The following is a 72,089-nucleotide window of genomic DNA, read 5'->3' on the forward strand; positions in this document are numbered from 1 at the left end:
CACAAAAACCTAATATAGATTATGAAGAAACATATTCAATAGTTGCTAAATTCACTTCAATAGGAATTCTATTGTCTATTATTGTTGCATTTGATTTAAAATTATTTTAGATGGATTTCAAGATAACTTTCTTAAATGGTGAATTAAAAACAAAAATTCATGCAATAACATTAATGTTATAAAATAAAAGGTAAATAAAATAAGGCATTAAAGCTTAAAAAATCTCTATATGATCTCAAGCAATCTTCAAAGCAATGGTACTATACTTTTTATAGTGCTATTATTAAATATGATTTTATATAGTGACCATGATCATTGTATTTATTATTGGAATAGTGTGAGTATTTTTATATTTTTTTTATCTTTATATGTTTATGATATTTTGATTACTGATAATGATGTTTTATTTACTAATAAATTGAAATATTTTTTAAAACCCCATTTTAAGATGAAAGTTTTAGATGAAGCATCATATACATTGGACATTCAAATTATTAGAGATAGAAAATGTAGAACTCTTTATCCATATCAAGAGCAATATTTAGATGAAATATGAAAAAGATTCAACATGGATAATTCTAATCCAATGGATACTCTCAATCATAAACAAATGAAACTATCTAAGTAAATATGTCAAGAAAAGAGGAAAATGCTAAATAAACCATATGCTTAGGCAATAGGTAGTATAATGTATGACATGCTTTGCATAAAACCAATCTTAGTTTTGCTATAAGTCTTGTAAGTAGGTTTTAAACTAATCCTAGAGAAGTTCATTGTTCAGTTGTTAAAAGAATACCTAAATATATTAAACGCACAAAAGATTATAATTTGACATATCATAATAAAAAGTAAAAATTTGAAAGTTATTAGATACTCTGATGCTAATTTCTCCAGCGATACAAATGATGACAGATATACATCAGGTAACATATTTCTCTTAGTAGGAGGGATTGTTTCTTGGTGTAACAAAAAACAAATACATGTAGCCAAAAATACCATGGAAGCCGAATATAATGGATGTAGCAATGCAACTTTTAATACTGTCTAAATAAGATTTCTTGCATATCTAAAAGTTAGAGAAATTAATGATGATCCAATTAAAATTACGTGTGATAATCAAGTTGTTATTTGTAGCATAAAAAAATGAAGAGATTGGTGCTAAAAAACATATTGGTCATAAATATTATTAAAAATTTGATTTAGTACAAAAAAAAAGATTGTTATTAATTAAATCTCAATAGAAAAGATGATAGCAAATCCATTGATAAGAACAAGTGCTTCTATGATATTTGTAAAACATGTAGAGTCAATGTGCTTAAGAAAATAAATCTTTTTGGCTTATTTTGCAAAGTGGAAGATGTTGAAGAAAATGACCAAATAGCTCGGTGAGAGATACAAAATAGATGGTCAAATAATCCTCTAATGTAATGGTTAATATTAATTTGAAAACCTTGAAATAATATCTCTATATTATTGGTCTTGGTCAAATTGACCATGTAGAGTTTGACTTGGTCAAACTAACTGTTAAATAATTGTACTTAACTTGATATTTTATGTGTGGGTAAGGACTAGGAGATAAGATAGCTAATTTGTATGAGCTTTAAAGTTAAAAATAACATTATTTTTCTATATATTTTGCTTAGTGAGGTAAAAAACTCCTTTATAAATATAAATAAAAAATTTGTAAAATAAATCTTGAAGGGTTTAACTCAACTAGTCATATTATAGGTTTGCTCCCTATAGGTTACCAGTTCGAGTCTCACAAACCTCAGGGCCACTAAAGGCTTACATGGTTGTTAACTTTAGGGCTTGTGGGATTAGTAAAGTACGCGCAAATTGACCCGAACACCCAAGTTAATAATAATAAAAATTATAAAAATAAAAACCACATAAAAATCCTTTTCTTATGATAAAGCCCAATGTCACCCGCCTACTAATCTAGAACAATTTATTTTTTTATTTTTTTTTATATATATTAACTTTGTTTTCTTGCGTAAGCTATGAAAAGTGAAAACTATAAGCATCGATGGCACAATACTGCCTAGTTCAAATTATGCAGCTCGTGGTTGTCTTACAGTAATGAATGCTATCCTATGCATACATGCACGTTGGCAGGCTACAACTCTTAACAAATCCACATGGGCTTCAATGAACAGAATTATTGAATTACTAAAAGAAAACTGCTAGCTAATTAGCTATTGATCCCTCCTAACAGTGGTCCAATACTAATTAATAGGATTATTGAATTTTACAATCAAGCCTGTCGAATTTCGGGTGTGTAGGTAAGGTTAAGAGAAATAAGAAATATAAATTAATTTTATAATCAATTATATATAACATTTTTTGAAATATGAATAAATATAAGTAGAAAATTCATATTATATTAATAGTTATTGAATAAAACAGAGAATTATTTCTTTCTTAATTAATTAGAAATGAAATTTAGTTAGTTATAACTATTTTTTTAGAATGATTTTTCAATATAAATTATAAATAGGTCAATAGAAGATATATTTAAATGTTGTTGTTTGTGACCATGTGGCATTAAAATAAGAGATTTTCATGAATTACTTGAAAGATTTTGAGGTTGGTTGATTTAGTATAAGAGATAGTTTTCTTAAATTATTTTCTTTTATATCTGAAAACAAAAAAAATTCAATATGCATCTTAGATTAAATCAAAGATTATGTGTAGGAGCTTTCAATTGATTGAAATAAAACTACTTTAATTCAAAGTTTTACTTAAAATGTTTTCTCATATTTCCTCTTTTTTTTTTCTTCAACTTAGTATCAATGTTTAAGTTTTTCACCTTTCTGTTTGTATACGTGACAAGAGATACCCAAATTATATGTTAATTTTATAATATATGGTATAATATTGTTGGCTAGAGTTTAAATATATTGAATTCATAAAAAATCCATATGTCTTCACCATAAAAAACGCTTATAATTATATCTATTTACTATTATATATTGGTACATCTAGGAATAAGATTTTCATAAATTATTTTTTTAATGAATCTTGGCTTCGTTGGTCCGGAAAAAAGAAAAAAATAATTTTAAAAAATCGCAAAAAATAATATTTAAAAATATAAAAAATAAATTTAGTAATTTGATAGATATTGATGTAATTCAATTATTTTTAAATTTTAGTACTTTATGTTTTTTATTGACATATTTTAAACCTTTTTAGGGTTTTGATAATCTAACAAAAGTAATAATGTGATACTATATAGTTTAGAAGTGATATCTTATATTATTTTAGGATTTATGTGATATATAAATGAAAAATAAAACATTATTAAAATATTTTAGGATTCATTCTAATTTTTTTTTAAATCATTAATTTTCTTCTTAATTATTTTAGGAATATTGACTTTTTCGTAATTAGAAATAGTGTTAAATTTACTAATTAATATTTATAATAAACTATAATGTTAGTATTGTTTAAACTTAATAGCCAATCAAAAGTTAATTTTTTTTATATGTATTTATCAATATTATAAGGTCATGTCCGCGGTATGGTCGGCTCGGTAATCGTTTGGGCCACATTCGTTATCGATACTTTCACAATCATGAAAAGGCATGATTACATGGTTACTTGAACTTGTAAATTGCAAGGAAAGGCATGAAATTTTCACTTGAACTTATACAGAAGGAGATTCCACGGTGCAGAACTTGAAAGAGCTGGACTTCCATGTCAACACAGCACCTTGTACCTGCTAGTTATAAACCATCAAGAACATATGAATAGTAGTTTTCAGCCAACAGTTCGGCTGCTGGAGATGGAGCCATTAAAGCCAAAAGAAAAGGGCCACGAAGAACAGGAAGAAAGTTGAGATAATTTACTTTCTGAAACTGACAAGTCAAACATTTAATTTCAATCGTACATTGCCTAACACGACAACCTGCAGTTATAATCATGAAATGTCATATAGTTCATTCATGATATAGACAACACAAACTAGGAAAAATACAAACAGTGTTGAGATTTCTATAATTGATGTCGGATAAAAACAATGTTGTTTGTTTCTCATCGAGTCAGATGCCAGCACACAATTATGCACACAATTATGCAATCCTGCCCATACTAGGTATAATCAACTCAGATGGCATTTCAAGTTTCTCATACTGATTCAGGTGGCCCCCGTACAGGGGGGAAGCACTTTATGCAGTCTAATCTTCGTAAACTGTCACCGCCACTGATAATCTTTGCAGTTTCCAACTTTTTCCAAGTGATTCCCAATAAAAACTTCCGTCTGTCTTCAATAGCATGGCAAATATTAACGGCCTGTACTGTTCAGTAGAGCAAATTAGACCTGAGATTCTGAAGGTCAAAGACACTTCTCAACTGCTAAAACAAATACAAAAACCTTGATTCCATCACACCAAGAGAGTGTTTTCTACAATAGAAGTGCTCATCTCTGACAACACGAAGAAAACAAACCAAGTTCAAACATTGTTCGCACTTGATTACAGCACGATGCACATGTCGTACTTTATCGATGGTTCAGTCAGCAAGGAGCTTCTCTTTTGAGTTTGACATAGTTAGGTGTAGCCAACTTTCGTGGAGAGCTCCCGCAGCTGTGAATCATGTGTTCCCTTCTCTGTGACAGGATAAACAAGGTCTCAAAATCCAAATAACTTTTTTCAAGGATCTAATAGCACAATGAAAAGTAAACAATATCCAAGTCATTTAAAAATTCCATTGACACGGAGCACAATAAACAACTTCGCATGGCTAAGCAATCAGAAAAAGTTTTTTTCTCGGTAGAGAATAGTAAGGTCTGGCAGTTCGATATTGTAATAAAACCAATGTTAGATAGCATCTTGCATATTACAATGTTCAATGTGATATATTCTTTTGCCAATAACTTTGAGCAACAATACATGTTTGCATTCCACCAGATAGTTTCATGAGCATAACCTCTTGCCAGTTGGATTTCAGTTCACCCATGTTATTCTAAAAAATTCGCACAATTAACAGCATATAAGCCCTATATAATTGGAGAGCCTTGAAAAGTAACTCTTAAGATCCAAGTACACTCCATTTTTCTCAACAACTATAAAGATTGGTCATACTTCCGCAAGAACAGAGGGAGAAACCCGGATAAATAACAAAAAAGTGCCTGTGGCATAAGAAAGTAACCTGACAAAGAAGAGCAGTAACTTAACTATGTGCTTCACAGATTCCTTGTGCACAAATTTCTGCTGGCCAGAAATGCCTTTTTTAGGAAGCTCAGAGAATTGGTCTTGTACTGTTACATTTGATGTCTCAACAGTTGGTTGATTATCCTTCCTTGGTAATTTCCTGGTTGACACTTCCACAGTAATCTTTTTAATTAACCTAGAATGTCCTGAAATTAAAACCACCTCAGAAACGACAGTAATAAATTATAAGGCTTGGTAAATGTGAGAAGTTTATTAGTATGATCCTTAATTACATGAAGGATTTCTATGCTCCAAAATAAAGGGATAAAACAAGGAATATAAATAAATGCACAAGAAACAAGTATGAAACCAAACAAATACTGATCCATATGTTAAGATAATCAAGCCTAATCCATGGTGCAAACCATAACTGAAACCAGAGTTGCTTAGACTTCTATAGCATTACAAATGTCAAAACCAGAAATGAACCATCACAATATGCTAGATTCTCGTGATAACAACATGCTACTACATTTATAGTCCAAAATGAATGTTGACCGACAAAACATGAACATGTGCCCCAGAAAAATTCATCTGACATCATTATACTTGGCAAGGGAATTATTTTATCACTATCAAAAGTTATTCAATGGATTCATGCATGATAAAAAAATGATGAATCTAGGAGTCATACTTCAACTTTTTACTATGGTCTGGTTCAGTTTTCCTACAGCTAATATTAGGACTTCGTCCTAATAAATGCTCTTTGTAAAGCATCAAGTCACTTCCAGAGCAGAGACACCAGAACAGATATGAAACCAAATTGCTTGAGCAGAGACAAGGCCAGGACATAAAACGTACAAGGGCAGTTCAGAAGGGTGAATAACAAGTTTAGCAACAGTGAAGTCTTGCTGAAGGTGGGGATGCATTTTCCCCAACATATTGAGTGCATGTTCATGCACACAACCAGTCCAAGAACTTGTTAGCAACTCTTTGAACTTCCCAACAGAAGTCAACAGCATTGCAGGTTACTATCAGTTAGAAGCAGTATGAACAATGAAAAAGCATTTACGCTACATGGGGATGTGGATTCAGCCCTTGAGTAGTGCATGACTGAATATGAGTGGAGCTCTGTCCCCTTGGAGACATCTGATAAATTGGGATGAAATTGGACTAAGTTCATATATAACTGCGCTAGATCTACTCTTAGAGCTTCATACTAACTACTTCACCAAATACAGAGGTAAAACAGGCAAAATATGATCACTGTTCACGAGCATAGCTCTCTGAATAACATAATGCATAACCATCTTGAGGAGCGCCACTAGAAGATATAAAATGAAAGATAACACTCAGCAGACAGAACAATGTTCTGTTGCCTGGAAGCTGGAGCAACTTCAATCATAGACCAACATACATCTATTCTAAGAAATTAGAAACAAAAAAATTGTGATAAGCTTTTGCTTCCAATAATGATGTGCTAAGAGCAGCATTATGAAGAATGAATATTCTAAAACCACCTTGCATGTCCGTATGAAATATGCATAAGATACATTCCATACAAATCAAAATGTATCAAGCAATGGAATAACACTTTGAATACTTGGAGATCCTTTGATACATTCCTTGTACATACTGGTACATCATGCATTAATTTGTTGATAACAGTTTTTGAGTTGCTTTCCCTATCAAATTACTTAATAGTATACGTTTTTCTATCTATAAAATCCAATACTTGTTGATTGATGCTAGAGCTAAAGAGAGCAGAACACAAGCTATCAATTAGCCTATGCAAAATGGATTATAATCACCCAATTCATTTTTTCTTAAGGAGATTAGAAACTTGAAGCAAAACTTTGTCAGAATAGCGCTCGTGCATTAAATAAAACCATTTCATAATTGTCAGGGGCATCCTTAAACAATTCTTTGGTGTTGCAAATGATGTATTTGTTTCATCATGACAGAGACAGCTGGCCTTTTTTTTTTTTGAAAGATGAAAAACAAATTAATTTCTTTCCTGGACGAACATCCAAACACTCCCAAGAGAAAATGAATGAAAGAAGTAGTTCAAACCTAAATAGACAAAATTGAGACATGAAAAGCCTATTGTGCTCAATTATTCAACTAGAAAAGTACCATCTTCAACCAGCAAGCCAGTAATCAAGGTGCTGTTTTATGAAACTTAAATGTTGGGATGAGAGCTAATCCGTGAGAAACTATGTTTCGGCTACACCAACCAAGTTGCATTAATATTAAGTGTCCATCACTAATATAAGAACTCCATCTGTGCTAGCTTAGGTCAGAATAGTCGGTCTCAGGCCAGGATAAAGGAGGAGGCTTGCGATAAATTGGCAGGCAGCGCAAAACCTTGTCATTTCTATGGTATGGATCATTTTGATATAAACGTTGCCCACCTAGGTGCTACATTGGCAATGACCGTACGGAATGGCACAAAAGGATCCATATAGCTTACACAACTAGTTTGGGATCGAGACTTGTTGCTATCATCAGACATTTTACATGGCAGTGTTGCACAAGCAATAACCAAACATGAAATCAACGACTCTTTAATTGCACATCAACAAAAATATCAATGATCAGAGGTGGTATGGCTTAATGGAAGCAAAGAACAAAAAGAGAGAGAGAGAGAAGGAACAGTACCTTTAGGAGAAATAACCGGTTGATCACACAAGGTAGCATATATTAAAAAGCCATTGGCAGAAGAACAAGGTTGAACTCTTCATTAGAATATATTAAAAAGCCATTGGCAGAAGAAAGAAACAAAAAGTACAGGACTGAAACTGATTGTTACCTGCAGTAGAAGAAGAGCTGGATTTTGATGCAAGAAAATCAGTATGAGGGGTAGAGATTAGAGGCGCAAACATGCAAGAATCAGAGTCCAGATAGCCCACAACTTTCTTGAGGAACCTTTTCTTGTTTTTCTTGATGGGATTGTTCTTCTTTAGCACCCCTAATAACACTCTCTTCTCCATCTCTATTCGCTCCGCTCCTAACACTGAAAACAGTAACAAAGTTAAGTAGCATTCATCACTCTTTCAATTACACTAAAGTACTAATCAACTTTTCAAATTCTCTTATACTTCAATCCCATCAAATTCTTGAAGAGAATTCACGATGGGCATTCCCACGCAAATGATAGCAAATTGTACGAGGAGAAATCACAGCATTTACCAAAGGAAACAAACAAAAGTAGGGAAAAAAAATCCTGCGACAAAACATCTAGAAAACACAAAAATAAATGCATAATTGCGCAAATTAAGAGAACACAGAGAAAGATCGACATCGAAAGTCAAAAGAGATCAAATCACACCACAAACAGAAACAACGCTTAGGATGGTCACAAAGCTGTTTGCGGTTCTTAAGATTTCGGACACGTGGAATCAGAGGTGTCCCTGGAACCACTTAGGATGGTCACAAAGCTGAACGTGTTTGAGCGACGTGTCATATGAAGCTTTCTCGGGCAAATCTAATGACTGTCAGTGTCCGAACGACATTGTTCCATATAAAAAAAAACAATTAAAACGGAAGGCAAATTCCCATAGCCCCACTTATATTTTCATATTCACTGCCACCGTAAAATCATCATTTTGCTACTCTTAAAAATTGTTTTTGACCTTTTAATGGGCATTCTTATCTTTTCATCCACGAATTAGTATTTGTTTAAAGATATTATTTTCCTTTTCTATATTTTAATAAATAGTAAAGTGACCAAAAAGCTCCCCAAACAAAAATAAAAAAAACTAACACCGACGGGTTGGGGTATTTTTACTTTTTTTTATATATAATAAAAATACACAATATGCTTCGACTAAACAATTTAACACATGGAATCAGGGGTAATTGGTCGGTTACTAGAACCTCCAAAATATAATTTTAATTTTATTATCACAAACAAAATAAATTCATGGTATGATCATAAAAACCAGATCGAACCCAAAAAAAATTTCATTTTAATCTTTCTATAATATACTAAAATAAAAAAGAATAGGGGATTTGAATAAAAAATTAAAGAAATAAAATTATAAAAATAAAAATAATAAATTGATATGTTGTTAACTCAGTTCAAAGGTCCAGACATCCATTCCTATAAATATGTTGATTATCGAAGTAAAATAAATATTCTTTCACATCAAGCAAATAAATTTGATATCCCTTAAAACTGAGAGAAATCAATGAGATTACGAGTAAATTAATTAAACAAAGCTCTTTAATCAATTTCTTAATATCAAGTGAATTTAATATTGAAAACAATTCTCATTCACTCAGCAGTAGCCTTAGGAATAAAGTCTGTGAAATTATTCTAAGCAAACGTTCAAAAGCTTGACAATTTAACTTAGTTTATTCTTCCCTAATAAATCAAAATGAGAGTTGTAGTAATCAAATCAATTCTTTTGCTTCTTACTCTAGTCCCTAACAACAATTATATATTAAAAGAAACTAGAAAGCATACATGTCATTTCAAAAAAAATCAATAAGCTTGAATAAAAATCAATAGCATAATTCTGAATTCAAAAGCAATAAGGCTACTAATTCATCTTCCAAAAGCAACAAAGCTGTTAATTCAAGTCACTGTCATATCGTTGAAGATTATTTTACCCTGTCATTGAAAACAAAATCCATTGGCGAGTTGTATGCACTAAGTTGATTCTCGAGTTGATGTCAACATCGAATGGAAATGAGGCACGGGAACTTATTTCAAAGCTAAAACTACAAGTAACTCTACCATAAAAATCAAGTGGAGCGCGTGGACTTTTCTTGGCACTCAAGGTGAATACTTTCACAATTCACCCATGGAGACTTCTCCATATCAATCACAAAGTAAGGCTTCGAGTTTAGGCACTATATCAATGATGATGATCGGGATTACATCTTTAGAGGATCAAGTGGATAACCTAACTAACTCATCGAGAGGCTTTTGACTTTACTCAAGGAAAAAAACCACAATATAGCAAAGCTAATAAATAAACTCGAGAGCATGAACTAGGGAGGACAGACTTCGGCTACCAAGGTTGTGTAAGTAGATCAACTAGATGTCATTAAGGATTCTACAATCAGAGCTACAATGAATATTCACAGTATTATCGATGGCGTGTTCATCATGAATCAACTTAAAGAACTTATAAAGAAAGCCTTCATGGACCAAATAGAAAGTTTAGTTCACCTTCGTATTCTTATGTAAAGTTGTAAACCTAAAAGACCGACATGTTAAGGATGACTCTGAGTCGTCAACTACTAAATTTTTAACAATTCAATGGTAAAGGGAATCCAAGGCTTCATATGGTTCATTTTGTGGAGGTTTGCAACAATGCTTAAACTGATGATGATCTCATGGTGCAAGAGTTCGTCTGTTTCTTGAAAGGTTATCCTTTAACTGGTACACTAACTTGGATTCTAGCTCAATTGATAGTTAGGAGCAATTAGAACGCGAGTTTCTTAATCATTTTTATAACACTCATCATGTGGTCAACATGGTTGAACTCACTAATGCATGTCAATGGATAAAAGAGATTATCATTAAATACATTCGTTAGTGGAGAAACCTTTGCCTTAACTGTAGGGATTGACTTACCAAAACTTTTATGCTAGATATGTGTATTTAAGGGATGCATTGGGGACTCCATTATATTTTAAAAGGCATCAAGCCGAAGTCTTTTGAAGAATTGGCTACTCGAGCATAAGACAAGAAACTTAGCATTGCTGCAGCTGAAAACTTATCATTACCTATGCAAGAGCCTAGAAAAAATAAGCCTAAAGGTCGCGGATAAAAAAAAAATGCTTCAAAGGTTGAGAGAAAGCAATCTTTAGTAATTAACTCTGCTTCCATAAAGGTATAAACTAGAATTAAAAGGAATGATCATATAACATTGACTACTTTTTAAAAAGGTGAAAGAAAAAAGTCATCCCTGAAATAGCGACATGGAAAAGAGTATCTGTTCCCCGACTCAAACATATCTAAAATGCTAAATGATTTGCTTGAAACAAATCTCATTAAGATACTAGAGTTGAAACGTTCCAAAGAAGCAACCAAATGGACAATCCAAATTATTGCAAATATCACCATCCTTTGACCTACAAGCTTCACCACAACCTTAAGTTAAGCTTCATGTATAACCCTTATACCGCAAGTTAGCAACTTGAAGCCAGATTCATCTAAGAATTGCGACAATGAAAGATGGAATTTAGTCACTCATAAAAGAGGAAGGAAGATAGACACACGTATCATAAGCCATCTATAATAAGAATCTTGATCGTAAAGAAGACAATTAATAAGTTGATGCGTCGAAAGATGTGACGAAGGTCTATACTAGATAGAGAGGAGGATCTTATAACTCAAAGCTTAAGAAAACCCATTACACTAAATGAGTATATGCCAAGAGAGCTGAGAAGGATGGAAAATATATTTGTTGTTTGCTATCAAGCTAATGAAGAGAAAACTTCTACTGAAGAAACCATGGAAGAAAGCTATAATGACTGTCTAAACTTGCCGCATGATGTATGCACCATAAAGATATCCTTTAACGATGAAAACTTGTTGCTTGGATCAAAACTCCATAATCGCCCTCTTTTAATCAAATGATACATCATTGAAAATATGGTTAATCATATTTTGATGGATGATAGTTCAACTATTAATATACTACCTCTTAAAATAATGAAAGAGTTAGGGATTTTCATGGATAAACTCTTTCCAAGTCATCTAATGATTCAAGGCTTTAATCAAAGAGGGCAAAACACCATGAAAAGATAAGAATTACGATAGATATGTGGTCCAATGTATTTTTTTCACATCATATATACCAAAACTACTTACAAAATGCTATTTGGATGACCATGGTACATGAAAATGGTATTGTCTCCTCAACACTCCATTAATGCTTTAAGTATTATTAAAATGGGCAAGTGAGAAAATCATGACGGATACTGACCCCTTTAACATAGTTGAAGCCCATTTGACCAATGCAAAGTTTATTTTAGGTCAGCCATGATGGAAAAACTATGATCCCTACCTAACCACCAAGGAGAAGGAAGAGATTACTTTAGCGGCTCAGAAAGGCATAAGTCATCTATAAATAAAAGAATGACTTATCCAATGAAGAATAAAGGAAAAGAAAAGGTAGTAAAAGACTCCATTGATAATAAACTATTATGTAAAGCCATGGTACTATGATATATCCATGTGTTAGTAAGAGGAGAGAGTCAATCTTTTTTTACTAAAGATGAAGAGAAGATCACCAAGGTGCTTGAAAACTGAACCTTGCCAGCTATTAATCTCACATTAACCAAGGTCTCAAAACCTTGATTGAAAGGGTTTGTTCATCAAATTGAGTTGGTGGTTACAAATATTGAAGGACTGAAAGGGAAAAAATACACAATATCGATCACAAACCCCTCTGATGAAGAGAAAGAAAAGGAAGTGATGTATCTCACTTTAAATCACATCACTATTAAAGAGGAGAATAATGATGAGTTTATCATCCAAGAAGATATTGAGGAGGCTTCACCTGCCTTTTAATCAGAAAATAAGTCTATAATGGATGAACTTAAATAGACACCATTAAAAACCCATGTCCAACCTTCATCAATGCAAACTTATCACCTGAAAAAGAAGAGGATTACATAGAACGTTTGATGGAGTATCGAGATATCTTCATTTGGTTCTATGATGGTTTAGACCCAAAGGTTGTTGTCCATCAATTATCAATAAGAAATAAAGCTAGATCTATAATGTAAGCTTAACATCACTTTCATCCTGAACCCATCTCATAAATTGAGGTTAAAGTCAATAAACTTATTTAAACGGGTTTCATTGCACGGATTTTCAAGACCTTAACAATGATTGTTTCAAATATGACTTTCCACTTCTAATTACTGAGATCATGGTTGACGCTACCACAGGTCATAAGAGATTACCTTTAATGGATGGTTCATATAGCTGTAATCAAATTCGAATGGCACCCGTAGATGAGGAGAAGACAACCTTCTGGACTTTGAAAATGGATATATTGTTATAAGTTCATGCCTTTTGGCTTAAAGAATGCAGATGCCACTTATCAAAGGGCAATACAAAATGCTTTTTGATGATCTGCTTCACCAAAACATTGAATGATATGTTGATGGTCTTGTGGTGAAGTAAAAAGAAAAAGAAAATAATTTGTAAGATCTCCGTCTAGTATTTGATTGGTTATATTGATTACAACTAAAAATGAACCCACTAAAATGCATATTTGGTGTGTCCTCGGGAAAATTCCAAGGATTTATAGTTTGACATGGAGGAATTGAGATTGATGGGTCTAAGATTGATGTCATCCTAAAAATATTGGAGCTAAGAAACATCCACAAGTTAAAGAGTCTCTAAGGAAAGTTGGCCAATATACGAAGATTCATTTCAAACTTAGTCGATTGATGTTAATCAATCACTCACTTGATAAAAAATTATACATCATTTTATAAGGATGAAACTTATACTAAAGTCTTTAATAAGATTAAAAAAATGCTTGTTTAATCCACCTATCCTATAAGCACCAGTACTGGGACGTTCACTTAACCTGTATATTGTAGCTCAAATGTGTTTTTTGAAAGTGTTGCTGGTAAAATAAAATGATGAAAACAAAGAAGTGTTCTCTGCTATTTTAGTAAGATATTAAATGAGGCCGAACTAAATTATTCTCCAATAAAGTAGACGTGTCTAGCATTAATGTGTGCAATAAAGAAGTTAAGGCATTACCTCCAATCATATTCAGCATGACTAATCTCTCGAGCCAACCATCTCAAGACCAATATTATCAAAGAAGATTAGCAAAATGGGCTTTATTTCTTCAAGATTTTGAAATTGGCAAACACTAGCTAATTTTTTTTACTAATCATCCTATTTTCGATGAATAGAAGTTCTCTGAAGACCTGCTTGATGAGAATGTCTTGTTTATTGAAATGTCAGAACTATGAAAAATATTCTTTGATAGTGCAACACAATAAAATAAAGCTAGAGTTGGGGTAATCTTCATCATACCTGAAGAAGAGGTCTTGTCACTTGCCTTTTCACTTACTGAATGTTGTTCTAATAATACGAACGAATACCAAGATTTAATTCCTAGGCTAGAAATGACAGTGAATATAAAGATTTATCACCTTAAAGTGTTTGAAGATTCTCAATTAGTTATCAAGCAACTCCTTTCATTTTATGAAGTTAAGAAGCCAAAACTTATTCCATATCACAAGTATGCATTAAAACTGATGGCATCACTTGATTGCGTCACTTTAGAATATGTACCTAAAAAAATAGTATTATGAAGTGAAGAAATAAGTCTTTATATGTCAAAGATGGGTCATTCCACTAATAACTCATGATGGAGAAGAGAAAGAATAAGTGGGTGTAGTTTATGTCTATGAGATTGAAAAAGAAGAATGGCGCCAATTGTTTATTGACCATTTAAGGTATAATAAATTGCCTAAAGACCTATACTATAAGATAGAGGTGAGGCAAATAGCTTCTCGCTTCTTATTCTTCCAAGACACTTTTTATCGATGCTTTTTTAATGGAGTCTTTTTGTGTTGTCATGGAAAAGAAGAATCTACAAAAGCACTAGAAAAAAGACACTCAAGGATCTGTGAAGCGCACTAATCGGGTCCTAAACTTCACTCTCGAATCAAAAGAATGGGTACTACTAGCCTATAATTGTGAAAGACTGCATGAACTATGCTAGAAAATGCTAAGGTTGCCAATTGCATGCCAATTTAATCTACTAGCCACACGAGCCTTTACACCTGATAGTTGCTTCTTGGCCCTTTGATGCTTAAGGACATGATGTGGTAGGGTTATTGTTGAAAAGCTCAGGGGGGCATCTTTACATATTGGCTGCAATTGATTACTTCTCGAAGTGAGCTGAAGCTGCAACATTAAAAGAGATCAAGAATGACACAATTATAAACTTCATTTGGACAAACATCATTTATCGATATGAGGTACCAAGATACATCATAACTAATAATGGAAAGGAGTTATACAATACAACCATAAAAAAGTTGTGTGCACAATTTAGTTTCAAGCAACATAATTCTTTTATGTACAATGCCTTAGCTAATGGCTTGACAGAAGCTTTTAACAAGACCATATGCAATATTCTCAAGAACTTGGTGAATTGCTCGAAGAAGGATGGGCATGATAGAATTGAAGAATCACTATGGGCTTGTCATACTACATTCTAAACATCAACTCAAGCTACTCCGTATTCTTTGATATACGATGTTGAAGAAGTTGTTCTTCCACTAGAATGTCAAATTTCATCTTTAAGAGTTGCACTCCAAGAAGGACTCTCTAGTGAAGACAATATTCATCTGCGCCTCAAAAAACTTCAAACCTTAGATAAACAGCATCTTGAAGCACAACAATGCTTAAAATGTTATCAAGCTCAACTTTACAGAGCTTTCAATAAGGTGTGATTGTGCTCATTCCAAGTAGGAGATCTTGTCTTAGAACTATGATGCGTGATAATCATGTCAATATGCATGGGCAACAAGTTTCTCTCTAAATAGGATGGACCTTATATGGTTTAAGAAGTTTGTACCAATAGAGCTTACAAAATCATCCAATGAGAACAGATTGAGGATTGGGCCTATCAATGATAAATTCTTAAAGAGATACCACAATTGAAATTTGATGTAGCTCTTGGCCCATACAAGCTAAAACTGTGAACGACACAAAAAAAATACAAAAGAAAAACTCAAACTATGTTATAACTTGATCCTTTATCCATAAAGGTATGTAGGCAACTTGAAACTTGTTTCAAGTACAATTACATAAAAAATGATTAAAAATACACTTTGAACTAGTTGTGACTTGATCCTTTATCTATAAAAGTATGTAGGCAACTTAGAAAATATTCTAAGTACAGTCACATCACCCCTTAAAACTATCTTGACCTATTTGATTGTTTATATAATGGAAAAAAAGTAACTTGATAACATAATCATAACATTAAAAACATAGGAAACAAGGTTACAAGTCCAATGATGTTTACAAAAAAAATTAAAAGAAGAAGAAAAGATTTGAAAACACACCTGGATCAAAGACACAAAAGAAGAAAGCTCCTTATATGGTTGATAGTTGGTTGTGAGTCACCAAACTTGATGGTTCGTTAAATGCTCCATAATTGTTGAGAAACAACTCTTCAATCTCTACCACTATCGTGAAATAGCTTTTCGAGATCAATAAATGTTGAGAAACGACTCTTCAACTTTCATAACCATTGAGAAACAACTCTTTAAGCTCCATAATCACGGAGAAACAACTCTTCGAGCTCTACAACCATTAAGAAATGACTTTTTAAGGTCTATAACCATCAAGAAATAGCTCTTCAAGGTCCACAATCATTGAAAAATAGCTCTTCAGGGTTTATAATCATTTAGAAATGACTTTTCAAGGTTTATAGCAATTGAAAAACGAATCTTCAAAATCCACAACCATTGAAAACAGCTCATTAAAAGTCGCAACTGTTAAGAAATGGTTCGCGCACCAAATCTCGTAGAAAAATAAAGGCCATTGAAGAAACCACTATCACTGAACACCGTGGAAGATTTAAATCACCAAAGCAGCTTAGGTGTAACATCGTTTGAAGATGGTAAACCTACAATCAGGTTCAGAAGAATGTTCATAAAATAAAAAAATTCAAGATTCGGGCGTTAAAAAAAATGCTCCGAACTTGTTTTTAAAGCATTGAATGAATGGAAAATTATTAAATGACAAGTGCAAGTTAATTAAAAGATATTATAGCAATAGAATAAGCATGAAGGCTGTGCAAGGAAAAAGGAAAAGAAAAACAGAAGCTACGCACTCGAAAAAAAGAAGGGGGAAAGTAAAGGAAAAACAAGCCATGAGATTGGACGTACCTGGACAGCGAGTATTGGACTACCTGTTAAGCTCTCGTTTTAATTTTCTTCTTCAGTGATTTGGCTCAATAAGCTTTGCTTCACATCGGGCTCGGGGCAGAAAAGGAAGTAGTTGCACCACCTTCTGCTATTTCTCAACCAACAAAGAGAACTAAGAAGCTCAAGAGGCGATCATAAGCTCTAAGGATTCATAACTTTCACTTATTGTCTGATCTTATTGGTTGGTTTAGACGATGTTATTTTATATCTTAGATCGATGAAAGTTCAAAATATTGGATAGAGAAGAGAGAGAGAGAGAGAGAGAGAGAGAGAGAGAGAAAGCACGCGCACAAGTTTACATATATGCCAAGACTGGCCCGTTGGTGATGCTGGACTGCTATGTGGAGGTTGCACTGTCAGTAAAGGAGAAAAAGGACTCCAAGTCTATGTGGTTAATTAGGAACAGAAAGAAGGGTAGTGTGGTTTTCTTTTTATAGCCATACTAGGGATCTTTTCCTGATTGCAAAAAAAATAAAATAAAATCCTATTTTGTGAGAGCAAGGTCGACTACTGCACAAAAACATTTCCTCTTCTGAAATGTGCACATGGGGAGAGTTAAATTTTTCCTATTCAGATCATTATTACAGCTGAAGTAAAAGGTGGGATTGTCTGTGAACAAGAAAGAAATCTGTGACCTTATTGGAACTCACAGGGATGCTCCTGCCTCAGTCGTGAGGACTAATTCACAGACAATGGCATGGATTCTGAATAGGATTCAAAGTCTCACGGGCACTCACCTGCTGCTGCTACAAGAAAGCTAGTAAATCTTGGTGAATCATAGGGTAGGGATGCTATGACCGACCTTAGAGTTTTTTTGCAATAATCGCTCTACTGGCTGAATATGGAAAATCAATTTCTAATATGTTATCCAGGGTTTTGGAAACGTGTAAGCTTTTTCCCTATGAAGCAAAGTCGGAGCCCACCACAGATTTTTGTTTTCCTCTTTCTACCAGTATATGCTTCCAGCGCTAGACAGACCTGTAAGGAAAAAAACACAGTTTGCTTACCAATTATAATAGGATCCATGCTGCATGGTCAAGTAATCAGCCTTTTGAACAGATCTAGAGAATTGTCGAAAGAAGCATACCTGAATGAGTTAGAAAAGTCAAGCACTGTTGTCATTATGCAAGCTAATTAAGAACATAAGAACTCTAAATGTCACATATGTTAATGAGAAGAAAGCAACAAAAAAACAATTGAATGCACGGTAACCAAGACGATAGAGAAAAATAATCAAAAATTTTCATCTCATAACTCATCAACCGTTAGCCATAATTATGAACACATTACGCCATTCCATTCAGGATTGTGAGACCTGCAAAACAAAATCTCACAATAGTTATTTTCGAAAAAGAAAAGGAATTTTATAGGCCGATAAAAGTTATTGGTTACTATTTATATAAAATGATAGATTTTTTTTGGTTCTAAGATTCGCAATTATTTTAAATAAGGTACTAAACTTTGATTTTATTATTTTATTTTATAAATGTCAATCAAAATTGGTCCCTAAATTTTCAATTTTTACTATTATATTTTATTCCACAGTAAAATATTTTATTTATTGTGAAAATTTAATACTATCAAATTAAATTTAGTAAAAAAAATATATTCAAAATATAAAACCCTCTCAACTATATTTTCAAGACATGTCTATTTATTTTTAATAGTAAATAAACTTGTCTCGAGGGGCATCTCTAGAAACAATAATTTTCTACCAATCAAATTTCACAATGTGTCATTTTTATTTTATTTTTACAATGAAATAAAATTCAAATAAATGGCATGGAAAATAAATGAATCTTTATATATTTTTTGGCCAATAAAAGGTTCGCATATGGGATGAAATATTTAAAATATCTTTTCATAAATACAAGATATTATAAATTAAAATCAACCAATAAATAATATCAGGTGGCATTAGGAACGGACCCGAGAGCCCCTACAAATCTCTACAAATAAAGGATCTCATATTAGAAAATGAAAAACGAAGAATTCTTGGAGATACAAACAATTTTTCAAGACGAGTTCTTCAAGCAAGGAAGCTCTCTTAAAAACTCTAAAGCATCTTTCATCTATGCTTGAAATCTACAAAGAGCGAAACTTTGTTGGATCAAGCCTAAATGCTCCAAAAGAGTTCTTCAACAATACTTTGAACACAAATCAAATGTGTTCTTCAAAATATCAAATCACCAAATCTTGCTCCGCAATTCATGCCGAAATTCATGTTCATGCAAAGCACAAATCTTAAATTAATTTCACAAATAAATCAATTCACCACATATCAAATCCAAGGAAAGAATTTGAGGATTGTCTTATTTTTTTGTAAGAATATTTTAAATAGAGATTGTATCCAATTATATATTTAATAAAATCAAATATTTGTATATTTATGCTTGTTTAATTTCAAGTGTTCAAAATTGTGTCTGCAAGGTTACAAAAAAAAAAATGGATAGGTTTGCGTAGTTGATGTAGTGAAACTTTAAAAAACAAGAGGGATGCTAACACTATTGATAGATTTAGGTTGAAGTTGGTTGTTTGGGGTGGCCGGATTTGTGAGATAATAGGGGGAGGGGGTTGCTTTTTTTTTTTTTTGATAGGAGGAAGAAGTGAGGGGGAAGAGAGAATTGTGGAGTTTTATTTCATTTAGTTTTTTCAACAGAATATCTATTGAAAAATACTAACGTTGTTATATTTTCAATAAAATTATTAATCATTTTTTTTTATTTTCTCTATACCATTGTAATTTCCATAAAAAATTATCGGTGAAACATATTCCATCACAATTTACATCGGTAATTACAAACATATATTTCCTATCGCTATTTATGTCGGGTAGTAACAACAAAATGTTTTCCATTAGAGCTTCCATTCTATTTGCCATTTCTTAGTAGTGATTGTTTATAAAGGGTTTGTTTTTTTAGTTAGAGGATTAGTTAGCAAATTAATGTACTCACCAAAACAGTTTCAAGAAACATTTTTAATAGCTTGATTCACAAGTCGGAAATGATTGATATGTAAGCTGTAACTTGACGAAAGAGTGCTGGAATGAGTTATATATCTTGTGAATATTATGTAATTATAGAGAATTAGTCTTCTTATCATAATTATGGGAAATGACAAGTTAGTTTTTGGGTAATTATTAGTTTTCCTAAACAACCGCAATAGTATACTATAATTTAATTATTAGTTTTCCTAAACAACCCCAATAGTATACTATAATTTAAAATACAACAGGAAAACATTGGGTAGCTACAGTCGATATAGATTTATTGTACTGTGGACTACACTATAGACATAAAGTGTTTGCATTGTGGATGACACTGTAGTATCTGAGAGACGTTGTATTTTCTGTTTATTAGTAAAAAAAGTGTTGTTGGGTCTGTTTGACTGCCAGACCCACCACTATTGGGTCTGGCTTGCAGCCACACCCACCGATCTTGGGTCTGGCTGGGTCACCAGATATTTTTAATTTTATTTTTTTTGCAAAAATACTTCAAATTAATATTTTTTTTATATTTTTGTATAATTTTGATGTGATGATATAAAAAATAAATTTTAAAAAATAAAAAAATATTATCTCTATATATTTTTCTTAAAAAAATATTTACAAAAATAGTATTGTGGATATAGACTCATTGCACTGTGGACCACACTGTAGAGATAGAGTGTTTGCACTATGGATGACACTATAACACCTAGGGGTGTTGTCTTTTCTGTTTATTAGTCAAAAAGTGTTGCTGAATCTGGCTTTCAGCCGGACCTACCGATCTTGGATCTGGCTGGGCCGCCAAATATTTCTAATTTTATTTTTTTTGCCTTTTTAGATTTGTTTTATTTTTTCTTATTTAAATTTTTTTATGCTGTAAAGAGAAAATAAATTGATGAGACCTTTTATATATTGTACAAAAATTGGGTGATGATAGGTTTTTTTTCATTTGAGGTTGGGTTGAATTTTCTTATTAAAACATGTTTGTTTTTGCGTTTCAAAAATACTTTAAAAAAATTGATTTTTTTTATTTTTTTCTTTATTTCAAATTAATATTTTTTGATGTTTTTGTATAATTTTGATGTGATAATATAAAAAATAAAATTTTAAAAAAGTACTATGAACATAGACTCATTGCACTATGGACCACATTATAGATATAGAGTGTTTGCACTATGGATGACACTATAGCACCTGATGGGTGTTGTCTTTTCTGTTTATTATTCAAAAAGTGTTGTTGGGCCCGGCTTTCAGCCAGACCCATCGATCTTGAGTCTGGCTGGGCCTCCAGATATTTCTAATTTTATTTTTTTGCCTCTTTAGATTTTTTTTTCTTTTCTCTTATTTAATTTTTTTTTCATACGGTAAAGAAGAAATAAATTGATGAGACTTATTTTATACTATACAAAAGTTGGGTGATGATAATTGTTTTTCATTTAAGGTTGGGTTGAATTTCCTTATTAAAGCATGTCTGTGTTTGCCTTTAAAAAATATTTTAAAAAAATTGAATTTTTTTTTCTTTCATTCAAATTAATATTTTTTGATGTTTTGGTATTATTTTGATGTGATAATATAAAAAAAAATTTAAAAAAATTATTTCAATATATTTTTTTAAAAAATAACCATTACGTAATAATATTGTCGCACCCGACATCGCGGCAGCCCTAAAAATAAATCTTGATTGATGGAAAAAAAAGATATATGGCATCTTGTTCTTTTAAGAAAATGTCTTATTTAAGGAGTCGCCACCTAGTATTATGGTCATTAGGAACCCTAACTGGTCAACAGAGATTCTATGGTACGGGACTGGTTACGTAAAAGGAAAGATATTATCACCCCTTAAACGTTCTGCTTGAGGCAGACTGCATTGCTGATTTTAGTCATAAATTGCTAAACATTTATTAGCTTATGCTATGATGATTTGTTTATAATATTCCTGACTCTGGCGCCAGTGAATATTTGATCTCAAATAATTCAAACTCTGGCGTTGGTAAAAATTCCACTACGAATAATTCCAACTCTGGCGTTGGTAAAAATTCATAACTAAAAAAAAATCATTAAAATCATTTTTTTTATTCCGGTATCAGTGAATAAAATCAATAAAAACACATTTATTTTCTTATTTATAATGTATGCAATTTCTATTTCTATTTTTTTTTATCTTTTTTTATATTTTTTTATTTTTTGGGGCTGGGTCCAGCTCAGCCCATGGAGGCTGGGCTGGACCCAGCCAGCCCAGCCCGGTCACTGGCCCAAGCTAGTGACCCGGCTGGGCAACATGAAGCACGCGTGAACTAAATCACGCCTGCATGAGCAGGTAAAGGAAGTGAATTAAAATGAAAAGCGGGGAAAGAGAAGCTCACTTACCTGGTTGTGGAAACACCAAAGACAGTAGCAACAATGGTTCGGTGGCTTTCCTCTGCTTTTGTTTTTCTTTCTTTTGCTCTGCTTTTTTTGTTTCCCAGTGTTCTTCCCTCCTGCTCCTTCGTCTCCGTCCCCTCAGTGTTTGTTCGTCCCTTCTCAAGCCATAACAGCAGTGGCTGCTAAAAATGGAGTTTTTGGAGCTGCCACCGAAGAAATCGAGAGCGTCCCCTTTTGTTTTTCACTACTGTTCGTTATTTACCTCTGTTTTCTCTTTAATCTCCCTTCTGTGATCTCTCTGTTTTTCCTCCCCGATTGCGTTCTGTGCGTCTGTCCGTCTGCTCAGGGGGTGGTGCAACCGGAGACGAGGCTGGTGTTCGTGTGTTAGCTGGCCAATGCTTCTCTCCGTTTCTGTCACGTGTTCTTCTCCAGTTTTTCCCTGCTTTTTTTTCCTCTCTCTCCCCCTGTGACCTTTCGTTCTCAATGCCGTTTCTTCTAACCATTGATTGCAGGTGTAATGGTGGCGGTGGGCTTTCGTTGAAGAAGATGAACAGCGCATCCCCACAGACGGCGCCGTTTCGGTTTGAATGATTATTTGCGTTTTGGCCCTTGAAGTTTTAAAAGTTTTGTAATGAAGCCCCTAGTTAAATTGTAATTAGACCCCTGCATTTCGGAGCCTTTTACAAGTTAGTCCTTGGACTTTAATCGGTTGCAATTGTGCCCCCAATTAACCCCAAACTTTAGTATTTCTTCAATTAAGTCCCTGATTTCATTAATTAAATTAATTCCAAGCTCAATTAAGTCTCAAAACTTATCAATTCTCCAATTAAGCCCTTGATTTGATTAATTAAATTAATTCCAAGCTCAATTAAGTCTCAAAACTTATCAATTCTCCAATTAAACTCTTGATTTGATTAATGAAATTAATTCCAAAGTTTAATTAAATTTCAAAACTTCCAATCATGTTGCCCTTAACCCAAATTTTAATTTATTCTTCATTTTTTATTTGTTTTTCATCATTATTTCTCATTTTTTTATTATCATTTTTTCAGTAAATAAAATAATAGTAATAATAATAATAAAATAAAATGGTCAAAAATTGGGTTATGACAAATATAATAGCTAGCATATTGGTCCGCGCTCCGCAGCGGGTTAATAACAATTTTTTTAAAATGTAAAAATACTTGACTTGAGTTAAAAGCAAGAAATGTATTTGCACCATCACCATCTTCAAATAAAGTATTTTCTACAGTAGCACTGTCGCACGTGTGCGGCGTCGCAACAATCGTCCAGCCTTAATGTATTGAGTGGTATCTAGCAAACATGGGGAGACAAGGAATTCTTGTCTCTTATCAGTGGAAAAATGGAATTGGAGTTGCCACCTAGTATTTTGGTCACTAGGAACCCTAACTGGTCTCAGAGATCGGGTATGGAGACTGGTTGTATAAAGAGAAGGTATTAGCACCCCAAATACGCCTTACCTAAGGTAAGCTGCATTGTTTAATTGTCTGATAAAAATCTAAGGTCTTGTCATGGTTTTTAATTGTTGGTCTGTCTACGGTTTAAGAAAAGTTCTCCTTGGTAAGGAGATTCTTATATTATCGGGTAAAACCTAGCCGTTCTATGTCAACTAAAGAAACTAATTTTAATATTAGGAGTATATCTTACGTGTAAGTTCATAATCCCATATATTAAAAGAAAACAAAATAATTTTTTGGGAATTTTTGAAATATTTTCCTAGTTCTCATGACTTTAATAAATTGGTTATTAAAGCCAAAATGCATGCCAAAACATTTTGTTTTTTAATTTGTTTTGTATAAAAATACAAGATGATTTTTTTAGCTTTGAGAGATTTGGCCGTATGCATGAAAACAAAAATATTTTTTTGTTTTTTTAATGTTCCATCGTTTTGACGAAAACCGGGTATTTTAAAACTGGATTTGTATCTTTACGATATAAAAATACAAATCAATATTAAGCGAAATTCAGTATAAAAATACACGGGAAAATCACAAATTTTTGGAAAATATTTTTTTGAAAGTTTTGTTTTTGGATTGGGCCGAACCCGACCCAATCATTTTGGGTTGGGCCGGTGCTTTCCGGCCCCAAAAACAGAAAGCAAACAGTGGAGAGTGAATTAATTCACTCTCCACTATTCATTTTGCATAACAGTGGAGGTCAAGCAACGAAGGAGAAGAAGGAAGAAGAGAGAGGCGGGGGAACTGACCTGCGGTGGCTGCTGTGGAGGCTCACGATGGTGCTCACTGGTGGCGGTGGTTCCAGGCGGCGCTGTTACTGTTTCTTTTTTTTTTTCCTTCCTTGTGCAGAGGCACCGGCCTCTGTTTTTCCTCCCCGTCTTCTTCGGTTTGTTCCTCTCCTTTTCACTTCCTATCCTTCGTTCTCTCTCTCTTTCTGATCTCTTATCTCTCTCTCTCTATTCTTTCCCTGTTCTTTTTCCTTGTTTGTCTCCATTCTGTTTGGTTTCTCTCCTTTCTTCTTTCTCTCTATCCGCCTCTGTTTTTTTTTCTTTTTTCCGGTAACTCAAACCCTTCTAATCTGTTTTTCTTTTCTTCTTCTTTTTTCTTCCCCCCCTCCCTTCATCTCTCTCCCCTGGTATTTATAAGGAGGAAAAGGGGAAGAGAGGGCTACTACTCCTGTACAATCATGGCACAGGGGTAGGGGGTGGCCAGGCGGCCACTGGGCCACCCACAGGGGCTTGTCCCCTCTGTTTTTTCGTCTAGTGGTAGGCCATGGGTTCGGGTTCGGGCATGTAGGGTGTTTTGTCGGGTTTTTTTGGGTATTGGGAAAGAGAGAGAGAGAGGAGAAAAGCAGGGGACAAATGCTTCTTCTTCCCCTGTTCTCTGCGCGTCCAGTGAAATGCATGAAACGACGCCGTTTTTCCCAAAATGCACCGTTTCATTTAAATGAAAACTAGCGCCAAAACGCATAAGATTCAAAATCAGGTCTTTAATTTTCGCGCCTTTTCATTTTGGTCCTTGGTTTTTGATTTCTTCAATCAAGTCCCTAATTGGCCATCAGACTTCAATATTTATGCAATTCAGCCCTTGATTTGACCAAATCAACTCTAAAAAATTATAATTCAACCTCAGAACTTTAATTTCTTCCAATTAAAGCCCAAATTGACTTAAAAATCAATTTTTCTTGCAAATAAACCATCCATAAATTCAATTAAACCTTCAATAAAATATAATTGAGTCCATAAACATCTGATTTTGGGTTTTTCTTCCTAAAAATGAATTTCCTTCATCAACAGGGCTCACACCAGTAAACAAAATACTGTCAAATTTCAATCTTTGTATTTTTTAACCTCTTTAACCAAATTCTAGCCATTTTCAGGGTGCTCTGACATCCTCTTCTCACTGCTTATTATTATTATTATTATTATTATTATTATTATTATTATTATTATTATTATTTATTTTCTTTTAGTTCGAGTATTTTTTTTGATTTTTTGGTAGAGAAAAAAAGTGAATTTGGGGAATAACCAAAAAATAAGTTATGATAAGCACCATGAATAGCGCATAGCAAAGACCCAATACACCAACAACTAATTTTTTTCCCTTTAATTTTTTTCCTTTTAAGATATTTCCAATTTTGTTTTTTTCCCTCTTTAAATTTTTTTTTCTTTTCTCTTATTGATTTTTTTTTTCATATTGTAAAGAGGAAATAAATTGATGTGATTTTTTTTTATATTGTACAAAAGTTGGGTGATGATAATATTTTGTCATTTTAGGTTGGGTTGAATTTTCTTATTAAAACATGTTTGTTTTTGCGTTTTAAAAATGCTTTTAAAAAATTTTGAAATTTTATTGTTTTTTTTCTTTACTTCAAATTATTATTTTTTGATGTTTTTGTATTATTTTAATATGATGACAAACTCAAGAAGCCATACCCAAGAATATTAGGTCTGTCGCCACAGCCACACAAAATGATATTAGATCTAGTTTCGCAGCCACACCCAACCAGCTAGACCCAAGGCTATTAGGCCTGATTGTACTGCTTGATCCAAGACACTAAAAATCATACTTTATATTTTTTTACATTTAAAAAAAAATTATTATTGACCTGCGCGGAGCGGGGCTAATATACTAATAGAGATAAAACCTCCACTGGAAGAAGAATAAGAAAATGGTAGGGTTCCTAGCTACTCTCATTAAAGAATCTTTGGTCTGACACATATGTCACAATATATCGCATTTGAATTGCGACTTGAAACCACTTTCGTTTGTTACAATTAAATTTTAATATTGATGGAAGTAGGGCCTCTATAAATTAAGATTGTCTGTGCGTGAGGTATATAGTTCAACTGGTCAGGTTCTATATTTTTTTATAAACAAGATATGACGTGGCTAAATATTATTTATGTGGACCACGCTTCATTACATATTGGATAAATGTTTTTAGTAAAAAATAAAAAATAAATATGCAAGTTTTTCTATTTTTTTTAAAAAATTAATTATAAATCAAAAAGCTTATGACGACTATTTGTGTCATTAAATGCAAAAAACAAAGCGCTAACGTGTTTATTCAACTCGTCTAACTGCAGGTTGAATAATTTTTTTTTCAACGCAAAAGAATTAATGTGTAGGTGTTATTAATGTGTTTTTTTACATCAAGTAAAGAATATAACCGTGAATCACAAAGTTGACGCTTACATATAATAAAATATAATAAAGATCATATGCACTAATAAAAATATTAGTGCATATGATCTTTATTATATTTTCTAAAATAATGTCATTTTAGGTTGGGTTGAATTTTCTTATTAAAACATGTTTGTTTTTGCGTTTTAAAAATGCTTTTAAAAAATTTTGAAATTTTATTGTTTTTTTTCTTTACTTCAAATTATTTTTTTTGATGTTTTTGTATTATTTTAATATGATGACAAACTCAAGAAGCCAGACCCAAGAATATTAGGTCTGTCGCCACAGCCACACAAAATGATATTAGATCTAGTTTCGCAGCCACACCCAACCAGCTAGACCCAAGGCTATTAGGCCTGATTGTACTGCTTGATCCAAGACACTAAAAATCATACTTTATATTTTTTTACATTTTAAAAAAAATTATTATTGACCTGCGCGGAGCGGGGCTAATATACTAATAGAGATAAAACCTCCACTGGAAGAAGAATAAGAAAATGGTAGGGTTCCTAGCTACTCTCATTAAAGAATCTTTGGTCTGATATATATGTCACAATATATCGCATTTGAATTGCGACTTGAAACCACTTTCGTTTGTTACAATTAAATTTTAATATTGATGGAAGTAGGGTCTCTATAAATTAAGATTGTCTGTGCGTGAGGTATATAGTTCAACTGGTCAGGTTCTATATTTTTTTATAAACAAGATATGACGTGGCTAAATATTATTTATGTGGACCACGCTTCATTACATATTGGATAAATTTTTTTAGTAAAAAATAAAAAATAAATATGCAAGTTTTTCTATTTTTTTTAAAAAATTAATTATAAATCAAAAAGCTTATGACGACTATTTGTGTCATTAAATGCAAAAAACAAAGCGCTAACGTGTTTATTCAACTCGTCTAACTGCAGGTTGAATAATTTTTTTTTCAACACAAAAGAATTAATGTGTAGGTGTTATTAATGTGTTTTTTTACATCAAGTAAAGAATATAACCGTGAATCACAAAATTGACGCTTACATATAATAAAATATAATAAAGATAATATGCACTAATAAAAATATTTAAGATCTCAAGCTACTTTTATTTTTTGTCTCTTTAGATTTTTTTTATTTTCTCTTATTGATTTTTTTTCATATTGTAAAGAGAAAATAAATTGATGGGATTTTTTTTTATATTGTACAAAAGTTGGGTGATAATAACTTTTTTTTCATTTCAAGTTGAGTTGAATTTCGTTATTAACATGTTTGTTTTTGCGTTTCAAAAATGTTTTTAAAAAAGTTTAAATTTTATTATTATTTTTTTTTTTACTTCAAATTAATATTTTTTTTATGTTTTTGTATTATTTTGATGAGATAACAAACCTAAAAAGCCAGATCCAAGACTATTGAGTCTGTCTACACATCCAGATTCAAAACACTTAAAATCACACTTTATATTTTTTTATATTTAAAATAAAAATTATTATTTACTGACTGAAAAACACCAACAATAAACTAGAATATATAAAACCTCCACTAAAAGAAGAATAAGATAATGGTAGGGTTTCTGGCCACTCTCATTGAAGAATCTGTGGTCTGACACATATATATGTCACAATATATATCGCATTTGAATTGCGACTTGAAACCACTTTTATTTGTTACAATTAAATTTTAATATAAAGAAAACAAAGGAATATTTCTTGCTGCGACCAAATCCTTTGTTTCTTCGTAAGAAGGCATGCATTCACATTGAATTTTGTCTGGTGACAACATTGGAGACCGGTTTCAATCCATGCTTCAATGCAGCATTCCAAACCAGATCGATTCTGTCAACATCAATGGCCCCAACTTCATGGTGAGCCCAGCCTTCTAGCAGGTGAACCACACCGCCTGCATGGCATGCGTGGACTACTCCTCTGTCCATGGTGTACTGTTAAAACACCCACCAAAACAAACATATACTAGTTAATCCATACAGGAACACATAACCAGGGGTGAATAAAAAGATTAAAAAACTACTTAAATTGAAAAAATTAAAATAATAATAATAAAAAACTCAAACCATAAAAAAAACCGATTAGAATATTAAAAAAACTGATTGGTTCGGTTTCATAAGCCTGAAACTAAAAAATCAAACCGAACCAAACTGAAATTAATAACCGAGCCAAAACGGAAAAAACCGAGCTAAACCGGAAAAACCGAGCTAAAGAAAAAAAACCGAGCCAATCGGTTGGGTTTCTGTTTTTTCTTTAACATAACCGAACCGAAACCGGTCAGTTTAAACCGATTTCAGTTTTTTTTTTAAATTTGATTTGGTTAATTTTTAGATAAAAACCAAATTGAATAGAAAATAATCATCCCTACAGATAACTCACTTTTAGCAAGTTAGCTCATCGTCACATGTTTTTCTTTACGAGTTTTTTCAATCCAGAGACAATCAACATGGAATCCTGTTTTAACTCAAAATTTATATTTTACGAGTTTCTTCTTCTTCTTCTATTTTTAATTCCTTTAGATCTATAGTGATCAGTAATTAAGAAAGTATTTAGAAGAATATTAGTGATTATTTTTTATTAGAAGAATATTATTTTTTTGCGTATATTTTTAAAACCTTGAACATCGTGTCAATAAAAAATGGAAGAAGGATTTTACCTCGCAATTTCCAAGCCCTTGAACATCAACAGGTAGTCTCATGGCAGCAAGATCACCGTATGTGCAGTCTCTTCTGAAGGACAAAATGGGGGGCACCACAAATTGATGGAAATGTGTCCCTGTCGGGGCCCAACTTTGCTCCCCTGGTGTGATCCACTTCCCCACGATCCAGGTCTACCATTGGTTCCAATACGACCCCGTCACATTCAAAATTCACAAATAATATTTTGAACAAATAGAACAACCCAATTCAATTCATAGTATTCCTATTAGTTACGTGAGATATTTTTATTTTTTATAAAAAAATTGTATATAATAAATAAAAATATCATTAATATCTAAAAATAAAACTTGAAAAATCAAGAAATAATTATAGATTAAGATATTTAATCTTGAAAGATGAGATATTTACTTGGTTATTGTTGCTTAATTTATTTATTAAAATAAATTTTTTAATTTAAGCAAATGATAATAAAAATAAAAATACAAATCAAATTGATCGAATCAAATAAAAGGATAAAAAACATCATGCAAGGCTGCATATATTAAAAATATTATCTGAAAATAATATTTTTTATTTTAAAAAATAAAGTTCATCCATACAAAAGATTAAAAAAAATTATAAATGAATAAAAAAACTCTTCAAATTTAAATGCATAACTAAAAATATAATTGTCATTTAAAAGAGACTCTTCAAACAAAATAAAAAAGAAAAAAAGTACTAATTTAAATATAAATTAAAAAAATTAGAGAAAAAACTATAAAAAAATTATTAATTAAAAAAATAAAATAAAAACAATTGGAGTAAAAAAACAAAAGTTAGGCGCTGCTAGGTTGACAAGCCAGGCTAGCCCACCTGGCTCATTTTATCTGGACCCACGAGCAAGCCTGCCTTGATAAGCCCCCGTGATTGGACCCTTCGTTAATTTTGCTTGCAATTGAGTAAATGATATATTGTTTGTCTTAATTTTTTTTTTTAAATCAGACGACATGTTATTCAATTTGTCAAGATTTTAGTTATTATTATGGCTAAAAAATCAAAATTTAAGTTTGTTTTATCCAAAAACTTATATTTCAATCTATTTTTAACATAAAACACTTATAAAATACCGTAAACCTAACGAAATCATAGTTTTTGGGCACAGTACCTTGCAACCACGAGCTGCTTGGTACTTGGTGACTTGGACCAGATAGCTTTGATATTCAAGTGGGGCCTCCTTTTGAACTTTTTGAAATCTCTCTTTTGACGAAGTCAGCATCTGCAGTATTAATTTTCACCAATAAAATCAAAGATGGATGCATACCTTAATATAACCCAAGAAATAAAGATGAATTATGTGCACATATCTATTTCATCAGAAGACTGAGGAGACATTATATAGTTCTTGAGTTTAAGCGTTTATTTATTGAGTTTTGTTAAGCAGAATGAAAAGTCAAGCATGATACTCTGTCTGATAAAGATTGATGTAGCAACACTGACCAGGACTCTTACTCTCCTTTGGCAAAGGTAGAGGGCAATTGCTCTTCCAAGTTTGGAAGTTGCTCCTGTTAAGAACACTTCTTTCACATCCTCACGGATTTCATTGAGAATCACTGCAGCAGTTAAGGTATTTCCATGAACAACTCGGACTTTAAGGTTTGGATGCTTGTTCACAAACAGCGTACCACCACCATTCAGAGCTTCATTCTGCATAATATTTTTGGGGAAAAAGTTGCTTTTAACTTGAATAAATTATATACAGTTCAATTTTGGCATTGAGTTATCATCTATAGTGAACACCCCTCAATTTAGAACGCAAACAGTAACAAATATCACTAATGGGTCCTGATGAGCTTGAGAATCTTTCAACACCTGCAGTTTATTATAAGAAAAGGTTCTTTTTGACAAAATAGTTCTATTTCAAGAAAATTAGGACAGGGAAAAAATCTATAAAAGATACTAATACAGTTCTTCTCCTCAGAAAGATTCTGCTTACCATATCTATTTCAGACATGGTAACTAGCTACTCTAATTTCAGACCACTTAATCTGAACTCTTAGGAGAGGATCATTACGCACAGTATGTTTCCAAAATAATTAAAACAAATAAATAAATCTTCAAGTTTAATGGACACCATTAGGCACTGCATTAACGGGACTGAAAAAAGTTCAAAAAAGTGATAGGTCCCATTCCAGTATGTATTGTTTTATTGCAGAACATGGTTGATGTCTAGTATTATTTCCTTCAACCACCACTGTCAGAAAGCACCAAAACTACGACTTTTGTGTTTTTTTTTTCTTTTATTTTGATCAGAACAAGTGCAATGTGGCAACTGGCAAGGACAAAATTTATAGCACAAGTACAGTACCAACCTTGTTCAATGCAGCGAGGCTAATGACCTTGACCCCGAGCCTGTTAGCCCTAAGAATGGCCTGTTCTATGTGCTTATTGATACCCTCTTTAGCAAATGGCAAGAAATACTGCAAAAACAAAACTATTAGTTAATGCATAATAAATTTCCTAGCTAGCTTCAACAATATGTGTTATAGCAAGAAAATGCAAGGCCAAAAACTTGAAGAAAATTAACCTGAAAGCCGAATCTTGGAACACTCCATGTTTCATGCAACCTGCCTCTGAGATTATAGAAAGAGATCAAGAAGGTCTTAGACCATGCCCACATCATAAGCATAACAATAAATGCCGGAGGCCAGCAAGCCAGCAAAAAAAGCCTTGTCGTATAAGGCATTGAAGCAAAAGATCGTATAAAAAATGGGGCATGTATTGAAGATGTTATATCCACCACATGAGCTAAGAAAACGAAATCAGGTATTTTCCTCCTGTATTTTCCTGCATGACCGCAAATCATTAGTCAAAATGTCTAGATTTGTTTATGCTTCAACTCTGAGAAAAAAAAAAGGAAAAAAAAATGTAAGAATTAAGAAAAAAGAAGAAGATGATTTGCTGTGTATATTAAAACAGTCCATAAATTATATATGATCAGATTGGCAAAAGGAGGCAAATCAGCTTTTCCCAAAATAACTTAAATGGGGCACTGTTCAGTTTTACAGACTCTGATTAATAAAAGTCTTTAAATTCTACAATTTCCATAACCAAGTGCCTTCCACAAAATCGTTGTCACCGTGCCTGTGCCTGTGCGCCACCGTCTACAACACTTTGAGGTGTATTTTTTGGCGAGAGGATTCCATCAAATTTATGGAGGCGTGTGGTTAACATTGCTCATGGCAACAGATACCCAATAATGGCATTACTATTGTTTCGGGGTTACCTGCATTCGTGCTTGTTTTCTTGTGTAGTTCCCACGAGTTACTATTAAGTGTCTTCCATATTGCATCAAAGAATGGCATAAACAGGCAGAAGTTGGTGCCCATGTCTGTGTGGTGGAGGCTGTGGTATCTGTATCACCACCAAACAAGTTATCACTCATCAATATAAGAATATTTTCAGAAAAAAAAAATTTTGTTCAAATAATAACACCTATATTTCGGGATTTTGTCTAAAAAATGAAGATATTTGGGTTGGATGGAGTAATTGGACATTGCACTTATTTTCTCACCCTTCCGTACTCTTTCGCCATGCCACTGATTGGCACACATGGAATGACATGAACGTATGCAAAGATACGGGACAATGTGTTTTTTTTTTGTTTTGTTAGAAACGAGATATGACGTGGCTAAATATTTTTTCTGTGAACATACGTGTTGGATAAATTTTTTTAGTAAAAAATAAAAAAATACATATGTAAGTTTTTTTAATTTTTTTTAAAATATTAATTATAAATCAAAAAACGTATGACAATTATTTGTGTTAATAAATACAAAAAATAAAATGTGTCATACAATTTAGTATTTTACTTAATTTATATTTTGATTTGTCTTTGATATTAAGGAAAGTTCATCTATAATATTGATATTATTTAACTTGAATTGACCCAATTAAAGTTGGATAATATGAATATTTAGATGACAGTAGATAAGAAATCAAAGAAATGGATATCATAGGTTGGTTGGCGAGTTGGGGTTCTTAAAACCTGATCAACTCGATCCAACTAATATGCCCTATATTTTTTTTGTTTTATATTTAATAATTTTTGGATTAAGCATTTATTTTTGTTTTATTTAGAAATGTTTCGACTCCATGATTATTGTTAGTAGGGCTATTAGATTTCATTAACGTAATAAAAAATGATTTGTCTATGTGATAGATGGAATGAGGGAGGTAACTTGGATTTAATGGTGACATAAAATATGAAAATTAGACCTTTATTCGGGGTGTTATGATATCTACAATGCATGTTGTAAGTTTTTTTTTTAAATACAGACCCATAAAAATTAATAATGTAAACTCAACCATGAATATATGTAATATTCACATAAACTTTAGCTCAACCCGATATATCTTATAACTCACTCGGGTTCAAATGAAAAATTAAATGGGTCAGATTTATAATTTGTAAAATATCAAAAATTAAATTTGATATAATTATAAACTCAAACCCGACCCAACTATATCCATAAATACTCTTATTATTTTAACCAGAAAACTATATACATTAATTGATAAATTAAGAGAAATCATAGTTAAGCACAATTAATTCAAAAACAATAAGTAATAGATCGAAGCCTAGGTAAACACGATATTATGGTATTTAATATAACATACCAGAGAGAGAGAGAATAAAAAAACAAAAACAAAAAACCATATATATGTTATGGCATCTCCGCGAAAGTGTGAGAGCAAATATTAGTACTTTTAAATGAATAGCAAATATTAGTACTTACGTTGGAGTGTAGAGAAGATATCTAAGAGAGGGAAGAGTGTCAAACAATTGATGAGGAACAACTTCCACATTGCAATGCCCCAGGCATCTAAGAAAATCGAACATCAAGAGATACCCATAAATCATGATTCTTGATCCATTTCCCAGCATACAAGACCCAATTATTGGAAGTCCAATGACTGTGGTTAGAGCCAGATGCTCCAAAAATGTTGCAGTTGCACCTGCATTACAAAAGATTAAATATCTTCATTATCAAGTAAAAAAAAATGAAGTTGGAGGAGGAGAAATTCTGTCCACATGCATATGTGAATATTTGCTTTGTTTTTACCTGTAAAAGGGTGCAGTACTGGAGAAGAGTGGTGGATTGAATGGTACTGATTAAAGAGATAGCTTTCATGAAAGCATCTATGCACCCAGTAGTATAGGGGCTCTGAAATCCCCACATGGAGTGACAAAATGGTAATAAAACCTTTTGCGTTCCATAGAGGAACATTTTCAATAAATGGGGGGTCGATGTAACATGCCATGGATGCAATGAGAGCTTGAAGAAGTATGAAGTTATCCCTGCAAAAATAACCAACAAAAAGAGAAGCAGCTATCATTATGAATATGCCAAATCTAAATGATTAATATAAAAAGAACCCTCCTGTTTGAAACACAGATAAGAAGAGAAGCTTAGTTATATACCAATCCCACTCTTTGTCTATCTGCTTGAAATCATAGCCATGTTGATTAATCCGGCGATTACGTGTCAGGAAAAGCATGGTAACGTAACTACTCCACAGTTGATGAAGAGATGATCTAGCAACACATATAATCAATATGTGGAGGCACCAATCATCCTTGAAGGAACCCTCTAGAATCCTCGTAGACAGCACTTTTGCAAGAAGAGGTCCATATAACAGATACTTCATACAAAAGACACATGAGGGAGAAAAGAAGCATATCAACAAACTAAAAAAAATACATACATTTGGAATACCTAATAAAATTCTTGAGCAAAAGAAATGGTTGATCAAGGACATGTGAAAGTTCCTATACCTTATAAATGCCCAAGTTCTCCCAAGGCCAGGCTGACAAAGCCGCTACCATTTTCCCCGTAAAGCAATTGACCTTCAACGGTTTTCGTTTATTTCTTCTTTAGTTTCTAAAGTAGTATATATATCTCTCTTTTGCTGCTGTAAGCAGCTTAATTTATCTTGTCGGAAAAGAAAAGGGTATAAATCCCAATAATTATAGCCCCAGGTATAGCAAGCTAGCTACACCACAAATGAAGAAAAAACACAAGTCCCAGATGAAGCACCGGCCCCTTCCCTTAAAGACGAGTTTAGGAGAGGGGGGGAGATTAAAGAAGGGAGTATCAAGTTTCTTGTCTTTCTCTCTTTGAATTTCTCTTCAAGACTCAACTAATGTTGTTTATCTATCACTTGTAACTGCGAAATCTGTATGCATTCACGTGCTTATATAGCCTGAATGAAAGGCCAAAGATACAGTTGAAGTTCTTAATCAATCTTCATTACTAGCTACTTACACATTCATATTTCTGTCACAACCAGGCGGCCGCCAATCCTTACCGAAAGATGAGAATTCAACGTGTTCTCATTGCCTCTCCTCCCTTGTGATTTGGCACACAGCTGGAGGGATGGCCTGACCGTACTGGATATTAATAACTCATGTGGTTGGGGAGTGGGGTAATTCAGCTCACGGTTGGGGCCAAATTCGTAATTATATCAAAATATTGCGGGTGGTTATGACGTTACATTAATATTTGTTGTCTTGACTATTGAGTATAACTATCAAACCCGACTTCGGATTGACTCGGTTAAGAGGTCGAGTCTCGGGTTTTATGAGTTAATCCAAAAAAATTTTAAAAAAATTAAAAATTTCATATTTTATATGAATTTTTTTAAAAAAAAATCAATGTAAATATAGGCTATACATATTGTAAATAATGAAGTTTAAAAGAATATTTTAAAAAGTTTTTTATCCCACATTAAAAAAACATAACTTTTTTCTTGTAAACATAGAGTATATATATGAAAGGGCTTCAAATTCCACATTGAAAAGATATTATGTTATTCTTTTAAGTTGAAGTATTTAAACAAAAAAAACTTTTATCCTATATTATAAAAACATAATTTTTTTACATTGGAAGTGTGAAAAAACTCTTCTGTTTTAGCTTATTTTTTATTATTATAAACTGTAAAATAAACTTTATGCATTTATAATTTTTTTAAATAAAAAAAATAAAATAATTATTTAAATGGATTGAAATAAAACCCTCCATGTAGCTTAGACAATTAATCAAGTTATTGGCTATAATTCTACTTAATGGATGGGCGTATGAAAAAATCAAAATATATACACTTATTATATATATTCATTCATATTGCTTTGGACATGAATGATTAAATAAATCATCACTGTCTCTTCACCCCCCCTCTCTATATGAAAGGAAAACAAAAAATAAAAATAAAAATTCAGAGCTAAGCGAGAGAATTCATCTATTTTTGAAAAAAGATTTACGAAAAAAAATCGATTCTGGACCATCAGATCCCACCTTCACTGGTGATCACCATGTCCTCAGCAACCACTACTCGATCCCTTCCTCTCCTCGCCTTCATTTCCCTCCTTCTCCTCTCTCCCGCTCTTGCCTTCTATGCAGATCACAGGGTAAATGAAAGATTTGATAGCTCAAACCCTATTTGCTCTGTTTTGTTTTGTTTTGACTCAGGTGTACTCTCCTGACTCAATCGTAACTCGCAGATCTCGTTATTTAGGTTTTAAGTGTTTCGTTCCTGAGTTTGACTCGGATTTGTTAGTTTTTGCGGGATTAAAATGTTAGGTTGATTGGTGTTCATGGATGGAGTTTTGATTTCGCAAATGACAGTTTATGCATTACAAACGCCGGGTCTCGTCCGGGTTTGCCCGGGTCGCACGGGTCATAGGTCGACCGGGTCTTACCGGTTTTTTACATTCACTGGTCTTTCTCTTAGCCCAGACCGGTCCAGCCATCGGGTCGACCGGTTCCCAGGTCGACCCACCGGTCCGGGTTTAATAACTATGCTCTTGAGAATAGACACTAACCTCTAAAATAAGACACCCTCTTGTTACAAATGAACGCAACATGCCCAAATTAACGTGGTTTGTTGAATTAAAAAACTCTCGAAAACTAAACACAATAAAAATTGATATAATATTAAAATTTTAAATTTTATTCAATTAACAAAAATTAATTACAAAGCATGTTTCACTTAAATAGTGTTTTTTAAGGTTTATTTTCTTATCTTGATCTCATTATTTGGGTTACGGGTTTGACGAGTTAACTCAAGTTTTTTTTAGTTGATTTTTTTTCTTCAATTTCATCATTTAACATTTGGTTGTTTTGGAAATAAGCTTCATAATTTTTTTGGTTTGTTTTCTATAAGGTTATTTGGGTCTCATTACTGAGTAACGTGTTTGGAGAGTTAACCCTGGTTAACTTAGGTATTTTTTTTACTTTCTGTTTAATTGATTTTTTTTTTTAGTTTTCTCAACATAGGGTTGATTGATAATTGACATTCATAATTTATTTCAATTTTTTTTCTATGGAGTTATTCTAGTCATATGACCTGGATTGCAAGTTTCGGCAGGTTAACCTGGGTTGACTCAAGTTGTTAGTGTTTTGGTCTTTTTTTAATTGATTTTTTTTAATTTCATCCTTCAACACTGGATTGATTGAGAATTAGGTTTTATAATTTTTTTAATTTACTTTCTATGGAGTTATCTCGGTCACATGATCCAGGTTGCAGATTTGGTAGGTTAACTCGGGTTGACCTAGGTCCATCCAATATATTTTTGTATCAATATTTAAAAAAAAATATCATCTTGAAATCTTTTTAGTCAAACTATATTTTTAATGGTTGTTCGTTTATTTTTGGATCCATGAAGTTGATCGGGTCACATCAAATCAGCCTCCACTCGTTTAAATTTTTTTTTTTTTACTAGAGAACATGTTAGCAACACTTATATATTTTTTATGTAAAACAAAACTAATCTAACCCGCATTATAAACCCTCAGGCCAAAAAAATGATAAATTAGTGGTAAATAGGGTAAAAAGAAGAAAATGGTAGATTAAAAGGGAGAATCGCCATAATGTGCAATAAAAATCTGTAGTAAATCAACTTAAATTTCAAATTAAATAAAATAATAAAATCAATACGCAAAGGTAACTAATGATTTAGTAAATTTCCGACTGGGTTAAATAATCATTTTAAAAGGAGAAATTTTTATAAATTGAGATGAAAATGGTTAGAAAATAATAATAAAAATGGAGTGGAATTTTAAATAAAGTAATGTATGCTTTTACACACAAGTAATAATTACCCACCAGTATAAACCACGTGTAGATTTGCGCTATTTCAACTAAAAGTGGTGAAAACTTTAGGGGGAAATTTTATTATGATTATGAATGGGAGTCTTCAGTGAATTATTTTGAAAATCATGATAAATTAATTAATGAAACAATAAGCAAATTATTTATTGTCTAGTTTTACGATATTAATCATAACTCTCAATATAACCATCAGATCAGACTGAAATTTTACAAGGAGTTTCATGACATATTTTTCTAACTTGGGTTAAGATAGTGCGCTTTGTACACTTATATTTGTTTCTCCAAGTGCGCTTTTGAGCCCTTATCACTAAGATATTGTGCTTTCTAGTCATATCTTTTCCTTCCGAGTGCATGCTTTTGGGCCCTCACTTTTAAAAGATTGACCATTTCTTGATTTGGTATGTCCACTACCTCATTTTTTTTTTCTTCTTTACAAGCTTACTATATAAAGTCTTTTATGAGACTTTTTGTCGTAAGCATTGTAAAGAGACGAACAACTGTCATAACCTATTTTTTGGTTATTCTCCAAAGTCTACCCGTAAAAAAATAAAAAATAATAGCAAGAAGATTGACAATTTTGAAAAAGTAGGCTGAGGAGGATTTCAAATGTATATAAAAAAATCATGCTGGAGTTTTGGATGGAATTATGAGCTTAATCATACATCATTGTACCTAAAACTAGAGAGAAAATGTAGATTTAAGGTCAAAGTAAATGATTTTTGGACGAATCTACATAAAAATTTAGTCTAGGGACATAATTATATTTATAATATGCCAATTTGATTTAATCATGTGCCAAACTAAAAGTTTAATTATTTTTAAGAATTAATTTGGATCAAATTAAAGGATTTAATTAAGTATAAGGACTTAATTATACTTTAAATGGGTCAAATTAACTTTATTAGGGACTTAATTGGTCATAAATTAATTTTGGGGGTCCAATTTGGGCTTAATTGAGAAGATTTGAATTTTAGAGGACAAAACTGAATTTTTACAAAGTTAATTGATTCAAATCATGAGTAAAATTGTAAGAAAATCAAAGTTTTGGAGTCAATTAAGGGCTAAATTGAAGAAATTCATAGTCAATAATCTTTTTGAAAGAGACGCCGAACTCTGAGGATTTAATTGGCTGAAATCAGTGATGAAATTAAAGATAATAGAAAGTTTAATGATTAATTAGGAGCTAAATTGAAGAAATTCAAAACTAAAAACCACAATAAAAAACAATAAAATTTGAGGTTGATATTAAAATTTAATAGGGAAAAAATTGAAAAAAAAAACTTTAGATCCATATATTTTTATATAAATCAAACCAGTATCTATGAGTTTTCTCACATGGATTACGTGCCCCGACCACTCGGATTAATTTTTTAAAAATTGTTTTATGAGCTAAAATAATAGACTAAACTGCACCGGATCCCTTTAATAATTGATCAAAATATCGTTAGATTCTGAATTAAAATTTCATGTCAACAGTTCCTATACTAATTTTTCAGAGCTAAAGTGATTATCCATTTTTTTTATTTTCATTTTATTTTAAAAAAATAAAGTTACATTAAATAATTTTTTAATAATTTTTTAATAAGAGCACATGACTTTCACTCACCAATTCAGTTAGAATTTGGATAGAGAACTAAATTTTTAATCTAGAGTTTAATGCAGTGAATTTTAGTGAATTGCAGTGAATTTTACCGACGGAAATATTCCCTCGATATATACTGAGGGAATTATAGTTGGAAAAAAATAATTAAAACAAAACCAAAAAATACGATGATGTGTCATTTATACCAACATAATTTATTCCGTCAGTAAAATCTATTAGTAATATCGTTGGTAAACTGTTAACATTATTTATCATATCAATTACAAAGGAAATCACCAACAGAAAATTTTGTTGGTATTTTCCAGTGAGCTCTAGAATTGTTCACTTCCCAATTGCACTGTTAATTACTGTTTTTTACAGACATAATCACCGACGGATTGAAAAGTCATCGGTGTTATTTGGCGGGTTTTTGAAAAATTTTGATTAAATTAAAAATTTAAATTAAATATTATAGACAATTTGAAAAGTCGTTAGTGATATTTGGCGGTTTCTGAAAATTTTTTATTAAATTGAAAATTAAAAATTAAATATTATAGATGGAATCACCAACGAAATGATTTAAAATATTAATATTTAATTATCCCTAATTTCATAACAGACGAACCTCCTTTCTTCTTCTTCTTCTTCTTCTTCTTCTTCTTCTTCTTCTTCTTCCCCATATGTAAAAAAATCAACATCCCTTTCTTTCTCTTTTCTTTTCTTCTTTTCTTAACTCTTTTTCTTTTTCTTCATACTCAGGTATGTCTTTTTCTCCTTTCTTCTTTTCTCTTCTTAGTTTTTTTTTTTAATTAATATACTTTAGGAATTTGTTTTTTTTTTCTCTTCTTAGCTTCACATGCAACTACATTAAGGTAAGATTTTTTTTCTTTTTTTTTTCGTGTTTTTTTCCACTATATATTTTTTTTATTTTTAAATATTTTTGTTTTTAATAATTGTTTGAATGTTGTTGTAGGATTTTTTTTCTTCATATGAGATCAATTTTTAGTTGATTTATTTATAGAATTTTTAGCAATCGCAACTTCATTTTTTTCATATGAATTTTTTTTAGTTGAATTATTTTTTGTGTTATTTATTTGTTGTAAATTTGTTTGAGTTGATTTTCTTCTTATTTTTTCCAAGCAACTTAATTAGTTTTGAGTATTATAAAGTGTTGATTTATATTAATTTAATTATTTACAGAATGAATCGGGCAATTTTTTTTCGCGCTTTTTATCCGTCAGTAAATCCATCGGTAATAATATATTTTTTTTATTACCAATAAACTTACCGACTGACAAAAAATTACCAATGAAAGATTCATCAATGGAGCATTTCCGTCTATAATTCTGTTGATAAATTAATTATCAAAAAATAATAATATAAATACTGATAAAAAATTCTATCAGCAAATATAAAGATCTGTGGTAATGTTTGTACAAATTAGCTAAACTAGTAAAACACCTTGAGTGCAAGGAGAAGGAGAAGAGAAGCAGGAGCAAGGTCAGGCAAACAAGCCAAAGACGGCAGCTCAAAACTGACGGAAGCACCTAAAGAAAGCATGCATGAAAAAAGCAAAAAACAATAAACGGTGGAATCTAAAGATATATAATAGCCATAGCCCTCCTATATATGATGGTACGTATTGAACAAAAAAACAGAGTAGATCATCACACACGATCACACGCATATGAAAAGCCCAACATATCCTAAAGTGCAACTATTCTAAATTCAGCAGCACAAAGACACTGAGATACCAATATTTGGACCTAAGGGCTCACATATTTTGTGGGAGCAAAACAAAACCATAGAAGCAACACAAGTCCATTAGTCTAGCGACCTATGATCTGCAGCAAATTCATGAAGAAGACTACACGTACCCACTTGGAGTGAACATGATGAGCTTCCTACTCTTGCATGATTCATCCATGAATGTGAATGGATATTTAGGGTGACTTGTGATTGTGTAGTCTTGTCTGTATTACGTACCATTTTTTACCATCTCCTCCAGTACAGACTACAGAGTTTGCTGCCACTAGCTAGGGTGCGGAGCCGAAGTTGTTGTCTTGCAGCGCTCCCATGTCATTCTCATAAACCAAATATTTAAAGCCAACTTGTCATCATACCACTTTAATTAAGGCTATCTAGCTAACATCTCTAGTTATCTGGAGCAAAACTTTTGCTCCAATTTCTGGACTATTAACTAATGTCGATGCATGAACTTATACCCAGCAGCTTCTTATGTACTAAGTTCAGTTCTCTTCGTCGATTTCTATGTCAGCAAGCACCAGGAAAATAGAAGACCAGAACCCAAGGAGAGAGAATGAACAAAAAAGGCAGCCCTTAATTAAGTCTCATGAGCTTTCTTAATATAATAACCTAAGATATTTGCTTTGAGATTTATCATGTGAATTTTGATCTCCTTACGTAACAAGACCAACTGGTCGAGAGAAAAAGTTACGACGGTGACACATCAACCCATTAGAAACGACTACAGCGACGGGTAAATAGATCAATCAAAATGCCGGGCGCTAGCAATTAAAATAGAAGTAGTGACACATCAACCCATTAGAAACGACTAAAGCGACAGACAAGGACGACCAGGAATTTTTTCTATTCTTGGCTATTAAATAAATGTATAAATTTTTTTAAGATAAATTATTAACTTATGAACATAAATTTTTAACGTTAATAATAAAGTTTTAATTCAAATATACTACCTAAAATATTAAAAAATAAATTTAAAAGTATATAAAATTAAAGTGAAAGTAAAAATAAACTCACTATTGAAGTTACATTATTCGATATTTTGTGGAATGTAATTCATTTATAATCGAATCTGAATCGATATTGTAACAACCCCTCAACCGGGATAAAATAACAATCTCATGTCAACTGAAAAACAAAGTAATTAAATTTTTTTCCTCTCTCAATTCCTCCTTCCTCAATTCTTTCTTAAATTAGTATTTTATAAGTTGGACTTTGTAAATTTACAAGGTTATTCTCTCACTTTTCTTTTTTTTTTCTTAGGATTTTTTTTTAATGTTTTTCCCTTACTTTTCTCTCTTTCTCTCTCGCCTTTTCTTTTCTTTCTTTTTCTATTTTGATTTTGCCCAGTCAGCAACATATAAAAGGAAAGAAGAACTGATTTGTTTTATTTTTTAATGGCAAATAACCATTTTACCCTTAATGAGTCGTTTTGCTTTTATTTGACGGTCTTCTTTTTTGTTAGTACTACCAAACTCTGTTCATCCTAAAATTTTAATCAGATTTTATTCAATATATTTTAAGATCCCTCGTAAAATTTCAGCTCAATCTGATTGTCGAATTGAAAATTACACCCAATAACGTAAAACTGGTCAAATTGTGATTTTTTATCAAATTTCTGAATTTCTTCAAAAATTCTGAAATTTAAACTCAAGCTAAAGCATCATATTAGAAGGTTCTATGCAAATTTTCAGAATTTTTTGATATCCCAATCAAGAATTATAAATATTTTTATATAAAACTAGTTAAAAAATATTGATAAAATCTTGACCTTAGCTAGAACTCACCTGAGCCTATACATGCCTCCGCCCGTGGCGACGGATCAATAGATCAATCAAAATGCCGGGCGCTAGCAAATCAAATAGAAGCAGTGACACATCAACCCATTAGAAACGACTACAAGTGATCACAGGTGTAGGAGAAAGAGCAGGCAATGCCAGCAACAAGTTTAGTGTTGAATTTTTGAATTTATCTTATAATTGTGCGCTCATAGTCAGGTATAGAAAAGAAGAAAAATTGGAAATTCAAATTGTAAGGGTAATTTTTGACAATTTCTCGGTTTTTTGATAAGTAGAAATTTTGTTTTCATTAGGGAGAGAAATTTGATAAGGCAAGTCAACTTTCTCTGTTTTTAATATCAAAACTGAAAAAAATATATATTTTTTCTTAAGGTAGTGTTTGTTTCCCAAAAATTGGTTTGCGGAAAACCACTTTCCAAACTTTTCTGTATTTGTTTGCTATTAGGAAAGTTGGTCAACGGAAAACACTTTTCAGTCAATGGAAAATTTGGCTTGATTTTCAGGAAAGTATTTTCCTTTTATTTTGGGCGGAAAACACTTTCCAGAAATTGTGAAAAATTTAGAAATGTCATATTATTTGTTGATTATATTAAATTTGGTGCTCAAACTTTTGATTGCTATATATATTTTGTTTTGAATACTTATTTTTCAATTTCATCCCTTATAATTTAATTTTTATATTAATTTTGGTCTTTATTTTTATAATTGTTATTTGCATTTCCCTTATCATTTTTTAATTGAAATTTTTTATCTATCAAATTTGGTTCTCATTCTTTTGATTGTTACTTATTTTATTTGAAATAATTTATGAAATGTTAATTATTATTATTTTAATTTCTTCATCTTTTTATTTTTTTATTTTTTAGATTTGATCTTTATTATTTTGATTATTATTTATTTTATTTGAGATAATTTATGAAATTTTATTTTTTTTCAATTTCATTCCCATTCAACTTTTTAATTTGTAAGATTTGTTTCTCATTATTTTAATAAACTTGAAAAAAATAAAATATTAATAAGTTATTTTCCAGCTCATTTTTCATGACATAACCAAACACTGGAAAATGTTTTTCAACATATTTTCTATTACACTACCAAATATTGAAAAATAATTCAATTTCCCGAAATTCACTTTCCCGGAATTCACTTTCCAAAATGAAATTACTTTCCAGCAAACAAACGGGGCCTAAGAGATAACAAACATATATATATATATATATATATATATATATATATATATATATATATATATATATAAAGCCATAGAGCTATGGGTGAAAAGAGATCCATCCTCACACCAAAAGCGCTTCATCAATATTGCTTAATAGTAAAGGATTCTTGAAGAGATGAATATTGTTTCGACTCTTATAGTCATGGGAAATCGTTGGTTATTTTTTTGGTTGACACGTAAAACAATTTAGTTTCATTCCTGGTGAATTTTATAGGTGCTTAAAAGATATGTCTAATCAACTTCATGCTTCTGCTTATAAATATGTATTATTCTTCATTAGTATATATCAAAGCCTATATTGAATTGTTTTCGTATTTATATATAAAAAATATTAATATTTGTGATGTATTTTGGATGTGCTTGCTTGAAAAATTGACTTAAAGTTATTTTAATGTTGATCCTGAATTTTCTTATCTGTACACTACTAAAAAATTAGAAAAAGTAATGAAAAATATTCTATCATTGTTTACCAATGAAAATTGCAACGAAAAGTTTTTGTTAGTAATTTTTTATGGAAATGATGATGTAATAACCGTCAGCATTTCTAACATGTCAAGTTACTGATAGAATTTCCTTTGGTGGTTCGAAAAGGACTTAAAGCCAACAATTCTTTCTTCCCCTATTTCTTCTACTTCTACTTCTTCAATTCAATTCAAACCCTAAGCCTAATTTCTTTAAATTTCTGATAGCCCCCCTCTAAAAATCTGGCCATCCAACATGCTGGCCTCGACGCAACCTCCCTCCCTTCATTTCCTTTCTTGTTAAGCCGAAGTTGGGTATGGGGTTGAGGCTTGTCAGCGAGGAAATTCCTCTAAAAGTTTTGGTGCTTTGTATTTTTATCCTAGATACATGTAAAGTAGTTTATATTGGTCATGGATATCATTTTCTATTGCTAGAGTGTTAATTTAACTCTAAACATTCCCAAAGTCAATAAAGGTGAATTATATCAAGCTAAGTTTTCTTTATTTTGATAATCATGTTGACTAGTGTTGCCTTGCATATATTGCTGATATATTGCTAATGTAAAAATTTCTTTCTGGGTTTAATAAGTTTATTAATATTTGCATCTCCTAAATAGGACACAACTAGTTCTAAAATTCAGATTGCTACGTGGGCGTGCCTTTTTTTTCAAAAGTTTTTATCATTTTCTATGTGTGTGTCTCTATGTTAATAACTTTGTTCGAACATGCTTTTGTAATTGCAATAATAAATAGGTCTATTTTATGAAGATTATTAACTTTATGAATGAATTCTATTAAGAGAAGCGATTTGAATTTTAGTTGAGAATGAATGAAACTCTATTTAGCATCTATTGATAAGTTTCTATGTTGCAGTTCAATTTATGAGTTTGAATATAATTGGTTTCTTATTGTTGTTCAAGATTTGGGGCAGTGTGAAGCAAAAAGGTGCATAAAGCGCAAGCTTGCTAGACTTGGTTTATTGAAAGAAAGTTTCTGCTGGCCTAATCTTGTTTTTCTTTCTATGTTTCAGTAACTATATTTTCCCTTTGTGTGTCTGTAAATTGATTTGTGTTTACCAAACTATTTATAGCTTGCATTTCATGCAAGAATTCATGCTTGAATAAGAGAAATCATTACTCATAATAATAATTATGTGTAAGGAATTTTGTCTATCTTATTGTTGTGAACTATTTAAATGAATTGTGAAATTTGTATTAGTAAATTTTATTTTGGAGATGAGTTTTGTTTTTTGTGATTATTGTGGTTAGGGATCATAATATACAAAAAAATTGTAATTTCCAATGAAATGATATCACCGACGAGAAATTTCGTGGAGAGACTAAATTTTGAAGGGATTACTGACATTAAATAATCTAAAATATTAGGTGTGTCTATAATTTTTATGGTACTTGTTTTTATTTTGATTACTATATTGCATTTTTCTTATGCTTAAAATGCATGTTTAAGATATTTTAAAAATTAAATAAATTGTAGCATGATGTGTGTTTTCCTATAATATTGTTCTTGGACTATATATCTAGCTACTAATTTGATATTTTCAAAGCATTATAAATATCTCATCTCAATTAATTTATGTTATTTGAAGATATTTTTGATAATTTTATTAAACCAAAAGTGTTAAACATTAAGATAAATTACATGATTGATACAGAATGTATATTTGATCATATATGTGAGAGTTTATATATAGTTGTTTAAATAGATTTTTTGGACACCTTAAAACTATTTATTTGATGTTTTGTGCATAGTTTATTAAATAATTTCTAGCTTTGTTTTTTGAATGATTTATGTTAAATTATAATTATTTAATCAAGATTAATGTTGTAAAACCATGTGTGTAGTGTATCTCTTAATCATCTTAAATGTGCATTGTTTTAATATAGTTATCAATGGCGTCAAAACAAATCATCGCTGACCTCAATGAGGGTGATAAGCTTGATGATGATAACTATGATATTAGACATTGTAAAATCCAGTTTATGTTAGATTAACAAGAGGTCTTAAAGACCTTATCCCTCGTGATAGAAGAGCTCGAGTGGGGTGGCGTTGCCCAATATCATAGGGAATTGGAAGCTTATCAAGAATGGATGAAGAATGATTATATTGCTCGTGTTATGTTATTAAGTAGTATGCAAATGATATCATGGTCCCATTACCAAATTTTTTATACCAAATGGGAGGCTTTTAAGGAAACAAACAGTGTTGTTTGTAGAACAAGATTACATGGCTTAACTTTGTGTTTTGAAACTTACTAAAAGTTTGTTAATCATACTATGAAGCACCACTTATGGGAAATATCAAATATGATTCAGAGTTGACAGCTTTCAGGAAATAACTTGATCGATGAGCAGTAGGTTCAAGCAGTAATTTGCTTCTTTCCTAACTCTTAGGAATACATGCGAGTTGTTGTAACCCATTTTTGGGTCCCCACAAAATATATATAAAAATATATAGCTAAAGGAGGTTAGAAAAATAACAGGAGGCAGAAGCGCTCAGAAAATGTTTGGAAAATTGGTCAATGAGGTTAAAAAATACAAAGATTGGATTTTTGACCGTATATTCTTGAAGGAGGAGAGCTCTGTTGAGAAGGAAAATTTGAAATTTGAGGAGAAAAGCCCAAATTTGGATGTTTATGGACTTAATTGGATTTTTAAATGAATTTATAGGAGATTTGATTGTAAGAAAAATTGATTTTTAAGTCAATTTGGGCTTTAATTAGAAGAAATTTAAGTTCTGGGGCCAAAATATATTTTTTAGGAATTTATTAGGTCAAATCAGGGGCCTAATTGCATAAATATTGAAGTTTAAGGGCCAATTGGGGACTTAATTGAGAAAATCCGAAACCAGGGACCAAATTGGAAGAGGCGCGTAAATGGAGGGGCTGGAATTAATTGATTCAGGGGCCTAATTGAAGAAATTGGAAGTTTTTGATCAATTAAGGGCTCAATTGCATAAATCAAAGGCCAAGGACTAAAGTGAAAAACGCGGCCAACAAGAGGGGCGGAGACCGAAATTGGCAGGGATGCAATTGAAGGAAAAAAGATGATTAAGGGGCTGATTTGGAATTTGGCGCGTTCTGGCGCCATATTTAAATAAAACGGCGCGTTTTCTCCAAAACGACGCCGTTTCATATATACAAAAAAAAAAAGAAAAAAAAAAGAGAGCAGAACGGTGTCGTTTTGAACGACATTGTTCATCTTTCTTCTTCCCCCCAAACATGCAGCGGGGAAGAAAGAAAAAGGATGCTTTAATTTGAATTTTTTTCCCTCTCTCGCCTGGAGCCCACCGACCGAACACAATGGCCGACCACCCACCGCGCACCTGCCAGAAAACCGGGGAGGGGGGCCGAACTTTGGCAGTCGCGCCCAATGGCCGACCAGCCGGCTGCTCCCCATGAGAGCAGTAAAAAGCCACGCCCTTGGCTCTATAAATAGAACCCAAGAACGTTGGGGGAAGGAGGACGGAGAGAAGGGAGGAGAAAACGAAAAAAACAGAGGAAAAAAAAGAGACCCGAAAGAGAGAGAACGGAGAGAAGAGAGAGAAAGAAAAAAAAAAAGAGAACCGAAGAGAAAACAAACCAAAGAGAGGAGGGAACGAATCAAAAAGGAGAGGAACCGAAATATAAGAAGGGAAAGCTAGAAACGGAGGGAAAAACTGGAAAAAAAAAGCACCGCCGTTCGGTTGAGACAGCAGAACCACTGCCGCTGTTCGTGAGCCACTGGCCTCCGCCACAGCACCGCCTCCAGCAGCAGTAGTACCACCGGCGCCACCGCCTCCTCCGCGCCAGGTAAACTTTCCTTCCCCCTCATATTATTTCCGTGACCTGCATTTCCTTCTGCATGCAGAACATTCGTTCTGCATGCAGGAGGATGGGGGGAAATAATCCCCCGCGTTGGTTTCTTGTGCTGGGCCAGACTTGTTCTGGCCCAGCTAGTCTTGTTGATGGGCCAGGCTGATCCTGGCCCAGCCCTGCCTTCTGGGCCGGGTCTGGCCCAGAAGAGAATATCAGTTTTTTGGGCCGAGATCGGCCCAATCCATTTTGGGTTGAAATCGGCCCAATCCATTTTGGGCCGAAATCGGCCCAACACCATTGGGCTGAGTCCGGCCCAGCTGGTTGGGCCGGATCAGCCCAGCCCATTTAATATTATATTATATATATATATATATATATATTATATTTTGTATTATTTATATAGATATATATTTATATATATGAAAAATTACAAAAATTCTGCAAAAATTATTTTAAAAAAATATGTGATTTTGTTGTAATTTTATTACTGTATTTTGATTAATATCGGTTGGTATTTTTATACTGTAAAGATACAAAGCCCAGTATTAAAATACCCGGTTTTCATCAAAACATCAAAGATTTTCAAAATAAAAAATGTCTTTTTGTTCAAAATTTTCTAAAAGAATCTTTAAAAATATTGTTGATTTTTCTGCATTTATTTTATCAAAGTGGATTAATATTTGGTTGTATTTTTATACCGTAAGGATACAAGCCCAGTATTAAAATACCCGATTTGTGTCAAAAAGTCAAAAAAAAAATACATAATTAAAAAATGTTTTGTTTTAAAATACGGCCTAGTCTCTCCAATATATATATATAAATATTATAACATCGTATTTTCACACAACAAAGGAAATTTCAAAACAATATATGTATTATCATGCATTTTGGCTTTAATAACCAGTTTATTCAAGCCATGAGAACTAGGCCAATATTTCAAAAATTCTAAAAAAATCTTTTTGTCTTCTTTTAGTATTTGGGGATTACGAATTTATACGTAAAACGTATTCCTGATATTAAAAATATGGTTTTTTTACATAAACATTAGAATGACTAGGTTTTACCCGATAAGATAAGGACCTCCTTATTGAGGAGGACTTTTCTTGAGCCATAGACGGACCAACAATTAGGAAACACAACGAGACCTTGAATTTTATCAGACAAATAAACAATGCAGCTTACCTTAGGTAGGGCGTATTTGGGGTGCTAATACCTTCCCTTTACGCAACCAGTCCCCGTACCCAATCTCTGAGACCAGTTAGGGTTCCTAGTGACCAAAATACTAGGTGGCGACTCCCATTCCATTTTTCTACCAACCAAAGACAATATTTTCTTGTCTCCCCACATTTGCCGGATAGATACCATACACACTTCCTAGATTTTAAAAAGTGGAGTATTCGCCGCGACGCCGCGCACCCGCGACACGAGTTAACATGAAACATAATAAGAATGTTCAAACATTTAAGGATATTACACATCACAAAGATTTAGAGTATTAGTTCTTAAAAGTTGCTAAATCCTCAAAGGTTTTTGCTGTTAAATCTGGTCCTAGCGGGGCAAATAAGACCAAATGGAAGTGTACTAGTGGACCTTCTTAAAGAAAAGTTGGAGTTGTGACTAAAAGAGAAAAAGAAAAAAAAATAAAGAGGCATTTAAGGTGGCAAGAAAGACAAGTCCAATATGGCTTGTTAAAATTGTAAGAAGCAATGACACTTTGCTCGTGAGTGCATTAAGTCAAATCAAGTACAACCATGTTTAATTCCTCGCTCTGAATCTTTAGTTTCTTCCACTGTATTTGTTGTTGTATCCAATCCTTTATAGATTGGAGATTTAAAAGCAACAAACCATGTAGCAAGATATTGAATTAAGTACGTGGAGTACTGTTAAATCCAAGTTGGAAGAAAAAATGCGTACACAGGAAACAAGGCTAATGTTGACGTGCATGGCATTAGGACTTATAAACTGGTCGTACGAGGAGGATGCAACTTGTATCTCTATGATGTACTTTATACTTTTGATATTCAGCAAAACTTGTTTTCCATTCTTGTCATGCTTAAGTTAGGCTTTTATTTTTTCCTAGAGAATAATTTTGTTAAGATGTATCTTAAAACTAATTTATATAGTTGTGGTTATTTTATGGATGTTTTTCTAGTTTTATATTTTTAATATTCATGTAATAATGAAAGTACTTTTATGCTCACTTATATATATATTTTTTTTAGTTTAACGTGGGTGTCCGGGTCAGCTTGTGCGCACCTCGACTAATCCCATGGACCCTGAAGTTAACGACCATGTAAGCCTCCAGTGACCATCATATGAGCAATCACAGGGCTCGAACCTGAGACCACAGAGAAAGCTTACTTAGCTCACTTTTATTGATAATGCTCATAATGGCCCTATTAAATGGTATACTAGCCTTAGCCATGTTGGCAAGAAAACAATCATTAAATTTGTTAGAAAGAGCATGTCATTTAGGCCCACTCACAAAAGCCATTCTACCAATTTATAAACATTATTTAGTAGGGAAAGAAACTAGAAAACCATTAGGAAAAGCAATGAGAGCTGGTACGCCTATATGTGGCTCAATGAAAACATCATTTTTATAATTGATTGAGGACGTGAGTATCAATCTATATATATAATTCAGGGGATTGTGTGAAGATAAGAGAATTATCATATAGTTCATGATTATTAGAAATACATAACAAAATGGCGTTGTAAAGAAGAGGAATAAGACGTTGCTAGACATGGTTAGAGTGATGATGGCATAAGCTAATTTGTCAATCTCTTATTGGACAGATATATTATTGACTGCTGTATATGATCTAAATCGTGTATCTTCTAAATGAATATCTTCCACACCATATGAGTTATGGACTAAAAGAGGTCTAGACTTGATGCATATAAGGTTTAAGGATTTATTTTTTTATGTACACAACATTTCTTATAAATATAAAAATTAAACCCTAAAGAAAAAAAAGTGAATCTTTATTAGATATCCTAATCACTCAAAGTGATATGTGTTCATTGGAGAGCTATTACATAGAAGTGTGGCTAAAATTGAGTCATAAGATGTAGAATTCCTTGAAGAGGATTTCCCTTCTTAAAACGAGTTCTAGAGAGACATTATTTTTCATGTAATGGATGATCAAAAACTTAGCACTCATACAATAGATGATATAGAGTAAGTAGTTCCATAACCTCCTAGAAATAGTAGGAGTATGTGGCCTGATAATGGAAATAATTAATTACAAGAAATTTGTGAGGAGCCCCAACTTTGAAGGAGTATATGTATGAGCATTGCCCGTCATTGCTTTGGATTAGAGAGAAAGCTTTCATTATAGTTGTGCATGATGAAAAGCTTAAAGATTTTTAAGATAATGTTTCTTCTCCTTCAAATAAAGAATGAATGAATGTAATGAAAGAGGAAATGAAATCAATAAAGACTAACCATGTATGGGATTTGGGTTGACCTTTCACTAGGTTAAAAAGCCATGGGGAAGAAACATGTTCTTAAGGTAAAATATAAAGTAGAAAATTTCTTAGAAAGATATAAGACTCGTTTATTGGTAAAATGTTATACCTAATACGAAGGTATAAACTATAAGGAAAAATTTCTCCAATAGTTAGGTTTCCCTAAATTAATCTTATTCTAGTAATTTTTGCAAGTTTAGACTTGGAACTCTATCAAATAGATGTTAAAATTTCATTTATTAATGGAGAATTCGATGAAGAGATCTATATGGATCAACCAGTTGCTTTCGTTTTAAAAGGTTAAGAACATATAGACTCCATTTATCTATTTATAGATTAAAATTACATCCAAATAATGGTATCTTTAATTTTATAGGGACTAAATTAAATGAAGAGGGAAAAAAGTTTAAGAGTTATTAGAGAATTAAAGATTATATTGAAGAGTTATTAGAGATTAAATTAAATAAAAAGGATAAAAGTGTTTGGCATAAGTAACCCACACACTAGAGTGTTAGGAAGCCCTCTATATTGTGGTGGCAGTGAGGTTCCTCCGAGATCCAATGGAAGCAATCCTTGGTGATGTTGGAATCATCCTAACGAGGGCCTCCTTTAGACACAGTGATGAAGTCACTCCAATGATCCATTTTTCTTTTCTTTCTTTGTATCTCTTTTATCTCTTTCCTCTCGTCGATTTCCATGCATGATTTCTCTAGAATAGCAAACGAGGCTTTCGTATTTTTTTGATATAAAATTTGATCTTCATTCTTGTAATTGTCATTTTTAACAACAATTATAGTTTGATTTTGAAAAAATGATGTCTAGTAAACTATGGAATGGTTTCCAAAACTGTGTCTAGTTTGATTTTGAAAATTAAGGTAGTCATTTTTAACAACAATTATAGTTTGATTTTGCATCATTTTAATGTGCTGATGTCAAAAATAAATTTTAAATAATAATAATAATAATAATTCTATTCTAATGTATTTTTATGCGAAAAACAATTTAAAAAACAACATTTACCACACTTTCAAACAGCCCTGAAAATATAAAGGATTTATAAGTTGGATTTTGTCTCATATATATCATTAAGTTTTCTCACATGGGTTATGTGCCTTAACCACTTGGATTGAAATTCTTTTTCTATTAGGATCTAATAATAATAGACTAAATTATACAAAATCCCTTGAACTATTTATTAAAATGTCATTAGTCTCTTAAATAAAAACTTCAAATCAACAATCTTTATAAAAAAAATTTCAATCTAATTTAGTCATCATTTGGTTGAAATTAGATTTTCATCCAAATGTTAAGGTGATTGTCGAGCTTTTTATTTCATTTTATTAGAAAAAAAATTAAATAGTATATTAAGGCTGTTTTCACAAGGACATGTGACTTTAACTGGCCAATATTTTGTTAGTATTTGGATAGAAACCTAATTTATTATCAAAAACACTTAAGCAGCTAATGAAGTTACCATGTCTCAAGACATAGTTTACTATTTATTTTAATAGTGTAATTACTATATTGCCCATTGGTCATTTAATCTTTTAATTTAGCTTTGAGGGTAGGTTGATCTTTTCACCATGAAATAAATGTCTTTTGAAAGTTGTGTGGGGTGATTTTAGTTATTGCGGTTTTTAATGCACAATAAAATTACTCATTTAATCCAATGTCTACTACACAAGAGTATTTTTGTATTTTATTTTTTTTATAAAATAGTATAATTACTTTCATGGCTTTAAAGACAACCAATTAAACTCTCATCCAATATTTTTTTTTTGTCATTTTACTTTGTTTTTATTATAAATTTCAAAGGTCCCGAAGGACATTGTTGTAAATTATATTAATTAAATATAATTAAAAAAACCTGTTGGCATATGTGTAGCCCGCGCCAGTGTGGGGGCAACCCTTGTGCTTTTCTAAGGTGCGTGAGGAGTCGTCTAACCACCAAACGCCGCATTTCAGGGTGGCGTTTAGAAGGTCTTAACATCCCCAACCCTTTGAGGTGACGTGTGTGCCATCATTCACAACAGTTTGGCACTAAACAGTATGTTTTTGTTTTCAGATTTACTCTCTCTCTCTCCTCCACCTAGACTTTTACGCCAACCCCTTATAAAACTCTAGAACAACCCTACTATTTTTTCCTATCAAATTTAATTCATGTTCTTTTAATTGTTAATTTTTTTTCCTTGACAAGATTTTTATTTTGGATCATTTTTTAAGTTGGTTTTGTTTTATGATTCCATCCTCCTTTTTTTTTTTTTAACTATCAAATTTAATCGTTGTTCTTTTGATTACTTATTTTTTTTGCTTTGAAAAGTTTTTAAATTTTATATGTTTAAATTGGCTCATAATAAACTTCTTGATTGGACTTGAATCCAATGTCTCATAGGTTGCTGTCTTTTTTAGATTTAACCAGGTTCAGGATATTTGTCCGGGTTTGCTTTGTTTTTACTTATGTTTTTTAATTTCACCCCTTTGATTTTTTTAATCTTTAAAATTTGATCATTATCATTTTAATTGCTATTTATTTTATTTTGGATTATTTTTTTATTGTTTCATTAAATTTCATCCTCCTTAAGTCTTTTCTATCAAATTTTATTCTTATTCTTTTTGTTGCTTTTGCAGGTTTTTTTTTATTAATATTTTTCTACTAATCTCATCTTTTAAAATTAAATTAGTTGAGAATTATTCTTCTTGACTAAATTTGGCTCAAAGATTTCATGAGATATGACTTTTAGAGATTAGACAAGGTTTAAGAGATTCGCTAGATTTGCCCTGTTTTTTTTTTCTAAATAGACGTTGTCTTAATTTTTATCCTTTTTTTTAAACTTCTGTTTTGTTATTTTTTTTCGGTTTGATTCTATTGGGTTAGCCCTCAATAACTTTTTTTTTCATCTCCTACTGTTTTTTAATCTATAAATAATCTATCATATTAGAAATGATATTCAATTTCACCCCCTATGATTTTTTAAACTTTCAGGCATGGTCCTAATTCTTTTAATTGCAATATTGTTTTTGTTTGCGATCATTTGTTTTTTCAAATTTCATCCCTTTTGGGTTTTTTCTTATAAGATTTTAGTCACATTCTTTTTTTTGTTGTTTTTTTTATTTTGCAAGTTTTTTATTAATATTTTTCAAAGATTCCATCATTTAAAATTAAATTGGATGACATTTAATTTTCTTAATTGAACTCGAGTCCGTGATTTAACAAGTTACAAGTTTTTAAGATTAAACTAGGTTTAGGAGATTCGTATGGGTTTGCTTGGTTGTTTTCTATTTTTCTCTAAGCTAATGTTTTCTACTTTTTTTTTTTTGAATTTTTACTCTTTTTGCGATTTTCCTTCAATTAAATTAGCATTGAGTTGTTTGATAATCCGAATAAGCTCAGGTGTACATCTTTTTATCTTTGTTTTGTTTTTCATTTTATTTATTAATGTTTGTTTTTTTTCGTATTATTTAAATTATCACTTGAATCAATGACTTGGGACTTGAATTTTTTTTAACCTGTCACTCTTTTTACAACAACAAAAAAATTGTTCAGCCCGCGGTGAAACATGGGGGTAACATATCTAGTAATAAACTAAATTAGATCAAACAATTAGTACAAAAGAGTATAATATTTTTAGTCTGGAGTTTAATGATACTTTGATTGTTCAAAGAATTCTGATATCTTTGAAAAAATATCAAATGACCTAAAGAAAGCATGCATGAAAAAAATAACAAAGAGAAAAATTGAAGTTTAAAGATATATAATAGGCATAGCCCTCCTATATATGATGGCACATATTGAACTAAAATCCAAGTAAATTTTCATAAACGAGCACAATCATAAGAGAAGCCTACCATATCCTTAAAGTGGAACTATTCTCAAATCAATAGCAAATTAAGGATACTAAGAAAATAAAATTTAGATTTAAGTGGTAACATTTTTTGGGGCAGCTAAACAAAACCATAGAAGCAACACAAGTCCATTAATGATATGACATTGGCACTTGAGAAATAAAAAGGAAATTTGAAAAGAATCTCAAATATTATTCGAAGTGTCACCACCAACACGACATTGGCACTTCTGAAATAAAAAGAAAATTTGGGAAAATGGAGTCACCACCTAGTAGATAATGGAAACATGAAATCTTGCTATAAGAACTAGTTTTAGAGATTCAAAAAAGGGTTTATTATATTAAAAAGATAGACATCACCCTTATCGTGACATTTTAAACAAAGTTTTACCTTGGTTTCTACTTAATCACTTGTCATGTACTATCTAAATTATTTTTTGAGCTTATTCATGATTTATTTTAATTTATTTCTAATGTTTTTGAAAAAAAAAAATCATGTCCATTCTGAAAAATAAAAGATCGTTGAATAGGTCATTTGCAAAAAATTGACATCCATCCCTAAAACTAAAAGACTCGTTGATTAGGTCATTCACAAAAAATTTGATGTTTTTCCATAAAAATAGAAAACTTGTCAATTAGGTCATTAATGAAAAAATCAACGTCCACCACTAAAAATAAGAGATTCATCAATTAGGCGATTCAAAAAAATTTGACTCATTGATTAAGCCATTTGAAAAAAATATGACATCATTGATTAGGCCATTTGAAAAAAAATATGACATCCTTCCCTAAAAATATGAAACTCGTCAATTAGGCAACTTAGAAAAAAAATTTGATGTTTGTCCATAAATATTGGAGACTCATCAATTAGGCCATTCAAAAAAAATTGACTTTTATCTCTAAAAATAAAAGATTCATAGATTAGGTCATTCGAGAAAAACTTGACATCCATCTTTAAAAATAGGAGATTTGTCAATGTAAACATCCCTAAACATAGGAGACTTGTCAAATTGGTGATTTGAAAATTTTGATTTTCATCACTAAAAATAAGAGATTCGTCAATTAGGCCACTCATGAAAAATTTTGCTCATAGATTAGGCCTTTTGAAAAAAATGATGTCCATCCCTAAAAATACAAGACTCGATGATGTCCAATAATTTTTCTGTGATTTGGGTCTAATGTTAGAGTTTGATACTATTATGATTACTTCCTAGAGGTATTTCTATGGTTCTTGGGTATCCATAACTCGAATGCGAATGAGATAGCTATCGTTGTTAGACAAAACCATCACTCCTATCATCACCTAGATTCATATCCACCATTATTTCTTCCAACAAAATTTCAAAGACTTTTTTTTTCTTTTTCTCTCACCTTATATCTCTCTCTTTACTACCCTTTTCCTTTTCTCTCCCTCAGTCTTTTTATTTATCTCGTGTATCAACTCTTCCTTTTTTCTCATTTTTCTTCTTCTCCCCCTCCCTCGTAAGGGCTATAGGTTTAAGGGTATTTATAAAAGTGGTATATCATTCTAGGGTTCCCTTGATCTTTGCTAGATTAGAACCCTTAAACATGGAGAATAAATCTCCATCCTTGGTTTGCCACCCAACTAATCCTTGTAGAAGCGTTGGGGTTGGCAAAGTGGCTGATATAGCTTTTTTTTTAGGTGTGGTAGGCTGGTTTTTGCATGGTTTGGTAGTGTATTTGGGGCTAAGTAGGTTTTTGGTTGGGATTATAGGTGGGGGTGTCAGAAAAGTGTTGGGCTTGTTATTTGTCCGCAATAAGTAGGAAACAAATAGTAAAGTTGTGCCAAAATTAGCCCATCATAAAGGGTTAAAAACTTGTTATTTTAGTCAAATCATGAGGAAAAAATCCTTTAAATCGACACTACTTCATTTATATTACTATTATTTGTTTTTTAGTTAACGAAATGATGACATTCAAATAAAATAAATAAAATATGTAGCTTCGCTTAAATAAATGTGACATCATTTTTGTTTTAGGTTCAAATTAGAGTTTTTGATTGAAACCCAAAAAGGTATCATTCAGCCATGTCCTAATTCAAACCAGCCCTTTGATTTCCCTTAATTTATAAGTTCATCCTTGGTCTTTTTATTTTCAATTTTTTTTTAATCAAAATTTACCTTTTTTTTCTTAATTTCTCTTCAATTTTTTCCCTAATTGAATAAAAAAATGACCCTTTGATTTTGACAACATTTCAATTCGGTCAATGGCTTTCCAATTTTAATTTTTTAGCAAATTTCAACCTTTGTCACACATGTTCACCCCAATTGTGTTTTTTCAATTCTTTTTTTTATTTTGATTTTTTCTTTCTTTTTCAATTACAAGGACATTTTTAGTGAGAATTTTTTGGATGAAAATTTATTTGTTTGTTTGTTTTTTGAAGGGGTAAAAAATTAAGTTATAACACAAAAATAAATGAATATGGTGTTGAGAATAAATATGACTTGATAAGGTAGATACTATTTATGTTGAAATGTTCAAATCAGAACATTCTTAATGAAAAGATAATAATTACATTGATAAACTGGTCACTAAAATGTTAAGTCAAACAACGTATGACTTTCCTAATATTTGAGGGACCTTGACACGTTTCTAGAAATTGAACTTGATCTTTAAAATATAAATCAATCAATTTATAGATAATAAGTTAAATTATTTAACTTATTTAATCCTATTTTGATTAGGATTGTGATTTATATTTAGGCCAATAGTTTAGAAAACCTAATAGGTCACACACTTAAAGAACCATTGGTCAGAAAATAGACTGTGATGATTAATCAAGTATGACTTGATTGTAAATAAGTTTTAGAAATTGAGGACAATAATGTAATTAACATTGGAGATTATAGTTCTAAAGTTAGAAAAATCTAAGGACTTGATTACATTAATTTCTAAATTTATCTTGAAATAATATATGTGATATATTTCAAAGGACAAAATGATATTTTGTTATTTATAAGGTTATTAGTTTTTTCCTATAAATAAAATGTTATGTCTCATATTTTTCTAATAACATGAAAGATCTTATGTGATTGACACGACCAAAAGATTTGATGTCTTATCCCAAGTGCAGGAGTGTCGAAGTAATAAATAACCCGACAAGACCGGGGTCGAACCATAGAGAGGTGAACTATATAAATTATAAATAATAAAATGATATTGATGTTGAAGAGAACTTTGAGATGTGATAATGATGAAAAGATTAAACAATGATAAAAAAAGTTGTCAAGGTTAGAAGATCAACTAATGGTATTTCAAATAAATATAATATAAACTCTTTTTATTACTCAACTGGAAACTACACACAAAAGAGGTTCCAATCGGATGATTTATCGTTAATGGCTCATTATAAAGTATTAACATGATCATATTAATTATCTTATTTAAGTAACACCAATACTTTTAAATATTGTCAGGTATTCATGATGCTGACTTATGTTAACAACAAATCAAGTTCCTCTCATAACAATGATGTCGGCCGAAAACTATAAATGATCAAGCATTTGATGTACCAAGTGTTATACAACATAAATCTAGATAGTCATTTAACAAGCAAGATATTAATAATTAGTAAGATAAAAAGATAAGACATGTTAATAACAAACTTTCTTGGATATAAACATTGAAGTCCATGTTGAGTTTATATATATTATACATATTCTAAACACCATTAGAGAAACATTTTTACCTTGACATAATAAACTTAGCTAAACATAATGAAGAAGAAGAAGAATATAAATAAACTAGACAAGAACATAGTTATGATGAAAAGCATAAACAAGAGATTAATGAAAGCAAAACTTAAGCATTATAAAAATATAAAGAAATAAAGCAAGAACATGATCTTGATCTAAAAACCAAGATAATTAAATACATGGCAAATGCCTCCTTTTATAGGCTAAAATTTGAAACTATTGATTGGTTGACAAACTATATAGTTGGTGGCCAACCATTGACTTGGTGGCTGGTTTTTGACATTGTTGGCTGATTATTGATATTATCGGCTGGCTAAAACGTCATTGCTAACATCAGAATTCGAGCACCTTGTACTCATGAAAGTTGTGGGCAATTGTCTCAGCTTTTCAAAAAAAAAAAAAACCAGAGCTCATTTGGACTTCTAGAACTCAAGATATGAGCTGAAAACCGAACAGTGTCTGGGCTGCAGGACAGATTCCGACTTCTCCGTTGTTGCTAAGATTTGAACTTGAAAATGGCAGAATTGAGTCTTGGACTCCTCATGAAAGTTTTAGGTCTATGTCGTAGCTTTCCATACATATAAAATAGACCTAAATCCAAGGTCTACAACTCCAGTTATGATCCAATAACCGAATGGTGTTCTAATTTGAATTGAACCAGCATCTCTTCTCTAAGCCCTTTCTTTGTCTTCTCAATTTCAATAGTTAATCACATCAATCAAACATTTGAATTGTGAGATATATCTGCATTCAAAATAAGTATTTACCATAAATTAAAGATATCTTATATTATCAGACTTGTTATTATAAAACATGCTATAGTTAGGGAATTTAATGATACTTTAGTGCAATATGATAATAGAAAGCCTTAATGAAAATGCACTTTTAAGTACTAATCAGTGATCATAGATACACCTCAAAATAAATTAAAAATAAAAAGATACACTCAATGCATAACAATCCCTCTCTTCTAAAAGGATTTTAGAAGATTTATGATTTGTTGGTTCGTGTGAATTATTATTAGAGGTTGAACAATTAAATAACTTTTAATTTGTGACAACTTAACTTTGAAAAGTTGATCAAATCTCAAAAAAATAAAAAATTGATCTTCAGATAATATTTACTCAAATTCTAAATAACTCTATTAATTATTAATTTTACTGTGTTTGTGTATTTTAAGAAGCCAAAGGACAATAATCCTAGAAGATGACAACTTTTACCGACTTGGATTGAACAGCTTCCTACTCATGCATGATTCATCCATACATGTGGATGTGTATTAAGGGTGACCTGATCGTGTAGTCTTTTCTTTCTTGCTATTTTTGGGCCATCTCCGGAATAGACTACACCTTGCTAGGTGGGCGGTGCCGAACTTCTTGTCTTGCCAAGCTTCCATGTCATTCTCGGTAACAAAATATTTAAAGCCCACTTGTCTTCAATCGAGGCTATCTAGCGACCATCTCTAGTTGTTATCTGGAGCGGTAGTTGTTGCTCCATTTTATTGACTATTAATTAATCTCGATGCATGAACTTATACCCAGCACCTTCTTACATAATAAGTTCAGTTCTCTTCGTCGATTACCATGTCGGCAAGGACCATGAAAACAGAAGACTACAGCCCCATGAGAGAGAATGAATAAAAAGGCAACCCTTAATTAAGTCTCATGAGATTTCAGGAGTTTTCGTAATATAATACCCTAGAATAGTTTTTTTTGAGACTTGACGATGTCACAAAATTAAATATATGTATATAATATGTTATTTAGCATTTAAGATTGTGGTTAATCAATATATTTAAGTACTTGAAATTTTTTTTCTTAGTCTAAGGAATTCCAGGATTATGGTAAAAGATTAAGTACCTGTAAAAAACAGTTTTAATCGGGGAACTTAAAGACTCTTCAATTATAAAGTCAGTATATTTATGAGAAAGACAATAAATAATTTAAAAGAACTTTAAATTAAAGGAACAAAGATGTTTGTTTTTAAGGTTTAAGTTGGTTAAGGCTCTGAAATCTAAATGAGTTTATTTTAAAAGATAAAAAGTTCTGAATTTTTATCTAGATAGTTAATGGAGTATTTATACTTCCTAAACTTTGTCGTTTTCAGAAAAGAGAAGGACTAAAAAGTCCTCTACTTTCGGTGACTTTAATGGGTGGCAAATATCTCTTACATATCATTATTGAGATAATAAGTATGGTAGGTCCCTTAAGAGACTTTATATACACCTATAAGTGTAGGGAAATCATTACCACAATATGAATTATTATTCTAGATTGAGAGGCATGACAACTTATCATGCATGTCTTCAATACTTTTATTTTAGGGGATCGTCTAGGATCAGGCATATAGCCGTAGAACTTGGTAATGGTTGAATCCAAATGCTTTGAGTTTGACATATTTGTCAGACCCACGTTACCTTGCTTTTGGCTGGTTGTCAAGCCCAAGGGCTTTGGGTTTGGCATGTTTGCCAAACCTACATTATCTTAAGCTTCGGTCGTAGTCTGCCAAGCCCAAGTTCTTTAGGGTCAGGCATGTTTTCCAGACCCACACTATCTTGGACTTGTCTAACTGTCAAGTCCAAGTTCTTTAGGGTCTGACATATTTTCATATTAGCTTTACCTTTGGGTTGACTAACTACCAAGCCTAAGTCCTATACGTCTGACATGTTTGTAACTTGTGCTACTTTGAGCTTGGCTGACTGCCAAGTCCAAGCTCTTTAGGTCTGACATATTTGACAGACTCACCTTACCTTGGACTAAGCTAACTACAAAGTCCAAGTTCTTTGGTTTTGACATATTTTTCAGACTTATTTTATTTTTTAAGATTATTTTTATTTATAAAAATCTTAATAAAAAAAGTTGACCCATCAGTTACCCCCACGCCTTTAATACGTAATCTTGCATTGAAGGCTTAAGAGATTTTTACGAAGATAATTGGTCAGTACATGTCTTGTATTCCTTTAGGAAAAGGCATTAAAGCGTTGTAAATCTAAAAAAAAATTCTAGAGAAAAGGAAACAAATATTGCGAAGACCACCTGACGACGCATAATAAATATTGTAGGATTTTGGCCTTCCTGGGTTATAAATGAGGTGTCATCTATCTTTCATTCTTATCTTCCCCTCTTCTTGTACTTTTCTTAAAGTCTTTTTCCTGAATTCCTTGACTTAGGAATTTCTAATTTCTTACAATAAGAGGACAATTTAAAAGCAGAGAGGATTTCTTTGGCTATGTAAACCAGAACTTCTTTCCTTGTGATATTATAAAACCTTTTTCAATATTCTCTTTCTTCTACCATTATGACTTCTGGAAAAGTAAAAGGAATTTATCTCGTGAAGGTGATTTTAGTTTCAGGCCTGAAACTAAAACCACTCGTTGAAGATCTCCGACCATAAGGATTGGCCCTGAATCTAAGAGGGATGGTGCTCAACCTTCTTATACTAGAAGAAGGGATGGAAATGTTCCCCAAGATGTTTCAAATCTGAGGGGAGAACTGAGGTTGTTTAGAATTCATATGGATGACACACGGAGCTTAGTGACTTGGGACTAAGTAACTTTGACTAATGCTAATCAACCAGAAGATTATACAATGGTCATCTCTAAAGCTAGTGACTGTATTTCTCAAGTCACCAAAAAATATAGTGGGGGTAATATTATCATTACAGCCCCATATGTGTATACAAGTTTGGATACTCATTTCTTTTATAGGGATTTTGTAAAGGATGGTTTGAGGTACTACAACCTCAGTCCTGCTTAGATTCATCCTAATGTATGGACCATTCTATCCTCATTTGAAAAGTTATTGAGGATTTTGAATTAAGAGCCTACGGTCAGAGTATTTATTCAGTTTTATACCTTAATCAATAGCACTGAAGGGAGACCTTTAATCCCTTAGTTTTTCACTTTCGTCAATAGGCAATATAGGCCAATAAAGAACACCATAAAGAGAATTTCTTTACGCTAAAAATATGGAGGGAACAATGAGTGATAGTGAGGTTCGATGGCCTAGCCAAACCTCATGATGGGTATAGTCCAATCTAGGGTTATACTCACTATTGGAGGACACCCCCCACAGGTGTGAATGACAAACCTTTATTGAGCCCAGAGGAGGAGAGGGTGTGCCCTAGGTAGAACAACCTCCATACTGAGTATGACATCGATTGTATTCCTAAAAGGTTATATAGCGTTTTAGGTAATCTCATTTTCATATTTTTTTTACTTCAATAACTTTCATTCCCTAATTATTTCCTCACGCAGGGTCTTTACTTGGGATTGTTGGATCCTAATTCAATAGGTCTATCCCTTTTATGCCTAGTCACGTGTCTACGCCCTCTCCTAGTAGTGGCTCCTCTTTTGAAGACAGTCAATCATTAATGCAAAGACAAAGAGTTAAGTCTTCTATTTAAACACTAAGGATACTACCACAGTTCAAGCCCATGATGTCCCTGAAGTCATCCCTGTAACTAGCCTTCCTGCGGATAAGGTGTGTCAAGAGGTAACATAAGGGTCTCGCTCTCCCCTATCAGGGGGCCTAGGGTGTCAACACCAACCTCGGTTTTGATGTGGAGGTTGCCTCCTAATGGAAGAGAAAGAGAGTCTCCATCCTTTCATATTTTAATTTTGAGATTATTCCTCCTCTATATAGCGCTCATGCTCCTACAAGTCCAATCTACTTGTTTCCTCGGTCTTCTGTTATCTAATTTTGACCCCATAAAAAAATCAAGAAAAGAAAAATAAAAATAAAAAAATAAAAAGATATACATGAAGAAAACCTGAAAGATTGTCTAAATTGATGATGAGGGTCCAAAATATATAAGATTGAAAAAATTGGCAATCCAATTTTGATTGATAGAAGGGCTCATTGGTGAAAATATTTTATTTAAGGTAAAGAAATACAAACTTGGATAGATAAGGACTCAATGAGAATCTTGGAAGGCTCAATTAATTTTATTGAGGACTCAATTGAAAGAAAAAATAATTTTTGAGGTCAATTTAAGCTTCAATTAGAAGAAATTAAAGTTTGAGAGTCGAATTGCAATCTTAAGAAGTCAATTTGGTCAAATCAAGGGCCAAATTACATAAATATTGAAGTTTGATGGGCAATTAGGGACTTGATTGAAGAAATTCAAAATCAAGGACTAAACTAAAAAAGACGTGTAATTGTAGGGGCTGAAATTGACCAAATTAGGGGGCCAAATTAAAAAAATTTGAAAGTTTGATAGTCAATTAAGGGTCCAAATGCACAAATTAGAAACCAAAAACCAAGATGAAAATGACACTAAACCTTAGGGCTGATGATTGAATTTGATAGAGGTGAAATTGCATGAAATTAAGAATTGGGGAGGTAATTACGAATGCAATTAAAAGCAATTGGAAGAATAAGGACTAAAGTGAAATTTGTTAAATCGCATATTAAAAACCCTAATTTCTAGGGTTTAGCCTAGACAACGTATTGTTCAACCATTGTTTAGTTTTTTCTTCAGCAGTTTTGGCTGATTAAGTAGGCACTTTCAGACGAATGAATATGGCATTTCCGACCACCTTTGGAGCTATAACTATTACCATTCAACAGAGAAACACCCCCTCTACAAAGATCAGTTACTCTCATCAAACGTTTACATCCTATTTTCTTCAATGAATTTAACAAAATCTTGTCCCTAATCAACCATCACTGCATTTTTAGATTCTAAGCTAATCGGGTTGGCACTTTCAAACGAATGAATGCGGAGCTACATGCCTTTAAATTGAGCAAGGATGGATCCAAATGAAAGGTATACTTTTTCTCTACCAAGATCAAGTGGTCTCCGATGATATTCACATCAAAGTTGCTCCGACAAAGCCGTGAAAGTGGGTAACTCAATCATTGATGGTCACGATACCCGTTTCATAAAACCACTAATTTTTTCTGCGAGTTCACATTTCAAGCCTTCTCAGTGGTTTTTATCATTGGCTTGTTGTATTTTTCTCAATATCAAATTTCCAGAAACAAACTCCTTGGTCTACAAGTTTGAAAAAACCACAAAAATATCTAAAACCAAGTTTGTTGCAAAACCACCATTATAAAACCAACATTGGTACATTACTCACAGATGTAAAACATACCTTAAAAACTCTCTCATTTCAACAAAAGTCCATTCTTTAATGAAGGAGGATCAATTTTTAATTAAACTCTAGCTTGAAACCCTATAAATACCACTTATAAAATCAGGGCAGAAGGAGAGAAAAAAAAGAAGAAAAATATTGATAAAGGAACTCTATGTGTAAAGGTTTAAGAGCCTAGCACAAGGATTTCTTGAGCTTTGAAATGGCAGTAAGGTTGTAGAATCAATACTTGACAAATGAAAGTAAAGAGGGTAGTAGTTATTCTAGGATCTTGAAGGTATACTTTCTAATCTAAAACTGGAGTCTATATGGCCTACTTAAGTGTTCATTTTTACTATTATTTGGTGTGCATTTATGTTTATAAGCATTGAAATTAGCTTTAGAATGCTTGGCAAGTAGTGTTGTGGTTGCCCCTTTTTGTTACCATGATAATTTAATTCTATTTTCTATAGTTTTTTGGATTTTTTTTATGTTTTAAATGTAATAAAAGTCTTCTAATTAAGTTGTTTTCTTAAAAAAAAAACCAATGTTGTTCTAGGTTAACTTAAGCAATACATGTTGAAGCAATAATGTTTATCTTGAATTTGCTAAGTCTATTCATAACCAAAATGAGTTTAGAAAATAAATTTTGAATTCATATTACATGAACATGTAGGCTATTTCATGTTAATAGTTTTTTGATTTGATATCTCTTGCATAATTTTGATGATTTAAGGTTGTTTGTTGTTTCTTTTGATTCAATTATGTTTGGTATTGGTAATGTGGTTTGTGAGGATCAAAAGCAGTGTGTTTAGAAGGCCATTTCTGGTGTTTAATAGTGTGTTGGTTTTTTTTTTTGTTGTTGGGAAATGTTTTTGGTGTTCCTAGAAAGAACATTGTATTGACTTTATGATTTGGACTAGTTTTGGTCCATTTCTTTGCATAAAACCCTTCAGGCAACTTGATTAGTCAATAATCTAGAGTTTATAGGCATCAATAATATGTTTTCAGTAGGTTTTAATCCTAGGGTTTTGGTTTTGAACTGAAATCTATTTTTGACACAATTATGGTTTTTGAGTGATAATCGAAGTCAATAGATACTAGATTATTAATCATTGCATGATTTCTAAGGTGTCTGGCATTGGTAGGTTCATATCTAGTCTAATTTGGAATCCACGTTGCTGGGTTCATGTTGAATGTTTTTTGGTATTTTTTTCATGTTCTTCATTTTTTGAGTTTTGATAAAAACTTTTTGAGCTTTTGTGTTTTTTTTTTTTTGAAGTTTGATTTGTTTTTTATTATGGTTTAGGTTTTGGTTTGTTTTTCAAGTCAAACTAGTGGACTTTGGTCCAATTTATGGTGAAACCAAATATTTCAGGTAAACCAGATCGAGACAAAATCGGGTCAAAGGTTTAGACCTTATTTGGCTGACAAAGTTTTTGCTAAAGGGTTTTTTGGCTTCAGGGTGTATTTGTCAAACACCCTCTAAGCCTATTTTGACAGTTTTGGTTTTAGAAAAAAAAATTAGTTTTTGCCAAACAGGACCTTATATATATATATATATATATATATGATTTCTGCTTGTTGCATACGTCCTAATACTTACAAAAAACAATTGCATTTTATTTTGTAAAAAAAGAGATAAAATGTTTTTTGGCATTGTTTTAGAAGTTTTTTGTATTTCTTTGCAATGTTTTGTGGAATTTAATAAGAATTTGGCCAATATTTCAATAACCCTAATTTTTTTTCTTTTCTCTAAAAATTAATGGTCAACATTCTGATATAAATGTTGGATCTACAGGTAAACTAGTATTTAAATATCAAGAGTCAACCATAAAATTCTCAAAATTATTTTTAATATTTACCAATTTTAATTGGAAATATCTTTCACCACAATATATAAGTTGTGAAAAACACTTTCGCCTTCTAGGATAGGTAAACTCAGTCAAGGCATCTATATGGATTCTTCCTATATGGATTTATTTGGGCATACGAGCCCATAATAAATTCGAAATGTCAGTTTTATTCATGAGCATAAATCTTTGTTCTGAGTTATAGATGGACCACCTGTTAGGAACCCATCAACACCTTTACGCCACATCCAGACCACACAATGCAGCTTTCCTCAGGTAAGGTGCGGTAAGGGTGCTAGTACCTTCCCTAGCCACAACCAATATCTTATCTTGAAATTTATGATAAGACCAGTCCATTTGGGTATCCCAGTGACCCTAAACAAAACAACTAGATGGCAATTTCTTGACCCTGATGTCATGTCACGTTGTGCGCACACGTGTGACACCCTCCAATGTGGAGGCTATCTTCTCCAACCTCAAATTAGACCATGCCCCTATCTGTTTCCCCACTCTGAGTGAGACCATTCTCTAAGGGAGGTCTACACTAGGACCTGGTGGGTTAGAAGTGATGGAGACATTGGATAAACTCTTCACCTTTCCTTTTGATATGGAAAGACAAACTGACCTAAGCTTTCAGCACCACTTGGCCATTACTAGACATATGGCTTTTCAGGTAAGATAGCAAACTAAATTTTTTTCCTTAAGTCAATTAAGAAAAAATATTTTAGTCAACTCAACTTGACCATTTGTCTAAGGGTCTGATACTTAGGAGAAATGATGATCTATATGAAGCCTCTGGCAATGTTCTCTTATTTTATGGTTAACTGCATTCCATTATCAGTGATTAAGACTCCAAGGAACCCAAAATGACATATGATATTCTTCCAAAAGAATGAAAGCACTTTATTGGTGATTATCTATGGTAAAGCTTTTGTTTCAACCCACATAATAAAATAGTCCACGGCCACTAGGAAAAATTATCTCTTACATGTGGATACAGGGAATGGACCTAGGATGTCCATTCCCCATTATGCAAATGACCAAGGGGAAGTTGTAGTTTTCATTTATACAGATGATTATAGGGAAAATGAAGCAAACCTTTAACACCTATCACAACTTTTCACAAGGCTCATGACATCCTGGAGTATGATTGGCCAATAAAATCCTATTTGTGTTACCTGAGTTGCAAGAGCCCTGAAGCCTGTATGTAGACCACATATGCCTTCATGTATTTCTTGTAAAACTTAGGAGCTCTCCTATAGGGATAAGCATTTCAGTAATGAGGCTGAGGTAGATCTTTTGTATAAGACATTGTCAATTATACAATACCCTGATGCTTGTTCTGTCAGATGTATGGCTTTATTTTTGTTTGAGCGTAGCTCTTATATCTGTAAATAATCTCTAATAAGGATTCTCCAATCATCTATTTTATTGATGGGAATAACTACCAGCTCATTTTTATCAACATTAGGTTCTTCCACGACTTCCACCCAAACATCGGCAGAGAATTTCACAAAATTAAAACTTGCTAATTTAGACAAGAGGTCTGCTTGCTGATTGTTTTCTCTAGGAATACGAGTGATTGAAACAATTTTGTGCTCAATGTTGAGATAAGACATAACTTTTTGAAGATACAACCGCATGGTGGGTTATCTTGCTTCACTTGTTCCTTGGCATTGACTAACCACTAACTACGAATCACTATGAGCTTAGAGAGGATAGGCATTCAAAGCCTCTACAAGACATAATCCAGCTTGAAGAACTTTATATTCTGCTATATTGTTGGTAACAAGGAACTCAAAACATAAATCATATTCCAATACTTGTTCTTTAGGACTAATAAGTATTATCCCAACTCCACTTTCATTTATGTTAGAAGCACCATCTATATACAAATTTCAAGCAGGAAGTAACATAAGTGATCTCATTAGTGTTTCTGATCCGACTACAAGTTCTATCGTTGAAGGTGGATGATCATGGCTATCCACGCGTTCTGTAAAACAACATTCAACGATGAAATCTATCAAGGTCTGGCCCTTTATTATTGGATGAGGTTAGTATTGAAGTCTAAATTCTCCTAGCTTTATAGTCCATTTGACTAGGTGCCTAGATAATTTTAGCTTGTAAAGAATTTGTCTCAACGGTTGGTATGTCAATACGGTTGTTTGATGAGCTTGAAAGTATGGCTTTTACTTTCTAGAAGCGTGTACCAGTGCAATAGCTACTTTCTTCACCTTTAAGTATATTGTTTTTGCATCATGGAAAGTTTAGTTAGAGTAATATAAAGGTCATTGTATGCCTTCATCTTCTTTTACTAGAACTGAACTCATTATTGAATCTATCACCCTTAGCTAGAGAAATAGGTCTTCATTCTCTTGTGGTTGAGATAGAATCTTAGGGAATGATAGATAAATCTTAAGTTCTTCAAAAGCCCTTTGACAACCTTCAGTCCATTCAAAGTTAGCTATATTTCTTAATGTCTTGAAGAATGATAGAGTAGGCTCTCCCAAACGAGCAATGAATCTGTTAAGAGCAGCCAATCTCCCTAATAATAATAATAATAATAATAATAATATGAGATAGAAGAAGATAAAGAAGAATAGTGATGATAATATAATACTAATAATAGTTGTTGTGATGATAATAATAATGATAATAATAATAATAGTAACAATAATAATAATAGCGATGATGCTTGTGGTGTTGACTGTTAAAACAGTAATAATATTAATAGCAATGCTGCTATTATTACTAATAATGATAATATTAGCAATAATTGTGGTGGTGGTGGTAATAATAATAATAATAATAGTGATGGTATTGCTTATGAATAATAGTAGTTGTAGTGATCTTGATCCTTATTTTTGAATTGCTATTTTTTAAAATTCTTCTATATGATTATAAATTTTTTTTATTCAAATTCATCATTTAATATTTAATTTTTTTGGGATTCGATTCCTGATTTTTCTAAATTGAGTGCTTCAAGTTTAATGACTCGGGCACAAGTTTAAGGGTGTGTTTGTTTCCCGGAAAATGGTTTCCGGGAAACCACTTTCCAAATTTTCCTGTGTTTGTTTGTCATTAGGAAAGTTGGTCAACGGAAAACACTTGGCTTGGTTTCCAGGAAAGTGTTTTCCTTTTATTTTGGGCGGAAAACACTTTCCGGAAATTGTGAAAAATTTAAAAATGTCATATTATTTGTTGATTATATTAAATTTGGTCCTCGAACTTTTGATTGCTATATATATTTTGTTTTGAATATTTATTTTTCAATTTCATCCCTTAGAATTTAATTTTTATATTAACTTTTGTCCTTATTTTTATAATTTTTATTTGCTTTTCCCTTATCATTTTTTAATTGAAATTTTTTATTTATCAAATTTGGTCCTCATTCTTTCGATTGTTACTTATTTTATTTGAAATAATTTATGAAATGTTAATTATTATTACTTTAATTTCTTCATCTTTCAATTTTTTTTATTTTTTAGATTTGATTTCTATTATTTTGATTATTATTTATTTTATTTGAGATAATTTATGAAATTATATTTTTTTTCAATTTCATTCTCATTCAAC

At 31.9% G+C, this 72,089-nt stretch overlaps 2 protein-coding genes across 2 annotated transcripts; both read right to left on the reverse strand.

Moving 5' to 3' along the window:
• Positions 1 to 3,825: 3,825 nt before the first annotated feature.
• LOC112327837 (uncharacterized) lies at positions 3,826 to 8,503 on the reverse strand. The gene is made up of 4 exons (XM_052454289.1): positions 8,485 to 8,503; positions 7,963 to 8,166; positions 5,175 to 5,356; positions 3,826 to 4,290 (listed from the first exon to the last, which is right to left on the reverse strand). The coding sequence occupies exons 2-4, from the start codon at positions 8,141 to 8,143 to the stop codon at positions 4,126 to 4,128; spliced, it is 528 nt and encodes a 175-aa protein (XP_052310249.1). The 5' UTR covers positions 8,144 to 8,166; positions 8,485 to 8,503; the 3' UTR covers positions 3,826 to 4,125.
• Positions 8,504 to 28,589: 20,086 nt separating this feature from the next.
• LOC7485279 (very-long-chain aldehyde decarbonylase CER3) lies at positions 28,590 to 35,973 on the reverse strand. Its single transcript, XM_002308394.4, has 11 exons — positions 35,564 to 35,973; positions 35,210 to 35,430; positions 34,851 to 35,086; positions 34,524 to 34,743; positions 33,011 to 33,138; positions 32,312 to 32,571; positions 32,097 to 32,204; positions 31,225 to 31,431; positions 30,893 to 31,003; positions 29,745 to 29,918; positions 28,590 to 29,022 (listed from the first exon to the last, which is right to left on the reverse strand). Exons 1-11 carry the CDS (start codon positions 35,612 to 35,614, stop codon positions 28,837 to 28,839), a joined length of 1,902 nt encoding a protein of 633 aa, XP_002308430.4. The 5' UTR covers positions 35,615 to 35,973; the 3' UTR covers positions 28,590 to 28,836.
• Positions 35,974 to 72,089: the final 36,116 nt, after the last annotated feature.

The sequence above is a fragment of the Populus trichocarpa genome, chromosome 6 (genome assembly GCF_000002775.5).
Source record: "Populus trichocarpa isolate Nisqually-1 chromosome 6, P.trichocarpa_v4.1, whole genome shotgun sequence".
Lineage (NCBI taxonomy): Eukaryota > Viridiplantae > Streptophyta > Magnoliopsida > Malpighiales > Salicaceae > Populus > Populus trichocarpa.

What these genes read in the sequence shown, in the direction of transcription:
- LOC112327837 (XM_052454289.1), bottom strand. Translation starts at nt 8,143, where the DNA reads ATGGAGAAGAGAGTGTTATTAGGGGTGCTAAAGAAGAACAATCCCATC. An exon ending in CAGCTCTTCTTCTACTGCAG is followed by an intron (nt 5,357 to 7,962) that starts GTAACAATCAGT and finishes TTTTAATTTCAG; the next exon opens with GACATTCTAGGTTAATTAAA. An exon ending in AGGAATCTGTGAAGCACATA is followed by an intron (nt 4,291 to 5,174) that starts GTTAAGTTACTG and finishes TGAACAGTACAG; the next exon opens with GCCGTTAATATTTGCCATGC.
- LOC7485279 (XM_002308394.4), bottom strand. Translation starts at nt 35,614, where the DNA reads ATGGTAGCGGCTTTGTCAGCCTGGCCTTGGGAGAACTTGGGCATTTAT. An exon ending in GAAAACAAGCACGAATGCAG is followed by an intron (nt 32,572 to 33,010) that starts GTAACCCCGAAA and finishes GCGGTCATGCAG; the next exon opens with GAAAATACAGGAGGAAAATA. An exon ending in AAAGGAGAGTAAGAGTCCTG is followed by an intron (nt 31,004 to 31,224) that starts GTCAGTGTTGCT and finishes TTAATACTGCAG; the next exon opens with ATGCTGACTTCGTCAAAAGA.